The sequence below is a fragment of the Gymnodraco acuticeps genome, unplaced genomic scaffold, assembly GCF_902827175.1.
Source record: "Gymnodraco acuticeps unplaced genomic scaffold, fGymAcu1.1, whole genome shotgun sequence".
Classification (NCBI taxonomy): domain Eukaryota; kingdom Metazoa; phylum Chordata; class Actinopteri; order Perciformes; family Bathydraconidae; genus Gymnodraco; species Gymnodraco acuticeps.
In genome coordinates, this window is record NW_022990196.1 from 402838 (window position 1) to 474926 (window position 72089).

A 72089-nucleotide genomic window follows, 5' to 3' on the forward strand; every position below is an offset into this window, starting at 1 on the left:
CCAGACTTTCCAAAACTGGAATTGGACGGGTCCAGCCCCCGGGTCCAGCCCATACATCCATGGTCCAGCCCCCCCCCCCCCCCCCAGAACCCAGAACTACACATGCTGGCTATTGTGTGTTTCGCAACATGTTCTATGGCGCGTCTCTTTATAAGATGTTTTCTTATTTCCCACAATTAGAAGTTGCCAGTATTAAACTGTGTACACCATGGAGGTTTAGGGGATACGAAACACAGTGGTGTTATCAAATGTAAAACATATAATTAATAAATGGGTGAATTAATATACCCACATGACACCTAAGGTCAGAAGAGCTTTGTTTAACAGCTGGTCTTATGTCTGTGATCCCTCCTGTTGTTCATTGATAAGCCTGAAACATGCACTTGTCAAGGTTCAGAGGCACATTTTGCAAATATGGCAGTAGCCATCGATCATCTTAAGATAAGATAAGATATACTTTATTGATCCCAAGTTGGGAAATGTTTTTGTTACAGCAGCATGTACTACTTTGTTCTACTCCACTACAATTCAGAGGTTAACCTGGTATTTTTACTCCACTACATTTATTTTCGTTACTTTGCAGATTCTGATTAATGATGTGAAATATAAACAACCCTTAAATCAGACTTTAGTTACACCTGACTCAAATTCAGGGAAGGTGATTGTCAAGTGCCAAAATAAACTATGCAATATATTGGACGTTAAGTACTTTGTCAGACTTCATATTTATCTGTGGATAACCCCAACGGTTTTTTTTCTTATTCAAAAGAAGACCTTAACTTAAAGTCATCTTTAATGTTTAAATAAAGCCTTATTAGTTGGTCTGTTTTGCACATCCTCCTGTTAATATCTATCGTCCTGCACTAAACTGTTTTATTGTAGAGATCACTACAGTATCTTCTTGATATTTTCTATTTTGTATGTAGGCTACTCTTAATATTTAAATGTTTTCATCAAATAAAACTTATTCAACAAAAAAATGCAATAACGTGCTTTAACCACTAGGCGGTGCGGGTTAAAAAAACAGTGGTGTAGTTAATAAAACATAATAATATCAAACATAATATGACTATTAACTTTATTGTGAGATTAAAACAGAACGGTAAAGGAAAATACAGTTTCAGTCTCTGGATTTGAAGCTTATGCATTGTACCATGCACCTGTATAGACCTGTAACAGTCAACTGCATGAGGAGTTGGAAAGGTAGTAAATAATATCTTTAAAAACTACAACAAAAATCCCTTTCTATCAGCTGTGCACCGTTATGGTGTAAATATAACCTATCTACCTTTGGATCAAATATAAAAGTCAGCCGAATTAGTGTTGATACTGCAAGGAGACGTATTGTGTGAAAATAAATGGAAGATGTTGTTTAATTGCTAATATATTTATGATCCACGTCACGTATTCAGTTTTGGCGGCATCTCTTACAGTTTGTCAAAAGGTCTTCTGATCAGGGCTCTATGAATAAATATCTACGGCAGATATGTAATATGTAATGCAGCCGAACCGTGTATTACAATGCCGTTATGTGATGACTTCCAAAGAGAAAAGCAAGAACACTCGGAATAAAGTATTATTTTATTTTTAGAAAATGTTTTTCCGATTTCATATCCCATAAACACCATTTCCCAACATGCATTGCGGCTAAAACAATCGATCAAAACCTCTGAAAAAAGAAAGGTGTCTCTCAGAATCGAAAGAGAAAAAGCTATGGGAAAAACACAAAAGCATTGTACACAATTTAAACCAATAGATGTCGTATAATTAACTAGGATAAACTGATGTTTTTTAGTTGATGAGTACTGCAGATATCACTGTTAAATCATTTGATCATTGGTTTTATTATGAAAACGTAGAGACCGGAAATACTGTATTCAACCCGTAACTTTACATGGAGGCTGCCGCATACCTCAAATCATCTTCGTATTATCTATCAAACTATAGATCCTACATATCGACTGAACGTGGATTCTAAAAGTACAATATATACTTCTCGCTAGAAATCTAATCAAAAAGCGTTTTAATGGCCAAACTATCCTACAATTTAGGATTTTACAGAGAGGGTTATTTGTGAATAAACGACCCTCTGTAACGTTTGCATTCAACGGGAGCACTAGAGGGTGAACACTTTAAAACGTAATTATAGGTCGTATTAAGCGCTTGAACAAACTACATATTTGGTCGTAATAATTGGGTCTGAACAATCGGCCCATTTGGTCGTATGAGTTGGAGGACTTGTTGGGACAGACATGTACTGAGCTCAGCAGTGTGCTTGTCAGTGTGTTTGAGAAAGAGAGAGCATCAGAGAAATGTGGAAGTTAAAGTTGCACTTTTATTTCGCCAACAATATTTTATGTTATCGACACAGTAAGTGCTTACTTCTTTTGTGTTGCATCCTCATCGTCTTGTCTTGATGGTGTTACCTGATGAAGTTCCATTAGTCTACCACCATGAGAAGAAGTCATCAGGTGTAACTAAACCTTCACTATGGATCAGCCCTTATCAATGACCCTCACATGGTGGACCTCTGTTCCTGGCATCCTCCTTTCACCAACTCCAAAACCAGCAAGAGGTCTGTCCTGCTTCCTGTCCCATTTTACAAGCTGCTTCTTTCTGCTCCTTTGGTCTAGGCTATAAGCTGACAGCAAACACCATCTTGATTCAGTTGAAGAATCAAGAGAGCAACCATGCCTGCCATCCTTTGTATTTGCATTTTTGAACTAAGGAATGCTTGTGCAGGGCCTTCCTCTGATTGGCGTCTTCACATCCTTCCTCCCAATGCAGCACCACCAGAATGACTTTTTTTTCTTTGGTTGATCACAGTACGATGTCAGAGGGTTGTTCCTTTTCTGAGAATGACAGCCTTCTTCCCAGATCAACCCTCATCTCACAGGACCTGTCAGTTTGCAGCAGATTATAGTTTGGTATCATGTTTTAGAATGGTGTTGTACATGGATTCACAAGAGGAGGGATCTTGCGCTTTGGTATGACCTATTCTGTTCAAGTGCCCATTGGTTTTGACATCGGGTAGTGTGCAAAGACGAGGTATTGCAACCTGACTGAGGGGTTTGCCAATCGATTTTTAGCAGCGTCTCACCGCCTGCTTTATGGCTGTGTTGGCTATATTTGCCTCTAGATCTGATTATTGCACCTGCTTGCTCCACCAGGACACCACTAAAGTTTATTAAACTTAATAATAATCTATTATCTTATCCACTGGAGGAGAGGTCACCAAAATGACTAGAATAAAAAGACTGACAAAGATTACATGGCTGTCCAGCAGATCTCAAACACTATCACCTTTCTAATATTTATATTCAAATTTCAGGAAAGACTGACAAAGATTACAATTCTGAAGTTATTTAAAGGAAATGTTTATTTAACAAAGCCCCTTCTTCCAAAGCCATGATTAAGGTTAAGGAAAATCTCTTCCGACAAGTGTTTTAATCACCTTAAGATCAACCTAGCCAACAGCAGGATGTAGGAGTTCTACTCTAAATATCAGAATAATCCTCACGACTTCTCACACATTCTGGATTGACAATTGACAGTGTGGTCCAAACCGGCAGCAATTATGCTTTCAAAGATTTGTAGTATAAATGTGCTTTGTTGGATATGGACATTAATTACAGAGCATAGAAGCGTCAGTGATATAACAGCTGTACTCTATGCTAATTGTCATACATTAGTTACAGTATCTTTGTTGCAGAGCGCCCACTTAGAGGCCCATGATGGACATTAAAGCACTGGAGAAAAGTTGCTGTCTACTTTCTAACTCCCAGTTGGATCTCCTCCGTCACACAATTCCCATTATATTTCATCCTAATTCATGTCAAACTGGAGTAAAAACAATTAAGGATCCGTCTCCAAAAGTTGTAGATTTCTCTTTCCACTCTCCTCATGTTCCCTCTCATTGAGGCGAACAGAAACTCTTAATGGCTGGTAAACATCTTTTGATTAGCCTGATTGTCTCACAGGACTGCGAGTGTACTGTAGCTGAGCGGAGAGGAGAAGAACTAAGGAGGAATCGCGCAGCGCTTATCAAAACCAAAGACAATAACATCTGTGCTGAAAGGAACCCGACAGCAGCTCCTTACCCCACATTCAGATGGAACAGCATTCTCCTGATCACCATGAGATGCTGTTACTCCTTCACATGTCCCTAACAATCTCCAGCCAAAAGATACACTAAAGTCAAAAGACTCAGCTCACTTTTATTCACTTGTGTGATTGTAAGAGAGTAACTGCTGCCTGAGAGCATCTTCATGATTTATTGAAGGAAATCACGCTGCTGTGTTGGTGTCAGGGAACAGAAGAGGCTGCAGTGAAGAACGGATCGATGGAGGTTGTTATGTATGTTGACATACACATTACTGTGGATCTTAATGCATTTGATTTATTTCACTGTAACTTGGTTTTGATAACCAATTACATATTGAATGCTGTCTATCCTTTATTGTAATCCAACATGCTAACGCTTAATGTTGTGTAGTCCCTTATTGGATTTATTAATATCTTTATTTACCAAATATCTGTTTTTTTGTTTTATCATTGTCCTAGAAAGTGTTTGTGTAGCTGCGATGGCACTTAGACATTGATGACTGTCATTGCAAGTCTAGACAAGTCAATAATAACAGAACTCATGAGGTCTTTAATAAAGAGCAAGTCAAGACCATTCTCTTTTATCTCTTTTTCAGGTGAAGAGTCTTTCCATTAAAGCTGCATTCACCTGATACCAGGGTCGGCTCTAGAACAACTGGAATGGGGGGGGCAATCATTTACCAAGGGGGGGCACACACTGCCGTCAACAACCAACACACAAACACCAACGCAACTTCAATTTAAAAAAACATGCTGTAAAGTCTATTGTCTTTCACACACATTGCAGGGTGTAGTGCTATTGTATAGCGCACCTATGACTTGTGCATACATGCACGGTTGTGGCACGACCACCAAAACAGAAACATATAAGGACAGAGGGTGTCGTTTTCTCATACTGATATTCTGCACAAACTGTGCTGTTGTATTTGCTGTAAAGTGTCTTTACTGTAGTTTACTTTTGTATTATACTGTATATACAGCACTTTGGCTCGACCAAAAATCGTTGAAAAATGTGCTATATAAATAAAACTTGATTTGATTTGATTTGGACATAGGCCATCATATAAAAAGTGTGCAAATGTATTTAGTATCCTATCCATGTGAACATGTTTTAGGTGGGGGTGGACCTAACCTCCTCTAGGAGGGTCTGGGGGCATGCTCCCCCGGGAAGATTATTTTTAAAATATTGAAGTTAAATGCATCAATCTGGTGCACTTTGAGAGCAAAATGAAGAGATCTATGGATAGCCTACATCTCTCAGCATCCATATGAAACAGAACTGTACACAGATTTACTTTTTCTTTATGGATATTTTACTAATCACTCCCCTTTAAACTGTATTCTTGTGTTACTGTCCTATAGTATTTCATACCCGTTTTTCATTTATTCTCTCTTTAATAACTATAATGATCATATAAAGGTATTCCTCGAAAATACTTACATAAATGGTGACCAAACCGTTTGAGACCCACTGAGATAACTTACACTAAAGTGAACTATCTAAACACTGAGAGAGTCCTTACCTCACTGAGCTGAGGTTATACGATCCTCTCAGTCTGACAGGAGAGGACTGTCCTCCACCTTGGTGTAGAAACAGCCCTTTATATCCGTTAGCATAGCTAGCTAACCAGATGCTAACCACAACATTCCACGTTACCGCTCGCGCACTCACAAAATGCACTCGTGCCACACACACACAGAGGTTGAATGAAACACAGAGACCCATGTACTTGTACTGTACTGTATATCATATTATTTTTTATGGCTTTACTGTATAATCAGTGTAACAGATTAACAGATCGCCACTGGGCTTTCATCTAAACACTCAGCCACGTAATGATAACAAAAAAAGGTCGGTGGTCATTGGTCAAGCAACACACCAATCAGAGAGCAGCAGTGAGCACACCTCAGGCTGTGTTTTATATTTGTATTATTTATTTCTGATGTATTTCACACAAAAAACCTTTAGTGGAAACGTTTTCACTTATATGATTAAAAAAAAGAAAAAATCGGCAAAGTGACAAGGCTTGCCCACCCTGCGTTGGGGGGGCACAGTGACTCATTTGGGGGGGCATGGCCCGCGAATGACCCCCCATGACGCCGACCCTGCCTGATACACCAGTTAAGTTTTGTTTACATGGTTACCTGCCCTGCTAGATTGCGGCGCTAAACACTGCTGTTATCTGATTGGCTGCCTGTTGAAAGGTCAGCGCTCAACAAGGTCAAAGTTGAAATAATTTGAATTTAGAGCGCAACGACAATCCCGAGCGGTGTGCAACGCTGAGGGTAGCGCTTCCGACTAATCCGCTCTCTCCAAAGAAACACAACAGCAACTTCAGCACAGAGCAGTTTTATCGTGAATCATGTGAATGCAGCTTGAACGTACAGGGAACCTTGTCTCTCTGCCTCCTTCAATGATTCTCTTTGGCCGTAACCTACTAATCAAACAATAAGCATATGGTTTACAAACACAGCTTAAATGAATGGTTGAAATACTGTCCTGCTGAGGCAGTGGGAAACATGGAGACATGCCAGAGCAGTGGAACATCTTCCAAAGAACAACCACCCACCCCCCCCTAAACATGATTAATGAGCTGACAGCCACCAACCTTCACAGTCCTCACTGCTTTCATCCAAGGCCAATATGTGTGCTTTGAGCAACATGATTCATAGTCTTAGAAACGTTGACACATCCTATTGTAAATCAGAAAATAAATTCCAACAGCTGTCTTTTGTGTGTGCATGTGTTTTTATAATATCAAAGGAAAATACCCTCTGGGCCAGAAATGCTGCATTGAGAATACACACATGCTTAGAAGGCTGCTTGGGTTTAAATTACATATAGGGCTGAGATTAGTTTGAAAGAGATTTACGGTTTTAACCCTTGTGTGGTGTTCATATTTTTGTTACTCAGCCAGTGTTCGTGCCTTTTTGGGCTTCAATTCAACACAATCAAACTATTTTATGTTAAAATACTCAACAGATGTTTACTTCATCTCAATTACAAGCAATATAAACAGCAGCATATATGGTTAATATTTGCCCTTTTACATTTGTTAGATCACATTAATGAATTAAAGTGCTTCTTGTTTTTTTGCCCGCTGACGGGCTGGTCCTGTGGCTCGTCTTTTTAGTAACTAGCTGATGCTCAATCTCATCCTCTTCTTCAAAGTCACTGTCAGACTCAGAATTCTCAGAAATGTGATCCTCACATTCTGAAACCTCTTCCTCTACAACATCATCAAATGGTTCTCTCTCTTCCTTCTGGAAGAGAGAGAACCATTTGCAAGGCCCTCTGAGCAGAGAATCGTTTGGCCATCTTGATCAGTTGTGATAAGGACCCAAACTGGCGAAGCTTTATTTATTGTGTCCCGCCCCAAATTTGCAGCTTGGATAGAGTGTGAAAGAAATAAAGTTCGGTTCACGCAAGACATAATGCGGGAATGTGAGAGCAGACAGGTGTCGGTGCTTGAATTGATCAACAATGTTGCAACCTTGTGCGGGAATGGCAGGGGCAGAAACACAAAAGTGTCACACAACACACACACACACACACACACACACACACACACACACACACACACACACACACACACACACACACACACACACACACACACACACACACACACACACACACACACACACACACACACACACACACACACACACACACACACACACACACACACACACACACACATACACACACACACACACACACACATACACACGCACACACAAACACACACACACACACACACACACACACACACACATACACACACAACACACACACACACACACACACACACACACACACACACACACACACACACACACACACACACACACACACACACACACACACACACACACACACACACACACACACACACACACACACACACACAGACAGATAGACAGAAGGCCCAGACAGGTGCACAGGACCTACAACAGTAAATATTCTAGTGCGCAAAACAAGCTACTCACGAGCGGAAAATGTGCTTTTACACGCGCATAAAATGACCCTCGCGCGCAGATTAAACCCCGCGAGCGGCTATGCGCTCGCTCGCGAGAGAGACAGTCCTCTTGCTCGCTCGCGGCCTCAGTCTGTCTGCGCGCGCGTGAACAGTTTCTGACACTTTGGGGCGGAGCCACTGGATTTTGATTGACAGCTGCCAGGAAGCCCGGAGTTGCCAGGTTTGATAAATGCCTGAACTACCAAGAGCCGAGGAGTGACAGCAGCAAGATCAGTTGGACGAGATGTATTGGTAAAGTTGTCCATAAAAAACGATTATATTCGTAAAGTATACAGCTAATTTTATGCGCGTGTAAAAGCACATTTTCCGCTCGTGAGTAGCTTGTTTTGCGTGCTAGAATATTGACCCAAATCTCACTCCATAGTTTCGTTCTAAGACAGGCGCTAAATGATTTAAATTCAGCTCTTAAAATGGGCTGGGCAATTGAGAAATCAACTAAAAAGTCAATTCAGACATTGCGAAGGAGGCAGGACGTCCTCCACATCACAGAGACATGATGAAGACTCAGGCTCATGGTGAAGACTTGATGAAGATTCAGGCTCATGAGCATAGGCGGCGCGTGAGGCTCAGGTCTGGGAAGGCTAAATAACTTGTTTTACCTGACGCTGCCTGCCTCTGGCGTCTATAGAAAAGAGATCAACTCAGTGAAAGCACCGCCTGATCAGAGCTCAGTGTGCGGAGTTTAAATCTATTAAGTATAAAGGAAATACAGTTTAAACTGCCGTATGAAGAGAAGACGCGACGTGTCGCACTCATCATTTATATCACATCATCAATCAGATCATCGATCATATAATATCATAATCTATCATATATCTCCTTATCTGAGTCAGCTGAGCCGTATCTGGCCGTGCAACACTCACCGCTTAGCGAGATCTCGTTTGTTAGGGTTAATTAAGATATCATAACTCAAACGTATCCAGGGTCTGTTGAACTGGCTTCGTAGTACAGGGTACAGGTGGCTGCATAGCAGCGCTAATGTCAAAGACACACACATTATACATTATATTTTTCTTGCATGCAGTGACAAAAATAGTTGGGAAGGCTTAGCCTTCACTGTAAGTTTTTTCACAGAAATGTACTGTATTATTTTACAGACCTTTCTTGTTTTTCTATATTACGTGTAAATACCATAAAAATACAGTAAATTACTTTTATTTAAAATAAATAAAGGTTTTATTCTGTAAATTGGTTTGATGAGAAATTATCGTTTTTTACAGGATAATTCCATTGTTTAATTGTCTTGAATGTTAAATTACATTTAATTCTATGTAAAAACACATAAAATACACATAATTTTACTGCATGTAAAATGAAGGCAACTTTCTTTTTTTTGTTGCAGTAAAACCTTAAATTTAATGTAACAAAATGTAAAAAAATCAAAAATAACTGTATTCTGTACTGTTGTAGAATACAAATAAATCTTATTATAAAACATCTCTAAAATGTTAAATAAATGTATACATCTTCACAAAAAATGTAATATATTGCAGAAATACCCAAAAATGATTTTGTGTAAATAAAGTAGTTTTCATAGTATACTAAAATAGTTAACTGTAAAAAAAAGCGTCAAATAAAAAAAACGTAAAATGTATGTAAAAAGCTACGGCACTTGAAATGGAATCCAGCCATACAACGGCAGACAAGACAAGCAGGATTGGAATGAGTCCACAACACTCCTGATTGGTTGATAAAAACGTCATCGAAAAAACCTGCCAATGAGCACTGTCCGTGCCTTTCAATCCAATTTGAAACTTCCACGTCAGTTTGAGCGGCTCTCCTGCGGAGCTACAGAGCTGTCTGTATGTCTGCTCACGAGTTTATGGACTAATATCGGGATAGTTTTACATCTACACGTTAAATATGAGCATCGGGACGTCAACAGAGAACAGAAGACTTGAGATCTGGTGAGTCCTGCAACTGTAATGGAGTTAAACATGTATTTAGATAATCCTTAGTTTGTGAATGTTTAATTGTGTATTTAAGGTTACGTTTCTTCTTCTAGTTCAGTGAGTTTTGAGTGATGAGACATATATTTTAAGGGAATCTGTGGAATCTCAGCTTTCATATGATACGTTTGTGCAGATAGCATGAAGTAAAAAAGATCGCGTTTGCCAGTTATGTGCTAAAGTAGCGTTAGCCCCGTTAGCTGTTAGACTTGTGTTTCGTTTAGTTAAAAATGGTTAATATCGTCAGTTAGCTGAGTTTCTTCCCGTTAAGTGGGTAAGCATCATTAATAGGTTGTTAGTACATTTTAAGAAGTCCTGAGATGCTGTTTCTTGCAAGATGTCCCACCGGCGGGACAATCGGGCTATACAGGTTAACAAGGTGGCTGCTAACGTTAGCTTACAGCTTATTGCAGTGCTGCCGCCATCCTCTCGCCTCCAACGCGGGACGATTACACATAAACGTGCAGCAGGGTGTCACAGTGTTGTCGCCAATCTTATTGTAAAGTTTCACAGCTTTTTTACTGCGGAATTCAGTTTGTTAATGTTCAGTAGCCAACAGCTATCATAGCATAAACTGCTAACCACTAACGTTTGGCTAACTTGCTAGTTAGCTCTATATATTACAAGCTAACATGACTAGCCAATGTCACACTGTGTGAACTAAAATAGTTGTTGTATTACTACATCATACATGCTTGGTCCAAATCTCTGCTAAAATTATTATTTTTAACAAAATTATCATTAAAGTATCTTTTATTTGTTTGCATTTGTATCACACTTGGCATAAACTATTTTAGTTAATCAATTAGAACTGGAGAATTAAAATAATGATTTGTGGTAATCAAAAACAATGTATTTAAATAAACACTAGGAATAACAGGAAATAATACGGATAATGTTTTACCCATGTTGTGCCTTAGAAGTGTAGTGATACAAACATGATTTTTATTTAAAAAAGTAAGAAAGTTCAAATGAAAATTAGAATTGGTGTTGATCAAAAACAGGTTAATTGAGGAATTCCTGGAGGTAATTTATTGCAAAGATATTTACAATTTAAACTAATTTGGGTCACTTTTGACGCATGTTGGTTGTATGTTGTGTAACAAAGGGTTACCATGACAGCTGTGATGTTCACTCTTTTGACAGAGCACCAGTGGACAGTGAAGACTATGGAACAGAACATGTGATGGCTTTGTGTGGAAAGCTGCTGAAGCCAGCCGGTGACTCCTCATCAGTCTCTCCTGGCAGCACCCAGCTATTCTTCCATCTTGTAGATGAAAAGACTTTGATATGTGAGTAATAACGAACTTGTCTCTAACATAATATTGAATGTCAGTGTTTCTCCTAGGTTTACTGCTGATATATTCTAGGGGTCGACCCGATAATCGGCTTGGCCGATTATCGGGGCCGATATTCCGCATTTGACCGATTATCGGTATCGGCCTTTTTTTTAATCAAATTGCCGATAAAACTTTGGCTCTGATGCGGCCGTTTCTCTGGCTGCAGTCACCACTCTGTGTACACGAGCAATGTCCCGCCCACAGCGCTATCTGATAGGCTATTACTGAAGATTTTCCGGGCGGGAGACAGCCAGAGAGGCGGGACCTTCTCAGATTACAGGCAGGTGCGAAAGAACGCAGACACAGACTGAAGCAAGCAGCAGCGCTGAGCGGCAGAGCCATACATGTGTTAAATCGAAGTTCAATAAACATCCCAATCCCCTATGCTGAGGTTGCAAAAACACCACGATCTTATGATCCAATTCTATCAGTTTCCCAGTTACAGTCAGTCAGAGTTGGGGGTGCGTGCAGCGTCTCGCAGCGGAGTAACTGTGGTGGGGGGGGCTGCGAGTGGAGCCTTGCAGTTTTCAGGTTGATATGTGAAGCTCATTAGCTAGCCAACATGTATCTAGCAAATGTTTAGCAAAATATTAGAAGTGAGGCTACTAGACTAACGTTAGGTCTACTGTGATAGCCTCACTTTTAATAGTTTGCAAAACATTAGCTAGCACTAGTGTTTTGCAGTTGCTAGCAGCTTATTGGGATTTTATGCTAGATAGACAGATATAATAAATTAAGCATTATTGTTAGTTAAGCATGTCAGCCTGCAGCCCTACTTCTTGTCTCTCTCTCTAACTCATTGCAGATGACTGCACTAAAGAAAAGGGCACAGAGAGGAAACCAGTTGTAAGATGTTTAAAATTTAATTAAACATGCATTTCAAATAAGTTGTGTTGGAGTTTGTGTTATTCGACATTTTGACACCAAGATTTTTTTTTTTACTGCAAATGTATATCGGTTCCAAATATCGGTTATCGGTCTCCTTGATTACTAATCATTGGTATCGGTATCGGCCTTGAAAAAGCCATATCGGTCGATCCCTAATATATTCTTTAAATCCTCTGGAGCAGAGAGAGGAGCTGTGGATTATTGTTATTGATTAATGCATCAGTGTTTCTTAGGGTCAAAAACACTAAACTCAACTTAAAATGAAAGCGTTACGTTTATTTAATAAAAGAGCTCATGTTCAATGTGAAAAGTGACCGTAGATATAGATTAGTTGCAATTTGGTGCTATATGATATATATTTAAAAAAATAATAATAATAATACAAAAATATATATGGGTTAGGGTTAATCCTATCCAGTGGTTAGTTTTAGGGTAAGCTCCACTGTTTTTTTATTTTATGTATTCACTTTAAGAGAAAGGGATTTCAGAAACAAGTCGCACAAGTTTGGCTCGAGGTAAAATTAACAAAAGGTAACTGTTGTTACCCCTTCTAAACTTATGAAATAATGAGAAAATATGAACGACTCTTCATAGAGCCACGTCCACACAGCTTTAAAGTTGTAGGAAGCTGAAGCATTACATTCGTGCCAACGGCTAGTTGTCGTTTCTAAGGTATTAGAAAGTTGGTGTACTGGAAGGTTTAGCATAGGATCAATGCCCTTGGGATGCTCTCAATAACTGTTTTACAATTTTTTTTTTGTGTGTGTTTTGTGTAACCCTGCTTCAAAGGTCCATCATACAAGATGTAGGGGATCTATTGGCAGCTGCTGATAATAACATCCATCATTATGGTTTACTAATAGTTATCACTTCACTTCCTCCTCCAGCACCTGGACACAGCAGGAACCTACGCCAGGATCCTGTTTGTGGTCTTCAGCTCCGCCATCAACACCATCATCCCGGCTCTGCTGCAGGACAAGCTCTCCCAGCTGCACGTGCCCGTCTCCACCTGCAGGTGGATCACAGACTTCCTGTCTGACAGGAAGCAGCACGTGAGGCTGGGGAAACACCTCTCTGACTCCCGGACCATCAGCATCGGTTCCCCTCAAGGCTGCGTTCTTTCCCCTCTGCTCTTCTCCCTGTACACCAACAGCTGCACCTCCAGTCACCAGTCTGTCAAGCTCCTGAAGTTCAGACGACACTACCCTCATCGGACTCATCTCTGGTGGGGAGGAGTCTGCCTACAGGTGGGTGATGGACCATCTGGTGACCTGGTGTGGGGAAAACCACCTGGAGCTCAACGCCCTCAAGGCAGTGGAGATGGTTGTGGACTTTAGGAAGAACGCAGCCCCACCCACCCCCATCACTCTGTGTGACTCCCCAGTAACTGCTGTGGAATCTTTCCGCTTCCTGGGCACCATCATCGCCCAGGACCTCAAACGGGAGCAGAATATCTGCTCCCTCACCAAAAAAGCACAGCCGAGGATACTCCATCACCATCTGGTACGCTGCAGCCACAGCCAAGGATAAGGGCAGGCTGCAGCGTGTCATCCGCTCTGCAGAGAAGGTGATCGGCTGTAATCTGCCATCCCTCCACGACCTGCATGCCTCCAGAACCCTGAGGCGGGAAGATAGTAGCCGACCCCTCCCACCCTGGACACAAACTGTAACCCCCCTCCCCTCCGCGCTCCATCAGGACCAACACCTCTCTCCATCAGGACCAGAACCTCTCTCCATCAGGACCAGAACCTCTCTCCATCAGGACCAACACCTCTCTCCATCAGGACCAAAACCTCTCGCCACCAGGACCAACACCTCTCTCCATCAGGACCAGAACCTCTCTCCATCAGGACCAGAACCTCTCTCCATCAGGACCAACACCTCTCTCCATCAGGACCAAAACCTCTCGCCACCAGGACCAACACCTCTCTCCATCAGGACCAGAACCTCTCTCCATCAGGACCAAAACCTCTCTCCACCTCAACAAGGCCCGCTCCCCACCACTGACACTTTACCTCAGCCACAACGCAGACTCTATGCATTACATAATGGAGATCACAGGATGGTAAATAATGCAATGTTTAAATATTGCTTACTGCACATATTTTATATTCTATAATTTATTGCATTCTATTTCGATGTAAATTACTGCTTTATTTTATTGCTATCTTACTATATTTGTATTAGTGTTCTTAATATAGTTTGCTATCTGTGTACTTTTTTTAATTTGTATGTATGCACCACGACACTTAGTGAAATTCCTCATACGTGTGAACCTACCTGGCAATAAACCCGTTTCTGATTCTGATCTGTTTGTCCTCTATAAGGTTGCACTGCCACGTCTATAGTAGCGCAGAATGGACAGAGGAAACATGATTGGGCCTCATGTTTTTTGCAGCCAACATACATTATCCTACAAACTTGGGATAGGAGGGTGAGTGAACAAGTTATCCATTGGTTGGAACCTACATCCCCAATGTTAGACGTACTAAATCCTGCACACTGCTCCTTCAAATGGACAATGTGAACATATGTCGCCATTTTGTAAATCTTGTTATTTTCAGTTGAGAATGTTTCAAAGTAATCTTAAAAAAATTCTACTTACTTTTTGTTTCTACTGTTTATAAGTATGATGTTTAAATATGAAATGCTGTATTCATTAGTTGTACTATAATTCTACAAATATTTTTATATATAAGTTTTCAGAGTAATTGTTTCCTATAGAACATTTTGTGATGTCATTTTGTTGAGCCTGTTTGATTGGAAAATGTTAGAAAAAAGCTGTAAAATAACAGTATTCTAGCTGTAGAACTTTAGGTTCTGTATTTATGTTGGTGTAAGATCATACAAATCTAATAAAAAAAATATGTAAAAAACAGTTTTTCTCATCAGAACTTTATTTAAGGTATTTGAATGTAACATTTTAAGACAATGAATTTTGAAAAGAGAGGAAAGTGTTTTCCTGTAAAATCTTTAAGGACAATTCCTGTATATTAATTGCTTTTGCACTTTATTTCAGTTTTTTTACTTTAATGTTATGGTTTTTGTTTGGCAGCCTGCTGCTCCCAGTCATTTGACCGTTTTTTTACGGGTTTTTTGCCCGTAGAAGTTTTAGTGCTGTACTTTTATTAAAGGTTATTGACTGTAAAAAGAGCAGATACACCTGTAAAATAACAGTGTTTCACTGCTGAACTTTAAGTTCTGTCACTTTATTGAAGGTGTTTGACCGTAATAATTTAGGATAAAACTGTAAAATAACAGTATTTCACTGCTGAACTTTAAGTTCTGTCACTTTATTGAAGGTGTTTGACCGTAATAATTTAGGATAAAACTGTAAAATAACAGTTTTTACATGCTTAACTCTAAATTATGTCCGTAATAAACAAGGGAAGATACCTGTAAAATAACAGTGTTTCTCTGTAAAGGAAATTCATTATATTTACTGTGAATTTACGGTTTTTTCCCATTATTGTAATTATGGTATTTCACTGTAATTTGACGATACGTTTTTGGAAGAACCAGCTGCCAGATTTTTACCGTTTTTTTACAGTTTTTTTTTTTACAGTGTAGCCTGCGGTACCCGCCGCTCCTGCTCATGAGGAAGACTCTTGCTCATGTTGAAGACATGAAGACACGGTGCAATCCCTGTGTTCCTAAAAAGTCCTTAAACCATCAAAGGAAACTGTTGTTTTGGCCAAAAACAATTCTGATACAAGAGGCCTTCAGTAAGAACATGTAATAATATTGTCTTTGGTGCCACTTACCTTCTGAATTCAGCTCACACTGCATGGAAACCCGTCCACACCTTCCTCCTCCTGTAGGATCTATTAGCATCACCCCTGCCTTTTGTGTATGGATTGTGTAGGGACTACACATGATGACATGGCTCTGGCTGCTCTTTCCTGTCTGATGACTGTAGAGAGCACCAAGCCATTTGTGTCCACTGCCAGAACCCCCCCCCCCCCCCAGCAGATCTTTGCCTTTGGCAGTGTCCATTCCCTGTAATCTCTCACACCAAGCCTTGATGTCAGCTCTCGTCCAGCCACACAATCATACAGACATGCGCACGCACACACACACACACACACACACACACACACACACACACACACACACACACACACACACACACACACACACATACTCCCCTCTACGCCACAGAAGGCTCTCCGATGCCTTTTTGGATCTCTCCCTCCTCCTCCTCTGTCTGTTCTTCACAAACTGTTTATTCAAGCGGCTCCTTGGCAACACATTCACAGCTTAACAGATTCTCCCAGCATTCTCAGTTGGACGAGCAGCTCATCCCTGCACGAGTCAAGTCTCTGTTGCACAAACACTCACCATCTTTCCAACTTCCCGCCACTTTCTTATGCTCTCTCCAGCATCACATCTCTGCACACTGAACCTCTGTTTATTTGGATATAAGTATGTTTGCCTGTGTATGGAAACCCAAGTACCAAAGATTCCTATGTAGGTTGCGATACTTGATCAGTATAGACCAGTGGTGGCTGGTGCAACAAAATGTAAGCAAACGTATGCCCCTTTCACACCAACGTGGTTGAGGGCCGGTTCGGAGCTGGAGCTTGAAAAGCACCGCTTTTTCCTGTTCACACCACAGCGGAGCCGCCTCTAAGCTCCTCAATCCGGTTAGTTTCAAGCACCAAAGTTGTCGGTCTAGAAAGCAAGCACCGCATACGTCACGCTTACGTCGGAAGATCTGGGCTGTGTCCAAATAACACGCAACATCAGTCTTTCCGCCAGCTTCAACATGATCTGTGGAAATAACATTGAGAATCAGTTTTAATGTTAGACAATCAATGCTGCAAAGCTGGGTATTTTGAGCTTGCCGCATGCAGAGGCTAACAACAACTAGCTCTAACGCCATTGAATAGGACGTATATTTACCTTCTCTCTCCTACGGAATCGTCGTTGAAGATGATGATTGTAAAGAACTTTTGAATGTAGCATGTAACGACTGTAAAGTTGGTAGTAAAGTCGTCCCATTTCTTACATTTAGTTTCGACAGCAAAACCAAAACGAGTAGAGCTTCAATACAATCGGCCATTGTTGTTGTTGTCGATGTGTGGGGGTTCCACGCAAACGGTTACGTCATGACGCAAACGATGACGCAATGACGCAGCACCAGTCGGGTTCTGAGCGGTGTGAGCAGAGTGGGAGCTGAACCGGTTCCGAACTAGAAAAGCTCTAGCACGGAGCTAGAACGGGAAAAGCCTTGGTGTGAAAGGGGCATCATACACAAACTCAACACATATGTCATATTACAACGCAGGGCTAGCTCAAAGGCACACAGCACTTGATAGCCTAACGTCTACTATTTTAGTGCCTGTTTTTATCAACCTCCTTATTATGCTTACTGATGCCTATCCTGTAGCCCTGATTGGACAGCTGTGTTTACTTTCCTAAACATGGCTAGTCGCATAGCATCATCCATGTGGACTGTAGTTTGTTCATGTCTTTTAGTTTTTTCTGATATGTGCTTTAAGTCACTCACATCTGTCTGGATCCATGCTGGATCTGTGACTCTGGTCCATAGACTGGTCTGATCCTGACGTTTGAAAAAGGAGGCAGGGGAAGCAAAACATAGCACTGGTGTTGCTACAGGTAGCAAGCAAGCCTTCTTGCTAAAGCAGCTCCTTGAAAAAGAGCACATATACTGCCTTCCTCTGTCCTGGACCTATCATGCTATATTTGAATAATATATTGTAGGGCCATAGAGTGGCGAAGTCACGCCCATCTACTTCCAGTCCATGGGACCTTATTTCGGAGAAATTATGCATTGAAGTCAATGGAGAGAGAAAACGTATCTTTCGATCCCGTTTGAATTGTGCCATGAATTACACATATGATGTTTGTCAATCTTAAAAAATAATTTCCATGTCAAAAAAGTCACAGTTTGTCGTAAAACGGTTGAAATATAAGACTGTGAAAAATACGCAACTAGAAAGACTACAAATCCCAGTGTCGCGTATGTCACTCATAACTAGGGATGGGTATCGTTTGAAATTTATCGATTCCGATTCCGATTCCGGTTCTGCTTATCAATTCCGGTTCTTATCGATTCCCCGTTTCGATTCCAAAATTGTAAAAGAAAGAGGTCAAACGTTTAGATAACAAAAATATCTTTATTCTTTTCAGCTTTAACTGAAATTGTTACAAATAAAAAATATACATGCAATACAAATGTATTGCACAATAGCTGTGCTTTATTTTAACTGAGCTATGCCTGTGGCAAGCTATTAACACTGTGCCCAATTGTCTTTTTATTTTTTAGTGTAGTGGAGCCTCACTTCAGAGCGTTTACCGCGACCCATCTTTGGTGTTATGAAGTGACTGAGCTCGTGAACTGTCTACGGGAGGGCGGGGGGAGCCTCGCTGCGGGGCAACTGTGGACCTCTGTCGCCTGTCAGCACAACTTACATGATGCCGTTTAAAAAAATTAAGGGCGGTGCCGGCCATCAGCGTACCGAGCCGGCCGTCAACGGCTCGCTGACGACCGGCCGTTCTGTGATTGTCCAGGTCCGCCCTGTATTCCACCGGGTCGCCGCGGTACAGACGGACCCGCTGGAATACAGGGTCTACCGCGTTTAGGTACCCGGCATTTTCTTATCGGTTCTCATCTGGAACCGAGTTTCGGTTCCCAACCCTACTCATAACTAGGGTTGGGTACCGAGAACCGGTTCCGGTTCGGAACCGGTTCCAACATTTCGATTCCAACGGCATCATTTAGAAATGTGAATTTCGGTTCCGCTTTTCGATGCCTGAGGAAATGTTTCTCGCCGCTCTCCGTAGCCTATTGTATGACTGCGGCGGGAAATGTAGCGTTGTACCCTGTACCCATAGATATATATATAAACCGATATAAACACGTGTTTATATCATAGGTTTATATATATATATATCTACGGTTGTACCTACACTTCCTACAGCGTAACCTGAGACCAGGGCCGGCCCATCGCACTGGCGTTATAGATGTTCGCCTAGTGCGCCAGATCTGTGGAGGCGCTAAGCTGACAGTTCTGGGAGAAAAAAAAAGAAAGTTTGACCGTTGGTGCTCATCCTAATGTTCGGCCTTGATGTAACAACATTCATAATTAAGTCAATGTAACACCCTTTTCATCCCGGTTACACTTTTCATTTGCCCTGTACGATGGGAGAAAGGGAGGGTGCACCGGTACGCGCTGTTGTTATTAGCATCTGATGCTAGCTGCTCTAACGGAAGAAGAAGATGTTTCTACAATGATGTGGAGGGAGAGTCCTCTCCAGTCAGACTGAGTGGCTGATGATAACTACAGCTCAGTGAGGTAAAGGAGTCTTGAGTGTTTAGATAGTTCACTTTAGTCTAAGTTATCTCAGTGGGTCTCAAACGTTTTGATCACAATTTATGTAAACACATATTTCCAAGGCACTCCTTTATAATTATTGGGATAAAACAGGTTTGAAATCATTCCAATGTATACTATAATAGGACAGTAAACCAGACATATCGTTTTAAACTGGAGAGATACAAAAATATATGCATAAATAAACAAGTAAAATAAGATATGAATGAACAACAAAAATAAAATACGATACATGTATTTGTTATTGGTTATGTTCACATACTTATTTAATTATTAAAGTGTAAACCGATCTTTTTCATATGGGTGTTTAGAGTTGTACCCTCTAGATCTAGTCTCTAGTAATTCTGCTTAAAGTGCACCAGATTGAAGCATTTTACTTTAAAATGTTCAAACATTTCTTCCCGGTATGCCTGAGAATGCAGATATGCTTGTTTTTCTCAACAAGAACTGTTCTTTAAAAGTTGGACTGTTGCACTGTTGTAGCTTCAGTGGTTCTCAGGTTACAGTTACATAGCAGTTAATATAAACAGACTGATTAATGTGAATATTACTGTAAATTATTATATATTACCTGTGTAAAAGTCTCTCGAATAAATGTAATTTTGTTGGTGGAAGAAGCATGTATCATTTTTTTACCCTGCCCCTCAAAGAATCGGAATTGAGAACCGTTAAGAACCGGAATCGAAAAGTAGAATCGGAATCAGAATCGTGGAAATTCAAACGATACCCAACCCTACTCATAACTGATGTCACAATTGTTTTCCTCCACTAAAATAGAGATAGCTAAGATAAGATAACTTTAACAAGATGCCTGTGTGCTTAGTACCAGGTTGTTATCATACCAGCAATGGGTCTTGCTCGTTCTTTCGCTTCCCGTCTGATGAAAGGACCAGGAGTGGCTGGATCAAGTTAGTTAGCTACCTAGCTAGTAGCTAGCACGTTAGTTAGCATTCCAGCCTTGCCATTTGTATTAGCCTGAACATGAAGTAACATAAAGTAACCCACAATGTTAAACAGTAAGAGTAGTCATATTTCGTGAACCCTTTGAAGAGTACTGTCACACCGCATGGGGTGTGATCATTCTATCACCGTTTAAGCCCGGGGGAGAAATGCTAATGCTAACGCTACATTAGCATCTGCGATCATTTCTACTTCACGCTATCTGCACAAATGGTTGACATTAAACATTAAAAAGATCAGGCAGTTCAGAGAGAATCAAAGGAAGGCAGGCAGGCAGCTTTGCATGACATTCTCCTGGACGTGTTTCATTGTGGTGATAGTGAGGATAGTCAATCCCTTGTTTGGCAAGACAGTAGTGACGGCCATCTTGGTGACGTGTGTTGTTGTGCAAGACCAGAGATGTAGTTCATTGAGCGTTTCACACAAACAAATGTGTTACTTCACAGTTTTACAACACATTTTTTTTTTTTTGACTTGCAAAATTATCTTTTAGATTGACAAACATCATACAGTTGCAAGAAAAAGTATGTGAACCCTTTGGATTCTCCACACATAGCGTTGTGTGTTCCTTCCAAACAACTCAACTTTGGTTTCATCTGTCCACAGAATATTTTGCCAGTAGTGCTGTGGAACATCCAGGTGCTCTTTTGCAAACTTCAAACATGCAGCAATGTTTCTTCTGGACAGCAGTGGCTTCCTCCGTGGTGTCCTCCCATGAACTCCATTCTTGTTCAGTGTTTTACGTATCGTAGATTCGTCAACAGAGATGTTAGCATGTGCCAGAGATTTCTTTAAGTCTCTAGCTGACACTCTAGGATTCTTCTTCACCTCATTGAGCATTCTGCGCTGTGCTCTTGCAGTCATCTTTACAGGACGGCCACTCCTAGGGAGAGTAGCAACAGTGCTGAACTTTCTCCATGTATAGACAATGTGTCTTACCGTGGACTGATGAACATCAAGGCTTTTAGAGATACTTTTGTAACCCTTTCCAGCTTTATGCAAGTCAACAATTCTTAATCGTAGGTCTTCTGAGAGCTCTTTTGTGCGAGGCATGGTTCACATCTGGCAATGCTTCTTAAGAATAGCAAATTCAAAACTGGTGAGTATTTTTTATAGGGCAGGGCAGCTTTAACCAACAACTCCAAACTCGTCTCATTGATTGGACTCCAGGTTGGCTGACTCCTGACTCCAATTAGCTCTTGAAGAAGTCTTTAGCCTAGGGGTTCACACCACCCTGCACTGTGAATGTTTACATGGTGTGTTCAATAAAAACATGAAAACATATAATTGTTTGTGTGGTATTAGTTTAAGCAGACTGTGTTTGTCTATTGTTGTGACTTAGATGAAGATCAGAACACATTATGACCAACTTATGCAGAAATCCAGGTAATTCCAAAGGGTTCACATACTTTTTCTTGCAACTGTATGTGTAATTCGTGGCACAATTCAAACGGGATCGAAAGATAATCTTTCTCTCTCCATTGACTTCAATACATATTTTTTCTGAAATAAGGTCCCATGGAGGTCCACCGGAAGGGGAGGGACTTTGCCACTATATACCATAGACTGTATATAAATGGACGTAGGGTCCGTGACGTCACCCATAGGATTCTGCAGAGTTGCCGTGAAGCCCTTAGTAGGCGGAGTCGGCTACTAACGGCTCGACCGTGACGTCAGAGTCTAACTCCCGCCTTCTCCCGCCTGCTCCAAATAAGGACAAAGAGGCGGTGCTGAGGCGGGACAGGGCGGGACCTGCTGCCAACGAGCGTGACGTTCCAGACCTAGCTCAGGCTAAGAAGCTAAGCTAACATGCGCTCAGTATTAAGCTAACAACCTATGCTAACAACACAGTCTATGCTAACAACCTTGCTTGCGGTCACTGCTCCTCGTTCCCGGCATATTCTGAATGTAAGATACCCTGTAACTTTACAAAACTTGTCCTTTTGATTTAAATGTTCTTGAACCTACACTATACAATTGTTTTTTAAGTGCTTCACCGTTTTTCAAATATAAATGTCATTTGTAATTAAACTTTGTAAACTAGCAGAGATATGGCCAGTGTTGCGTGAATTAAATGTAATTAATGAAATATGACTGTAGAAAAAGAAAGGTGCTTTTATATTGATTAAACCATTTTTATTTCTTTCAGCATTAAGAAAAAAGAAGATGGCAACCTCCTCCACACCAAACTGCACAACCTGTAAGTTGATGGTCCTGGCTTACTTTACATGACTTCAGATGGTTGACATTACACACAAACATACTATACATATATGTATATATATATATATACATGTGTGCACAATTGTAGATAAACAGCACACAGTATATAAATATATATATATATATAAACTGTGTGCTGTTAATCTGTTTTTTTAGGTTTTGCTCTCTTGTTACTTTTAACCATACAGGTGTGATTTCATAGTTATTTTGTATGTTATTGTCAAAGGAACAAAATGAGCAACCCTTTATACTTAATTTGATATTCCTCATTATCTGAAGCATTTGTTACTCTCATTTATTTTCCTCCCATAGTGACTGTATGGATAATCGGAGACAGCTATGTCCGGCGTGGAGCCCAGAGAGCTACAGAGACCATCGGCAGCAACCTTGGCCTCGACCTGAGGGTGTGCTGGTTCGGTTGGGGTGGACTGCGCTGGAGAGGTGTCCTCCCCTTCTTTTCCTACTCCCTGCGAGGAAGAGCAGCCCCGGATGTCCTCCTCATCCACTGTGGCGGCAATGACTTGGGGGATGTGCCCAGTGTTCAGTTGCTGAACCAGATGAAGGAGGACCTGCACCAGCTTCACCATCGGCACCCTGGCATGAAGATCATGCTCTCCCAGATCAACCAAAAATAAATAAATGACATTCATATTTTCACTTCTTTTGTCTACTGCTTACTGAAAATGTTAGCTATCACATACAAATCCGACTATCAAATGAAAGGATAAGCTAACCATACAATACAGAAAACATTACACATTAAGGCTCAAATCTTTTCCCAAGCCGTAGCAGTCTGAAAAGAGTCCCAAGTTTAAAAACACAAAATCTTGACAATGAATACTACGCTGTCATTTATCAGTGACAATGCAAACAACAAGAAAGTCTCCCCTAATCCCATGTATTTTGGCATCAAATATGTCATAAGCATACCATAGAATGTAATTATGAAGTGCAATACCCACAATCCCTACAGGGTCGTAACTTCACAGAAGATAATACCTTTTAGAGTTTCGAAATTGTTCAGTATGCAGATAAATATTTGTTTTACAATAGAAACATTTTTTCTCAATAAATGTTCCCACATGTAGTGAGCATCAACTTTAAATCTTTTGTCAACAAATAAAACATCTTAATTTCCTTCACGACAACATTTTGTTTATAACACCACTACATTAACAATAAGCATAGGAAAATGATAAATGTCAACATTTAAGATTGTGCTTTTAGTCTTTATTTAATCAGATCTATTTCACATTGAAAATGTGATAAAGGCACAAGCCACATTGAAAGTTACATCTTGCATTTTATGACTTAAGTACACTAGAACATAAATTAAAGATGTGCAACAACTGTATCTAATTAAAATGATATAACTTATGTACAGGGTTGGGAGGGCTACTTGCCAAAAACAAAAACAAAAAGTATCAAGATATAAAAGTAATGTAACCTGATAACTTTATTTTTCTTTTGGATTACCTCAATATCAAATGCAATGCAAATAAACACAGGAGAGAAGAAATATGAATATGATTGTTTTACTTAAATGTATAATATAATACCATAAAGCAGATTCAGGCAGTAGGTGTATAGATTCACAATTTAAGTATTAGCCGACAGAACAGTACGGCTTCCAGAGAAGAGATACAATTTGATCATTTTACAACAAACACTATATGCTCTTTTTAGGTTTTGAATAAGATTGTAATCCTGAGTTTCCCTATTATTAAAAAAAGTAAAACTAATCCGATTACATCTTTTCCTATGTAACTAAGGATTACACTTTCCTTTTGTTCTATACGATCTTGATTTGTGTTAGATGTAATCCATTACTGCCTAAGCCAATACAAGTCATAACTTCTGGAAAATTGTCTCAAGTTATAAGTTATCTCTTTCACGTGGAGAAGACATCACATTGGCCGAGGCGTTGCAACTTCCCTCAAGCGTCCTACATGAAAGAAAGATCACATGTTAAAAATGTGTGCACAAACTATTCAGTATGACCCGTCTTAGTTTAAAGCCCAAGTGTAAGAGTGAACAGAGGCGGAGTCTGCCTGCTTTCCAATTTGTTTTGTTTGTTGGCTGCTGCTACCCAAACCAACATCCTCCTCACAAGCATTGACTGTTGGAATGTCATTATGCTCCACATGTGGAACAACAAAGGCTTCTTCAGGTGTGTCTTGTATCATAATGATATTGCTCTGATCAGCAGCAAGACTGTTTTCACCACTACCATGGTCTACATCTGCAACCTCCTCATTGCTGTTAACAGTCCAACTAGGAGTGTCACTTACCTCGTCATTGCTACTCACCCTGCTTTTCCGTCTAGGCTGTTGTTCTTTGGTGAAATAGAAAATGGTGGGCACTGAAGTGTTTTTCAGGCATCTCCTTCCCTAATAAAAATAATAAACAAAAACACATAAAATAACTTTTTGAGGTCTGTAGATATTCAACTTTCTTTTGAATAATGTTGTCTTAAATGTAAGAGTGCATTATAAAAGACAATAGAGGGCCAACATGTTAACTATGCAGTTAATCCATTCAACAATTACGTGTTTCCAAGATTCAGATTCAAAGGATTTATGTCATATGCACATAGGCTACAGTGTAGGAATGGCAATGAAAATCATCTGTCCCGAGCTCCTCCAACAATGCAACATAGTTATATAAGACAATAAAATAAATTCAAAATTAAATTAAGAATAATAAATTAGTGCAGGCAGAAATCTATATACACGTAAATATAATAAGACATATGTAAGAACAGAATGTAAAGATAAATATAGTAAGATGAAATTAAATCCTTTTTTTTTTTACAGTGATAGCTGTTAAGATAAATAAGTTATAAGATGACAACAGATGAATGAATGTTGCAATTAAAATAATGTAAAAAAAGGTAATATAATTCATCTGTTTTTAACATAGAGTATGTGGGGGAAATGGCAATTCTCTATCTATGATAAAGAGTCTTTGCATAAATTGAAGAGAAATGTGATGGTTTGCAAAAAAAATCGATTTCTATGTTTCTATACTTAACTGGCAAAATCTTAAGTTGGCCTTTAATCAAAAGAACATTACTAATCACTGATGTGCAAGCTGTGCCATAACAATTATTTAGCATTGTATGATGTATAACATGTATTTAATTAGTAACAACAATTTACACTCACAAATGGAACCAAGTTTTTTTAATTTTTTTAAAAGGATCTGTACCCATGAGTCCGTGCTGAAGTGATGACTCTCAAAGTGTTCACTGCACAGGCGAGAAGAAACGTTGGGGGTCCATTTATTCCTCCGGATGTTCAGCACCCACTGGTCCAGCCTGTCTGGATCACCTAAAGGAAACCTTTATTCAAAAATACATGAAAACCGACCCAAAGACAACAGGAGGGTTAATGCCATATTCACTTAATAACGCATGAACAACTTTTACAAATATTTGTATATAGTCTGTGTTGGTAAATGTCATCTAGGTTGCACACTTCCTGCTGAAATACATGCATACCAAGTTACTGCGTGGCACTTTGGTTTTGATAAAACAGTGTAGTTCCACTATATAAACGTTACATTCATAATCAAACGAGACAATATGCAAGATAAATAGCTATTTGTTGTTATTCTTAATGCTTGTCATTCACACGTTAAGAAAATAAAATAAGTACCGATAGGCTACATAGCAGAACAATTGTGGCGATGTTCAGCTTAATAAGCCTTGTTCAACATCATTTCTTTAGCTAATACTACAGCGGGCTGCAGGCGAACCAAGTCCGCGTTTCGCTGCATTCCTTGATCTCCAGTTATAACGCCGGGCTCCGCTGCTGGCCGAAGCTAACGGAGCCGCAAAGGGCTAGCTATGGCTCCGGTTAGCTACGGCTCCGGTTAGCTTCGGCGGCCACCAGAGATAATTGGGTCCCCTTTTAACATTTGCTCCCATTTAGCATTATGGGCGTCATAGCCATAGACTATACAAGTCTTACCCAAGGCTGAATCATAAACTAAACTGTATATATATATATATATATATATATATATATATATATATATATATACACATGTATAAAGGGTTACGTCCTTAGCTGGCTAATAAGCTACATAACAAGCTAAGCTAACAAGCACACAAACACCTGCTAACGGGGTTAACATGTATAATATTATCATTTTACTCACCGAAAAAAGCTGAGAGTAGACTTATTGGAAGTTCTGTTAGTACATTCAAGCGCACAGCACGACATTTTAATTGTCTGGTATTTGTAACAATATTCCCTAAAAGGCACAATCACCACGAACACGGCTAAAGCTAAAGGGTCAAGTACAGTAGGCTACTATGACTAACTAACGTTGTAGCCTCTATGGTTGTAGCCTAGCAGAGTGGACAAGTTGCTGTTAGCTGACAGTGAGGCATGTACGTGTCCATCAAAGTGACCACGCCCTAATTTATGCAAAAACGTTAAGACCTAATATAAATAAAAGGGTCTTGTTAGAAAACAATTCACTCACAGATCCATAATCATGAAGGTGGAATCTAACTATATCGATAATAAAATGTATGGAGCCAGGGGTAGAAACATGTTTTTTTCTGCTGTAAAATTGGGCATTTTAACATGGGGGTCTATGGAAATTGCTCCTTTCTGCAGCCATCGCCTATCGGCCAATATATGAACTGCAGTGTGTGGCACTTCCGTATTGGCGTCCCGGCTCTTCCCCAGAGTTTGCCGCTTGCTCTATACCAGCGCCATATAGATAGAAGAGTTACGACAACGGAAGTCCAAAAACGGTTATCGTCAAGTGGTTCATGTAGACGAGGATCGTTCCCCGGAAGTTCATGGCGGGCAATGTGAATGCATTGATAACAGGAGATAGAACTACGATTTTTGGTAATTATTAGTGAATAATGGTTTTGATTTGCAATATTTATACAACAAATCGATATGTGTATGTATTTACATCAATATGTTTTAAAAAATAAAAATAATTTGCTAATATTAAGTGATAATATTAGGATTAGTGTGAACAACTAGTTTACATGTTAGGCTAACAGTGCCTTGGTTAAAGCGCCTGTTGCTGTTTATTTATAGCTTTGAATTATTTAAAACCAATATTATCTTCTTAAACTTGTATGGTAGTCAGGTGCATCACTTTCTAATGTTTATTGATATATTTAGAGGGAGGGGATCTAAAGTAATGCTTTAAAATTCAGATTAGATTAATTTCTACCATTTTCTTAAATTCATGGTAGTTTCAGTAATCCCCTGGTAATTGAGGACACAAGTTATCTAAATGACTAATGTCATCTTTATGGCTTTCAGAAAGGACAGGAGACCGACAGGTGACTATCAAAGGACTAGCAGCAGCAGCATGTTGATGATGATGATGATGATGTTAAATGTGTTGTTTTAGGAACATCCATTGCAAATACATGGAATTCAATAAACATTGAATAGCATATCATGCAGTTTGTCTGTGCCTTTTCCTCCGTGTTGTCCTGGTTTGCTGTGCTGCCTCCTAGTCGCCACCATGGTTTGCTGTGCTGCCTGGGGATGCTCAAATCGCTCAGAGAAAGGAGTACGAATGTACGGCTTCCCCACTGACACAGAGCGGAGGAAAAAATGGCTGGCTCAAGTCAGCAGGAGCAATTTCACAACCAACAGCAAAAACATATGTGATGTAATTATATACAAACACTGCATTTGCACTTTTTCACAAAACGAAAACCACACCAAAGCTTAATGTTTTGTTTAATACAAAAAAACAGGGAAAGGCTTGAAAAACACAGAGTTGAGACTCAGGGTGCAGGGTGAGGGTCTCAGTGCAGGTATTCAGGCTCCATTGAATCCCCCTCTGGTTCTTGTGCTGAAAGAGGGAGTAATAGACAGGAGAAAGGGTTATACACAGGGCTGCACATAACTGGTGCGCATGCGCACCTCCGCCAAAAAAAGAGCACCGGGTCATTTGAAAAAAGGCGCATTTGCGTACCAAAATTGAGAGAGGGAGAGAGAGAAGAGAGGAGAGAAAGATATTTGTGACTTGCATATGAACTCAGGGTCGGCCCGTAGCACTGGCGTTATAGATGTTCGCCTAGGGCGCCAGATCTCCAGGCGCCAGAGTCGCTGCGCTGGCAGCATTTTTGACCGTTGGGGCTCATCCTAATTTTCGGCCTTGATGTAACAATATTCATAATTAAGTAAATGTAACACCCTTTTCACCCCGGTTACACTTTTCATTTGCCCTGTACAATGGGCGCTGTAAGTGATGAAAATGGGGGATGTTGGCTTATCTGGCGCCCGCAGCTCACAGCCAAAGTGCGAGTGAGCGAGGGAGAGAGAGAAGGGCGCACCGCCCGGTGTTGTTATTAGAATCTGGTGCTAGCTGCTCTAACGGATATAAGAAGAAGATGTTTCTACAATAATGTGGAGGGAAAGTCCTCTCCAGTCAGACTGAGAGGCTGATACTACAGCTCAATGAGGTAAAGGACTCTGAGTGTTTAGATAGTTCACTTTAGTCTAAGTTCAAACAGTTTGGTCACAACTTATGTAAACACATATTTCCAAGGCACTCCTTTATAATTATTGGGATAAACAGGTTTGAAATCATTCCAATGTATACTATAGGACAGTAACCAAAAATATCCTTTAAAACTGGAGAGATAAAAAAAAAAAAACGCATAAATAAATGTTAAGGTAAAATAAGATATGAATGAACAACACAAATAAAATAAGTTATATTCATTTGTTATTGGCTATGGTAGGTTATTGGTTATGTGCACATACTTATTTGATTACATCCACTTGTCTAAGATGACAACAGAGACTTTCGACCCAAAACCAGCTGTTGACTTGTGGATGCAGGCAGCTAATCACAGACTCAACCAGAGAGAAAGAAGTAGGCCTACATCATCAGCTACCATGTCTGACAGAGAGGAAGACAGTGAGGAGAACAGTCAGGAGGGTAGTGATGACAGCTTGTAGGATTACTGGTCGTGCTATTGTTGTCTTGTGTTCACCTCTGCATGTGCGTTCTGTGTTCACCTCTGCACGTGTGTTCAGTGCCGTGTGTCTGGCAAATAAAGTCAAGACCCCCTCAAAAGTTACAGTTTATTTCATTTTAAGGATGAGCACCAAGCAACATCTCCAGGTGCTCCTTTGAGAACCAGGGCAAACAAGTTATGTGCACCCCTGGTTATACACACCTATATAGCACACCTATTGGATGGGAAATTGCCTTGGGGAGATAAGGTGTTTACTTATATAAAACAGTAGTATTAAACTTACCTTGTGTTTTCACTCTCACTTAAGTCCCTCTCCCTTTGCCATCAATCCAAAATCAGCTGAGCTGCAACATTAAACAGACAGGTAATAATCAACATAATCACAAGGACACAATATGGCTCTGCTAAAAACACTCACTCTTACACGCACCAAAGTTATATTTATCTAATATTTAACTCCCTCCACCCCCGCATACAATCCCGTTTAGAAGCCCCTCTTCTCTAATTCAACAACGTTGGACCAAATAGACATTAAAGATCAAATGCAAAGGTTTTTTTATAATTGCCAGTAAAATCGAAATCATATAGCTACAACACTATCTAAGATATTGCAGTATTAAAATCGGAGATAATATGCGTCTGGCAATGCGCAATATTTATTTTGTTCAACCCCCAACATCAAGTCCGACGATTTATTTTCTCAGCCGCTCCTCCGCAAGATGGCGTCGCGTGACGTCACAGTGGCCAAACAAACAAACCTTGGCTTATCGCTCACAGCTGCTTCCACCGATAGTACAACTTAGTTTCGTTATCATGTCTGATTCTGAGTAGACTATAGACTAAAAGCTTTAGGAATCCAAACTATAACATATAATAAGTACCCTGTATCAAGATTGATGCAAAACAAGTGAAATTTGACCTTTTTAGAGAGGTTTAGAAAAATAAAGTCCAGGCGCTCTGAGTGAGCCTCTGAATTAGCCCCGAGCGAAAAATGCTCGCAGCGGCTCACAGCGGCTTCCGCCGATAGTACAACTTAGTTTCGTCTATCATGTCTGATTCTGAGTCGGAGGCCACCCAATATCTGGAGTATGTTGTTGTTACGGCTGCTGTTTCTGCCTGCTCGGTAACCTGTTTGGGATTGCCTGCAGCTGTGTGTGATTATGTAAATGAGCTGTGTGGTTGCCCCAACATCATTGGCTGTCATCTCCTGGTCCACTTCCGAGGACACTGATTGGAGCACGCCGGGCCCGACGTTCTCCAATCCCTGTGCAAGCCCAGCGCACACCTGCTGGAGAAGACTACAAAGCTGGGGACAATCATCACTCTGGAGGCTCTGTTGAGTGAACAGATGCCTCTCGCTATTTGCTCTTCATTCTGGGGGTTAACTTGTGTGGACCGTGTTATTGTGATTAGATGTGCTTAGATTAGGTTGATTAGATGTGCTTAGATTAGTTTAGTATTGTTTGACTGTTGTCCTAGCTGTGTTTTCTTACAGCCTTCCTTTGCTAGTTGTACCACTTTTACAGTGAGGTTTTGTTCCCTTCTTTATTTAGTGTGTGAGTATTTAGTTTCCCTGTATGCGTTTCGACTAACTTTTTAGAGTCCTCCCTTAGTTTGGTTTCCCCTTTAAACTTGCGCCCTTGGGGCCTCTATTGTTTGTTATTTAAACCAGTGTTTGTGGCAATTGGTGTGTTTCAGGCTGCTTGCCCGCCATTTTTGTTCACCGGTTGTGCATTAAAACAGCTTATAACTTTTACCAATCCCATTCTGGTTGTGTTGCTTCCCTTTGATTCCCCTAGCTCAGAAGGGAACGTAATACATAAGTGGTTTTGTACAGCTAAAAACAAAGTGGTAAAGTGTGCAGATTTAGCTGAGTATGGCGTCTTTCAACCTCGAGTCGTTCCTAGTCTGGCCGTCCTATGAGGAGCTGGACCGGTGTTGTAAAGACGACTTATATGAGCTAGCGCAACACTTCAGTCTCACAGTAAGTAAACAATGGTTGAAGAAAGAGTTGAAGGCATTGGTGGTGGATGAGATGGTAAAAAGGGGGTTACTTATACTGGCTGCACCAGTTGAGCTCCCTGTGTCCGATGCTCTATCTGAAGAGATCTTAAATCAGAGACAGGAGGCGGAGTTTCCGTTTGCTAAAGGGGAAGGTGGTGACAGTGAGGGCGGTGGGCAGTTTAAAGCACCGTTCACGCCGATTCCTTACAACCTACCGCCTCTTGGCAGTTCGGACTCTGAGGAAGAGAGTGATCCTGAGTTCCGTCTCGTCCGGCTCCAGTTGGAAGCCAAGGACAGGCAGCGTCAGTGGGAAGCTAAAGACCGGGAGCAAGACAGGCAGCTTCAGTTGGACCTAAGGAAAATCGAGGCAGATAAAGAAGTCCGGATACGGCAGATGGAGCTAGACTCCGAACTGCGCGCATCCGGTGTTGTTGGCAATCCTAGAGAAAGCTTTTCACTTCCTCCTCATCCCCCTGCATTCAACGTAGTCAAAAATATTTCGTTAGTGCCACTTTTCCGTGAGACTGAGGTGGATGCGTACTTTGGTGCTTTTGAGCGCATTGCAGTGGCCCTCTGGTGGCCGGTTGAAGCCTGGGCTCTGTTAGCCCAGTGAAAACTTTATGGAAGAGCTCAGGAAGCGGTTGCTGCTCTTTCGCTAGAGGACGGTCTAAATTACGACTTAGTGAAGGGTGCCATTCTCAGGGTGTATGAATTAGTTCCCGAAGCGTACCGACAGAAATTTAGGAACCACAGGAAGGGTCTTAATCAATCAATCAATCAATCAATGTTTATTTATATAGCCCAATATCACAAATGTTACATTTGTCTCAGTGGACTTTACAGTTTGTACAAAATATCAGTATGACAATACGACACCCTCTGTCCTTAGACCCTCACATCGTACAAGGAAAAACTTCCGGAGAAAACCCACAGTTTAAAGGGAAAAATGGGAGAAACCTCAGGGAGAGCAACAGAGGAGGGATCCCTCTCCCAGGACGGACAGACGTGCAATAGATGCCGTGTGTAAATTGAAAAGATAATACATTTGCAACATAGGTAGTCCAAATGTTTGGAAATGCATGTGTGTATAATAGGAAGATGAATCCACGAGGATATCCATCCAGGACCTATGATCCAGGACCACAGCCACGACTCAAGATCCAGGGCTCGCGATCCAGGACAGAGGAGCGCAGGATCATCCATGACTCCGGATCCCGGCGTATATAGACACCAAAAAGAAAGACATTTGGGGAAGCTGGGTTAATCGGAACATGAATAGTACACAGGTATAGACAGAGAGAAGGAAGAAGTAAGATGTCCCCCGACAAACTAAGCCTATATCAGCAAAACTAGGGGCTGGATCTAATCAGCCCTAACTATAAGCTTTATCAAAAAGGAAGGTCTTAAGCGCACTCTTAAAAACGGATAGGGTGTCTGCCGCCCGAACACAAACTGGAAGCTGATTCCACAAATGTGGAGCTTGATAAGAAAAGGCTCTGGCTCCCATTGTACTTTTAGAGACTCTAGGAACAACCAACAACCCTGCATTCTTGGAACGCAATGCCCTAGTAGGACAGTAGGGTATAATGAGTTCTTTAAGGTAAGATGGCGCCTGCCCATTAAGGGCTTTGTAGGCGAGAAGAAGAATTTTAAATTCTATCCTGTGTTCTATAGGGAGCCAGTGTAAGGCAGCCAGAACAGGAGTAATGTGGTCCCTTTTCCTAACTCTGGTTAGTACACGAGCCGCAGCATTTTGAATCAGCTGAAGCAACTTGACTGACTTCTTGGTACACCCTGATAATAAAGAGTTACAATAATCCAGCCTTGAAGTAACAAATGCATGGACTAGTTTCTCTGCATCGTTTTGAGGCAAGATATGCCTGATTTTTGCAATGTTACGTAGATGGAAGTAGGCGGTCCTTGAAATTGATTTTATGTGGGCGTTAAAGGATAAATCCTGATCAAATATAACACCAAGATTCCTTACAGTCTCACTGGAGGCCAAATTAATGCCATCCATAGTTAGTATATCCTTAGATAATTTGTTTCGTAGATTCTTCGGGCCAAGTACAATAACTTCAGTTTTGGTCGTGTTTAACATCAAAAAGTTTAAGGTCATCCACGTTTTTAAGTCCTTAAGGCAGTCTTGAATTTTATTTAGATGATTAATTTCATCAGGCTTGATTGATAAATATAGTTGAGTATCATCCGCATAACAATGAAAGTTTACAGAATGATTCCTTATAATATTGCCTAACGGAAGCATATATAATGTGAACAAAATAGGTCCGAGCACTGAGCCCTGTGGCACTCCATGGGTAACTTTGGTTTGCGTGGAAGATTCATCATTGACACGTACAAACTGAGAGCGTTCAGATAGATAGGACTTAAACCAGTCTAAAGCAGTTCCCTGTATGCCAACTAAGTGCTCTAGTCTTTGCAATAGGATATCATGGTCGATAGTATCAAATGCAGCACTGAGATCGAGCAAAACAAGAATAGAGACACGTCCCTTGTCAGAGGCTATTAGAATGTCATTTGTGACTTTAACCAGAGCTGTCTCTGTGCTATGATGTGTTCTAAAGCCAGACTGAAAAGCTTCAAATAAATCATTGTTTTTTAAGTAATCACACAACTGTTTTACGACCGCTTTCTCAAGAATTTTTGAGAGGAACGGAAGATTAGAAATAGGTCTATAGTTGGCTAAAACCTCTGGATCGAGGTTGTGCTTTTTAAGAAGCGGTTTTATCACTGCTACTTTGAATGATTGTGGAACATAGCCTGATAATAAAGACATATTCATAATATTTAATAAATAAGTGCTAATGAATGGAAAAACTTCCTTCAACAGCTTAGTTGGAATTGGGTCTAACATGCACGTTGATGGTTTAGAAGAGAGAATCATTGAATTTAATTGTTCAAGGTTTATGGCTGAAAAGCATTCTAGTTTACTATCTAGTGTAATATTATAACTTACGTTTCCGGGAGCTGTTGATAACACTATACTGGTCAAAGGCAAGAGGTCATTAATTTTGTTTCTAAGAGTAACAATTTTATCGTTAAAAAAGCACATAAAATCATTACTACTGAGTGCTATGGGAATAGAAGGCTCAATCGAGCTGTGGCTTTCTGTCAGCCTGGCTACAGTGCTGAAAAGAAATCTTGCATTATTCTTATTCTCATCTATTAATGAAGAGTAGTAAGCTGCTCTCGCTTTACGCAATGCTTTCTTATATTCATTGAGAGTAATATGCCAAATTAAACGAGATTCTTCAAGTTTAGTAGAACGCCATATCCTTTCAAGTTGTCTCGACTTTTGCTTTATTTTGCGGGTTTCGGCATTATGCCATGGAGCTAGTCTATGTTGTTTTATTTTCTTCTTTTTCAAAGGAGCAACAGAGTCTAATTTTATTCGCAGCGCATCTGTAGCACTATCAACAACATGATCAATTTGGGGTGGTGTACATTTTGTATAAGTTTCCTCCCTTACATGCAGACATGCTATCGAGTTAAGTATTGGTGGAATCTCTTCCTTAAATTTGGCTATAGCACTAACAGATAGGTTTCTGCTGCAGGAGCTTTTGACTAATGCTTTGTAGTCTAGTAACAGTACTTCAAAAGTTACTAAGAAATGGTCGGATAAAGCAGGATTATGCGGTTCGACTAATAGTTGCTCAATTTCAATACCATAAGTCAGAACAAGGTCGAGAGTGTGATTATAGCAGTGGGTTGGTTTATTTACACTCTGACAAAAACCAACAGAATCTAATATAGAGTTAAATGCAACAGTAAGGCTATTTTTATCATCGTCAACATGAATATTAAAGTCACCTACGATAATTACTTTATCTGTTTTAAGAACCAAAGTTGATAAAAACTCAGAGAATTCAGATAAGAATTCTGAATAAGGACCTGGTGCACGGTACACTGTAACAAATAAGATTGGCTGCAAAGTTTTCCAGGTCGGATGCGTAAGACTAAAAACGAGACTTTCAAAGGAGGTATAATTTAATTTTGGTTTAGTATTGATAAGTAAACTTGAGTCAAAGATGGCTGCAACTCCACCTCCTCGGCCCGTGCCTCGGGCAATATGAGTATTGATATGGCTGGGTGGAGTGGCCTCATTTATGCTGACATATTCTTCATGTCTCAACCAAGTTTCAGTGAGACAGCATATATCAATATTATAATCTGATATTAAATCATTTACCAATATTGCTTTAGATGCTAGAGATCTTATGTTTAAGAGACCACATTTAATATTCCTGTTTTGTTGCACTGTAGTAGTTGTTACATTTACTTTGATTAGGTTATTATGTATGACACCTCTATTAGGTTTGACCTTAACTTGTCCTTGGGCAGACACACACACCGCTAATATTGGGTATTTTATTGGGTTCGGGATTCCTATGGATGACTGCCTAGGAGAGAGCGCAGAGAAGCGTGTAAGACTGCGACTCCGCCTCCTGGTCTCAACTCCAGTTTGTCATGGATTAAGTCCACAAAGCCCTGAAATGTTTGCCGAAATGAGATCGGCACCTTCCAAAGTAGGATGAATGCCGTCTCTCTTAATCAGACTAGGTTTTCCCCAGAAGGCTGTCCAATTATTTACGAAGCCCACATTGTTTGCTGGGCACCACCAAGACAACCAGCGCTGAAATGATGACATGCGGCTATACATGTCATCATTGATCAGATTGGGGAGGGGACCAGAGAAGATTACGGTGTCCGACATTGTTTTAGCATAACTACACACCGACTCCACATTAAGTTTGGTGCATTCTGATCGGCGTATACGAACATCATTACCACCGACGTGAATAACAATCCTACTGTATTTACGTTTATTTTTAGCCAGCAGTTTAAGATGCGCCTCAACGTCGCCCGCTCTGGCCCCCGGAATGCATGTGACTGTGGAGGCTTCGGTCTCTAATTTCACGTGTCTCATAATAGAGCTACCAATAACCAGAGTTGGCTTCTCAGCGGGTGTCTCGCTGAGTGGGGAATATCTGTTAGATACGTGAACGGGTTGGTGGGGACCTGCGGGTTTCGCGTTATGCCCCTTCTGAACAGTCACCCAGTCTCCCTGCTGCTCGGGAGTTGCCGGGGGACGGCTAATAGGAGCTACCTTTTGCCGGTCCGCACCGGCTAACATGGGCTTTACTGTAGCTGAGTTTCTTTCTAAGATGCGGAGCCGGGCTTCTATGGCTATGATTCCCGCCTCCAACCTAACAACTATACTACATTTAACACATGTACCGGTACCAGTAAAGGAGGTAGGGAAGTAACCAAACATGAGACAGTTAGAGCAGGAAATAGCACCCGAGGGGGGGGAAAGAGCCATGGCTAGCTATCAAGCTAAAGTAGCTACCGTTAGCAAACCCGAAAAGATTGTAGGCAACTGTGGAGTTACAGTCGCTAAGAGAAGGAGAGTTGTGAGAGCTTAAGTTATAGTAACGTGTGATTACAACGTCAGGCAGTTGCCGTGATCAAGAGTTTTAAAACGATCGATTAAGTTAAGATAATAAGCTATCAGCAACAGAACGGACACACGGGATACCCGGAGATGACAACAACCGGAAGTTACAACATGCTTACCGCAATAGTGTAGAAACAGTGTCCTTAATCAGACACATGTCGAGTTCGCCAGGGAGAAGGGAATGATGTTCAGTAAGTGGGTTGTTTCATGTGAAGCGACGGATTATGCTGCTCTGAGGGAACTGATCATGTTGGAGGAGTTCAAGAGATGGTTGCCTGATCGTATTGTGGTATACTTGAATGAACAGAAGGTAAACTCTCTCTCTGCGGCCGCTGTGTTGGCTGATGAATATGTACTCATTCATAAATCTGTGTTCTCTCCTGTGTATACCGAGAGGGCCCGCCGGGTGTCCGACGCCCCATTTACCGGGCCGTGGAAGGAGTATGATGTAGGTACAGAGGAGAGAGAGAGCCTTTATTGTCACCAACCTGGACATGTCATCGCCAACTGTGCAGTTCCGACGCATAAGGAGCAGCCACAAAACATGCCCCCCCCGAAAGGCATTGGCCTGATTAAAGGTGAGTCATCCCTTATCCCTGCATCTGACCGTGACGAGGGGGAGACAGATCCCTGTTTTGAGCCTTTTGTGTTCGAGGGGTTAATATCCTTAACTGGGGAGTCTGCCGATCAGAGACCTATGCGCATATTACGAGACACTGGAGGCTCTCAGTCTGTGATTGTTGCCTCCGCACTGCCATTTTCTGAACAGTCAGCCTGTGGTTAAGGTTCCACATTATGCGGCATTGAGATGGGTTATATCCCACGGCCCGTACACAAGGTACATGTACAGTCAGACCTAGCAACCGGTTTCTACCCAGTCGCTGTGTGTCCAGCGTTACCGTTAAAAGGGATAGTGTTTTTAATGGGAAATGACATTGCGGGTAGTAAGGTGACCCCTGCACTCAGGGATGACTCAGATGCTTTATTGCCTGATCCTGCGATTGTGCCGGTGCTCTCAGACAAGGTTGTGCCCGAGGGAAAGCCAGTAATTGTGGCTTCCCCTCCTCATGAGGATGTCGCGAGCACGGCGCAACCCGTCGGCTCAGACAAGCCTTTCGACTTTCCGACTCTCTCAGTAATCCGAGAGTGTCTGCTGATTTATCAGATACTCATCTTAGTTTTTGTGCTAGTTCTACAGCACGTTGAGATCTGGGTAGGACTCAGCCTGTGGCCAATCATAGTCGTGTTCCTCTGTTATGATCCATACGTAGCCTGTCTTAGCATACAGAAGCATGATCAGCGTCTCATGAGCTGGGCTCTGATTGTGCGGGACTACAAAACAAGACATCCGTCTTAAACAGAGCTCAGAGAACGCGTTGGCTGATGTATTGTCCAGGTTAGTATGCGAGGGTCGGGTGTGATATCAGGTTGGTTTAGTGATGTTAGTGTGTGTGTTATTAGGTAGATTTGTTAGTGTGTTTGGTTCACAAGCTGTGGGTTTGTGTCTTAAGGGGGGGGGGGTGTTACGGCTGCTGTTTCTGCCTGCTCGGTAACCTGTTTGGGATTGCCTGCAGCTGTGTGTGATTATGTAAATGAGCTGTGTGGTTGCCCCAACATCATTGGCTGTCATCTCCTGGTCCACTTCCGAGGACACTGATTGGAGCACGCCGGGCCCGACGTTCTCCAATCCCTGTGCAAGCCCAGCGCACACCTGCTGGAGAAGACTACAAAGCTGGGGACAATCATCACTCTGGAGGCTCTGTTGAGTGAACAGATGCCTCTCGCTATTTGCTCTTCATTCTGGGGGTTAACTTGTGTGGACCGTGTTATTGTGATTAGATGTGCTTAGATTAGGTTGATTAGATGTGCTTAGATTAGTTTAGTATTGTTTGACTGTTGTCCTAGCTGTGTTTTCTTACAGCCTTCCTTTGCTAGTTGTACCACTTTTACAGTGAGGTTTTGTTCCCTTCTTTATTTAGTGTGTGAGTATTTAGTTTCCCTGTATGCGTTTAGACTCACTTTTTAGAGTCCTCCCTTAGTTTGGTTTCCCCTTTAAACTTGCGCCCTTGGGGCCTCTATTGCTTGTTATTTAAACCAGTGTTTGTGGCAATTGGTGTGTTTCAGGCTGCTTGCCCGCCATTTTTGTTCACCGGTTGTGCATTAAAACAGCTTATAACTTTTACCAATCCCATTCTGGTTGTGTTGCTTCCCTTTGATTCCCCTAGCTCAGAAGGGAACGTAATAGTTGTCGACATCCAACCATATCTATACGAGCCTCTGATGTCGAAGAGGAAATACAAGGAAACGTCACCTGATATCACCGATGAAAGTGCTGATGGCGATGATTCAAGTTCGGCATCTGAGGAAGAGGCCGAGGGTGCTGAGAATTGGTGTAGATGTGGAAACTGCCAGACCATGCCTACAAGCCGTGAAAACAAGTGCTGCCACAACTATGGGAAAGTGAAGGAAGAGATGGGAGAAGAAGTCTGCATCACCGACTGTAGGACGTTCGACATTTTCCGTTATGAGTGGAGGAGCGATGAATGAGCTGCAGATAAACTACAATGCTAACAGTGAATTAGCCCCGAGCGAAAAATGCTAACCTATCACTCCTAGCGCCCTTATTACTTATCCTAGTTCCACATCCAACACATTGTTTATGATCGTAAAGACACAGAATCTAACGGTGCCCACCTCTATAAGCAATAAAACTGCAATTCCGTTATCTGTGTTATCTGCTGTGCTCCGTGCGCTTTGAAATCTAATCAAAAGTTGTTTACCTCAATTCTTTGGCGTTTCTGCATCGCCCGGCTCTTTCGTTCTTTCAGTGGTTTCTTGTGCTGAAATGTGGAGGGGACGGCTCCGGGTTTCAGCCTCCGACGTGCTATTAATGCTTCTCCACCAACAGACTTCATGATAGCAGGATCAACGTCGTATGCATCACACGCGAAGTGGTCAGAACACAACTTGCTCCATTTTGTCGGTTGCCATCCAACACGATTCACTAAAAAAAAAATCCATTTTTTGCGGATGATTTGGTCTTTGGGAAATGCATGTAAAACTCTCCCAGATCCCGCACCGTTCGTACAACAAAAAGCTCAACAATAACCCATGTTAATTCAGTTTTCTTTTCGAAAAACATGTGACCGAGACTGCAGAGTCGGGATATTTGGTCCAGAGACTGTTTGGCCACTATTACGTCACGCGCGCGGAGGCTGCTGGGAATTACATGTCAGAAATTCAGACGGCTTTGGGTCGAGTTTTGGATCAATAAAAAGCTTTTTTTTGGGTGTATTATCTTGATTTAAATAAAATAAAAAATACAGGCAGTCTTAAAAACAACATTTCTATAAAAATATAGCATATTTGGAAGCTTTGCATTTGATCTTTAAGAGAACGGAATTTACAATTAAAAACGTGTGTTGCTAACTTGCTTCGGTATCCTAGCTTAATCTGTTATCTGTAAACGTTCCCTAAATCTACTAATTTAGGGATAATCCACTGACATCCTTTAATACACATGTTAATTTGAATCAGATTTACTGATAATATCCGCAATATAAATCTTTAAACTTCTTCTTACCTTTAAAAGTCTGTCACGAACGGTCTATTATGTTGCAACTCTATAGCTCTGCTAGCCTTGGCGCTAACTTCCGGGGAACGATTGAGAGGCTCCACGATCCGCCATTGCTGTAAAAAAGTGGTCCATTGGAGTGAACGGAGATGACATAACTCTCAGTCTATATGGCGCTGCTCTATACCTATGGAAGTCTTCTTCGCTGCTTTTGTGGCAGACTACAGCGCCACTTACAGGCCTGGCATATGTACTACAGCGTCTCCAGCGCTTTCGAGCGGTAATGGCCGGCCGTGGCCCAACCTCACATTCCCCAGATAGGTGGAGAGTTGGCCATATAGGCGGAGCTCCTCGTTCCTGACGTCAGAGAATTTTCAAATCTGTATCAGTCTGTATCAGATCCGTTGCAGCCCCGTTTTTAGAGATTTGGTTATGGAGGAAAAGAGAGAGGGTTGTGTTTTCTGACACTTGGTGAGTTCCCTGACACACTGGGGACACATATTCATGTATAGCCTACAAGACGTACAAAAGTGCATTTTGCATTATAGGTCCACTTTAAAATATGAATAGGTACCAACATAATATAACTCAAAACACACACTCACGCCACTGTAATACCAACAGTTACTCCTATTTAACACATACAGTCCTGCTAACACTCATTCAACACACACACATATGTACACACACACACACACACACACACACACACACACACACACACACACACACACACACACACACACACACACACACACACACACACACACACACACACACACACACACACACACACAACACACACACACACCCAACAAACACTTGCACTTAAGCCATTCAAATCCGCACATGTCACTGAATATAAATGATAATACATATATATATATATATATATATATATAAATATATACATTGATATTGATTGATATTTAATTAATTATATCCATTTCAAAACATTAATAGGGTAAATAATAGATCACTAATAGAATAAACTGCATGAATTGGGAGCAACAAACTGAAATTGATACAGTTAGTTTGAATTTCCTTTCAGTGAATTATTTGTTATATATATATATCATGTTTTGTATCATGCACATACAATGGTCCAGCCCAAATGACATTGCTGTCTATAATATGACATGTACTGTATAAGTATATAAGTAAAATTCCCATCTCACTCGTTAATTTCACCTGTTTAAGTGAGAATGATAAACAAACAACTCAAAATGTACAAATATAATTTTTGGATATTAAAATAAGAAAAAAGGAAAAAAAACACCAGCCAATATATCAATATTGCCACCGTTCTTTTCAATCATAGTCACAAGCCTTCCATTCATGGAGTCTGTTAGTTTCTTGATCTGTTGACGATCAACTTTTTTTGCAGCAGCCTCCCAGACACTGTTCAGAGAGGTGTACTGTCTTCCTTTAACGTAAATCTACCATTTAAGAAGGGCCCACAAGTTCTCAATAAGGTTTAGGTCAGGTGAGGAAGGGGGCCATGTCATTATTCTTTCAATCTTTAAGGCCTTTACTGGTTAACCATGCAGAGGAGTACTTCGATGCATGTGATGAAACATTGTCCTGCAGAAAAATCTTGGTCTTCTTGAAAGATGCAGACTTTTTCCTGTACCACTGCTTGAAGAAGTGTCTTTTAAAAACCGGCAGTAGGTCTGGCAGTTTATTTTGAGTCCATCTTCGACTCGAAAAGGTCCAACTATCTCATCTTTAATAATACCAGCCCATACCAGAACCCCACCTCAACCTTTTTGGAGTCTGAGCCAAAGTAAAGCTGTTACCGTTACTGATCCAGCCACGGGCCCATCCATCTGTCTTTTGTATTACAGACATTGCATTTCCTAACATTCGGTCTATATGCTGTAAAATGTATTATCTCTTCGATTTACACACGGCATCTATTGCACATCTGTCCGTCCTGGGAGAGGGATCCCTCCTCTGTTGCTCTCCCTGAGGTATCTCCCATTTTTTCCCCTTAAACTGTGGGTTTTTCTCTGGAAGTTTTTCCTTGTACGATGTGAGGGTCTAAGGACAGAGGGTCTAAGGACAGAGGGTCTAAGGATAGAGGGTGTCGTTTTTTCTCATACTGATATTCTGAAAAATCTGTGCTGTTGTATTTGCTGTAAAGAGTCTCTACTTTAGGCTAATTTTATTATATGTACAGCACTTTGGCTCGACCATAAATCGTTTATAAATGTGCTATATAAATAAAACGTGATTTGATTTTGTCCGTTAAGAGTCACCCTCATCTCATTAGTACATAAAACCTTTGAAAAATCTCTCTTCAGATATTTCTAGGCCTAGTCTTGACGTATCACCTCATGTGTCTTGTTCAGTGGTGGTCAGGTTTCAGTCTTCCTTGCCTTGCCTTTGCCTTGAACAACTGGTACTTCTGGGCCCTCTAGGTAGGTCACAGTTCTGGAATATGACAGCACTGCAGAATAATGGCTTCCTGGTGGCTTCACGTTAGATTATTCTCAGATCTTTGGCAGTTAATTTGAGGGTTTTTTCTCAACATGTTTCTTGCCACCCTGTTTTCGATTTGCAGACAAACGTTTGATGGTTCTGTGGTCACGCCACATTATCTTGGCAAATTCAAGAGTGCTGCATTCCTCTGAAAGACTTTTAAAATGTTGAACTTTTCAAAAATTAGTAAAATCTATTTTTTGGCCCATTTTGCCTGAGGAAAATAAGCTGCCTAATACACACCTATACTATACTATATACTATAATACACACCTTGATATAGGGTGTTGATCTCCTTAGGCTGCACCCTCCCGTTACACAAATACAAATCACCTGATATTGTCATTTATGTTGTTTTCATTTTCCACCTTTTATTTTGAAATGTTTTCCTCTTTGTGTCTTGTCTGATCCTACTTCCTGTGTTTGCCCTCCTGTCTTTAGTTTCCCTGGTGTGTCTGATTATGTTCCCCTGTCCAGCTGTGTCTTGTCCTGGGATTACCCTTCTGTGTATTTAGTGCACATGCTGTTTACAGCATTTCACTATAGTTGTTCTGTTTCTTTATTCTTCCGCTTCTTTATTATTATTAGTGTGAATGCTATTTAGTTGTGCTTTTTTTGTATTAAAGCTCGCTTTTTGTTATACATTCTCCTAATTCTGCATTTGGGTCCTAATTTCTCCCCAACCCTGACAGATATGCTTAAATCCAATACGCATTCAAGTTCATACAGCTTGGAGTTGAAAAATATGCATACAAACAATGATATTGTCAAAAATACTCACATGTTGTTGGAGCACCACCCAATGGCGGTGGTGGAAGGTTCACCTCTGCTCCGCGCCGTCCCATGATGACTGATGAGCTGGTCAGATTTAAAAAAGAAGGAACTCAAAGCACCAGAATAAAGGTTAAACAATAATCTGTTTTAATGGTAAAAGCAACAATACACAATACAGAGCACTCTGCAATAGTACAAGATACAGAGTACTCGGGGCTCAAGTTCTACCACCGTGTGAGATACGTCTCACGAACGGCCAGTCAGAAGAAGAGTGCCGAATGTAAGAATGTTACAGCTTAAATACAAATTCTGTGCGAGGAGTTGTGTTGGTTGCTCCTCCCTAGCTATTTGTTATTGGCGATTTCACTTCTGGGCGAGCCCTAGACCGTGAGCTGGTAGTTCTCCATTGGCCAGTTTCACTTCTGGGCGAGACCCTAGGCAATGAGTCCGCAGTTGTTGACTCCATCTGTTTCGCCCCATCTCCTTACAGTGTGTGTGTGTGTGTGTGTGTGTGTGTGTGTGTGTGTGTGTGTGTGTGTGTGTGTGTGTGTGTGTGTGTGTGTGTGTGTGTGTGTGTGTGTGTGTGTGTGTGTGTGTGTGTGTGTGTGTGTGTGTGTGTGTGTGTCCATGTCCCTCTGCCCTCAGGCAGTCCCACAACAATGCTTTGGAGTCATGACAGCACGCACACCCATTCCCCTTTAATGCACACACATCTGTTTAAACCAACTACTCCAAAATGTTGTGGCAATTTAGTACTCATAACATGAAAGAATAAAACAGAGAGAAATCAATAAAACACAAACACAGATATAGTTGAGCAGTAATTACACAGCATATAGCCACTGAAATGAACACATACATATTTGATCATACAGCCTATCCCACAAATGTTGCATGCTCTCCTCTCTGAAAGCTATGCTTGTTATAGGTTTAAACGTCATCGTCTCATGGCATCTATAGGATTAGTTAACTAACAAATGTTAACTGTTCCCATACCCTCAGGCCTTCCTCTGAACTTCCTTCCACCCCAAAGTCAGCTCACTTAGAATGAATGCATCTATTGATAACTCAGAAGGACCATTGTCTCTCTAACTGTGTGACTCACATCATCTCATGGCCTCTTCAAATATCTGGAAACTGTAATTAAAGCATAGTTACATTCTGAGAAGGTCCAATAATTGGCATAATATTTCCTCCTTCTATTAATTTAAGCTTTCCAGATCATACAGAAAACTCTTACAGACAACCTACTGAGTTCTGCCCCTGAAAGCCCAACATGACTTTCTAAAAAATACTTATCAACGGGTAATTATTTTACTCAAGGCAGAAATCACAGGTTGTACTGTACCTTACCTACTCACAAATAGCCAAAAAACCACCTTTTGATAACACAAAAGTGGAAGAAAAAGACCATTTGCGCTAATCTACTTCTACTAAAAATGGGTCATCATTATAGGAATAATTAATATATAAAAAACCTCTCTATAATTAAGAGGAAAAAATGGACTTGTCCATTCAAGTTTTAACACACATATATTAGTGACAACATAATTCAACACACTTCTTATATATCAGGTGACATTAAAAATGAATATACCAGAAATACGCTGTATTACATTTTCTGCTACAACACGTTATTTTAATACTTCAATGTCTAATAATCGTGGACAGAGTGTATACTAAAACAATTGTACTAATTTTGTTTTTCATTATTATCCATCCAGAACTCATTAGGAAAGTATGGCATTTCAAACAAAATTGTGAAATCATCATATAACAAAAAGAAAAATATGACTTAGTCTCAACGTCCTATGTAACCTAGATCTCATATATAGATAGAGCACCAGTGGTGGCACGGGGTGGCAGCTGCCACCTCAGAAAAATGCCTTGCCACCCCAGCTGCCAACCCAGTTGGCAGCTTTGTTTTGAAAACAAAGTTGTGGCTCATCGGACATTTATGAGAGAAAATCTCTAATGTCCGAGTTCAAGTGAATGCCGCACAAGACGCGAGCCTTGTAACCCCTCCCCGGCCCTGGAACGAGCATGGAAATATGATTGGCGGCGATTTCATTTGAATTGGGGACAGCGCAAAACGAGAAGCATTTCGGATCCAAGTAGACGGAAGGAATGAGGTATTTGCGGTCAGTGGCGGCGCCAGGGTATGGCTGGGGTAGGCTACAGCCATACCAAGAAATGGCTTAGCCCCACCATGACAAATGATGTTAAGGTAAGCAAAATAAAGTCCGCCAACTCGCGCGGAGTAAATTGCACAGACAGCAGTTAGTAAGATTGATTTCAGCGGCCTCTCTGAAGAACCAGCACCTTACCGTGGTAGAGAGGTTTGTGTGCCCTGATGAACCTGGGGGCTGTGTTGTCTGGAACCTTGTGTTCCTGGTAGGGTCTCCCATGGCAAATTGGTCTCAGGCAAGGGGCCAGACTAAGATTGGTTCAAAAAACCTCATGAAAGACGACACAAGAAGTGAGGATACCCGGCCCGGAGGAAGCCCGGGGTCCCCTTCTGGAGCCAGGCCCAGAAGGAGGACTCGTCGGCGAGCGTCTGGTGGCCGGGCTTGCCACGGAGCCCGGCCGGGCCCAGCCCGAAAAGGCAACGTGGGCAACACCTCCGCTTCTCCGTCCCGCGGGCCCACCACCTACGGGAAACATCGATGGGGTCGGGTGCGCTGCCAGAAGGGTGGCAGTGAAAGCGGAGGGTCTCGATGGACCAGACCCGGGCGACAGAAGCTGGCTTTGGGGACGTGGAATGTCACCTCTCTGGGGGGGAAGGAGCCGGAGCTTGTGCGGGAGGTGGAGCGTTACCAGTTGGATCTGGTTGGGCTCACCTCTACGCACAGCGTCGGCTCTGGAACCTTACTTCTGGATAGGGGTTGGACTCTATTCTTCTCCGGAGTTGCTCAAGGTGTGAGGCGCCGGGCGGGTGTGGGGATACTCACAAGTCCCCGGTTAGGTGCTTCGTTGTTGGAGTTTACCCCAGTGGACGAGAGGGTCGCCTCCCTACGCCTGCGGGTTATGGGGGGGAAAACTCTGACTGTTGTGTGTGCTTATGCACCCAACAGCAGTTCAGAGTATACAGCCTTCTTGGAGACCCTGGAAAGAGTCCTGTATGGGGCTCCTGAAGGGGACTCTTTAATCTTGCTGGGAGACTTCAACGCACATGTGGGCAATGATGGAGACACTTGGAGGGGCGTGATTGGGAGGAACGGCCCCCCTGATCTGAACCGGAGTGGTGGTTTGTTACTGGACTTCTGTGCTAGTCATGGATTGGCTATAACAAACACCATGTTCGAACATAAGGATGCTCATAAGTGTACGTGGTACCAGAGCACCCTAGGCAGAAGGTCCATGATCGATTTCGTTATCGTATCATCGGACCTGAGGCCGTATGTTTTGGACACTCGGGTAAAGAGAGGGGCGGAGTTGTCAACTGATCACCATCTGGTGGTGAGTTGGGTCGAGTGGCGGGGGAAGCCTCTGGATAGACCTGGTAAGCCCAAACGTGTAGTTCGGGTGAACTGGGAACGTCTGGAGGAGGCCCAAGTTCAGGAGGCCTTCAACTCACACCTCCGGCGGAGCTTTTCGGGCATTCCTGTGGAGGTTGGGGACATTGAACCAGAGTGGTCGGTGTTCAAAGCCTCTATTGTCGAAGCCGCGGCGGGGAGCTGTGGTCTCAAGGTCCTAGGTGCCTCAAGGGGCGGTAACCCTCGAACCTCCTGGTGGACACCGGTGGTCAGGGAAGCCGTCCGACTGAAGAAGGAGGCCTTCAGGGATTTGTTATCCCGGGGGACTCCCGAGGCAGTTGCAAGGTACCGACAGGCCCGAAGGGCAGCAGCCTCATCCGTGGCCGAGGCAAAGCAGCGGGTGTGGGAGAAGTTCGGAGAAGACATGGAGAAGGACTTTCGGGCGGCACCAAAGTTGTTCTGGAAAACTGTCCGACACCTCAGGAGGGGGAAGCAGGGAACCATCCAAGCTGTGTACAGTAAGGATGGGACGTTGTTGACCTCAACTGATGGGGTGTGAGGGCGGTGGACGGAACACTTTGAGGAACTCCTGAACCTGACAACGCCGCCCTCTATGTTAGAGGCAGAGCTGGAGTATGACGGGGGATCAACACCAATCTCCGGGGGGAGGTCACTGAGGTCGTCAAACAACTCCACAGTGGCAAAGCCCCGGGGGTGGATGAGATCCGCCCGGAAATGCTGAAGGCTCTGGGTTGTTGAGGGACTGTCATGGTTGACACGTCTCATCAACGTTGCGTGGAAGTCGGAAACGGTACCGAAGGAGTGGCAGACCGGGGTGGTGGTTCCCCTTTTTAAAAAGGGGGATCAGAGGGGTGTGTGCCAATTACAGAGGCATCACACTACTCAGCCTCCCCGGGAAAGTTTACTCTAAGGTACTCGAAAGGAGGGTCAGGCCGATTGTCGAACCTCAGATTGAGGAGGAACAATGCGGATTCCGTCCTGGTCGTGGAACGACGGATCAGCTTTTTACTCTCGCAAGGATCCTGGAGGGGGCCTGGGAGTACGCTTATCCGGTCTACATGTGTTTTGTAGACTTGGAGAAGGCGTATGACCGAGTTCCCAGGGAGTTACTGTGGGAGGTGCTGCGGGAGTATGGGGTGAGGGGGTCTCTACTCAGGGCCATCCAATCTCTGTACTCCCAAAGCGAGAGCTGTGTCCGGGTCCTCGGCAGTAAGTCGGACCCATTTCCGGTGAGGGTTGGCCTCCGCCAGGGCTGCGCTTTGTCACCAATCCTGTTTGTAATATACATGGATCGGATTTCGAGGCGTAGTCATAGGGGAGGGGGTCTGCAGTTCGGTGGACTAAGGATTGCACCACTGCTTTTTGCAGATGATGTGGTTCTAATGGCTTCATCGGTCTGCGACCTTCAGCACTCACTGGATCGGTTCGCAACCGAGTGTGAAGCGGCTGGGATGAGGATCAGCACCTCCAAATCTGAGGCCATGGTTCTCAGCAGGAAACCGATGGACTGTCCACTTCAAGTAGGGAATGAGTCCTTACCCCAAGTGAAGGAGTTCAAGTATCTCGGGGTCTTGTTCTCGAGTGAGGGAACAATGGAGCGTGAGATGGGCCGGAGAATCGGAGCAGCGGGAGCGGTACTGCAGTCGCTTTACCGCACCGTTGTGACGAAAAGGGAGCTGAGCCAGAAGGCAAAGCTCTCTGTCTACCGGGCCATTTTCGTTCCTACCCTCACCTATGGTCATGAAGGATGGGTCATGACCGAAAGAACGAGATCGCGGATACAAGCGGCCGAGATGGGTTTTCTCCGCAGGGTGGCTGGTGTCTCCCTTAGGGATAAGGTGAGAAGTTTGGTCATCAGGGAGGGACTCGGAGTTGAGCCGCTCCTCCTTCGCGTCGAAAGGAGCCAGTTGAGGTGGTTCGGGCACCTAGTTAGGATGCCACCTGGGCGCCTCCCTAGGGAGGTGTTCCAGGCACGTCCAGCTGGGAAGAGACCAAGGGGTAGACCTAGGACCAGGTGGAGGGATTATATCTCTTCGCTGGCCTGGGAGCGCCTTGGGATCCCCCAGTCAGAGCTGGTTGATGTCGCCAGGGAAAAGAAAGTTTGGGGCTCTCTGCTGGAACTGCTACCCCCGCGACCCGACCACGGATAAGCGGGAGAAGATGGATGGATGGATGGATTTCAGTAGCCACTTGTCTGGAAATACCGAAGACTAGAAACGGTTTTGAAAACTTTTGTCACGTAGTGATCGTCTTCTCAATAAAACATCTTTGATAATGTCTTCAAGTTCTGACCAATCAGAATCACGATAACGGCGTGGTGTTGTTGCAGGAAGTCCCGATACATCCATACAACATTACGTGTTGATAGAAATCAACACGTAATGAAATAAGACCCCACGGTTTGATGATTGATAGGTGTGTGGGCTGTCTTTCATTTTGACACACAGAACAAGGGGGGCTATCCATCCTTATCCACAATGTAAAGTAATTCACAGCCTCTTCCCTCTTCTCTCTGTGAGGAGCAGCAGGTTCAGCTTTCAGAACAAAGTATCAAAAAATTAAATACCATTCGTTTTTTTAAATATGTCGTGTAGTAGGCTAATAGATTTATTTATTTTTCTTCTCAAGAGAGTACCAGAATGTGTATTTTATGTTAGTATTTAAAAAAATCTCCTGGGGGAGAATCCCCCCAGACCCCCCTGCAGGGGTTGGGCTTTCAGCATGTCAACTCTTTCACCTGTGGGGAAATTGCAGGATTGGCTCCAGGTCGCCCTTTTTATTTACTACAAGACAAATGTGCCTTTTTATTTCATACAGTTCAATTTTGATTGAGACAGGGAAATAATCTAAACCTCACGCGTGGCGTTTCACTGTCAAGGGGAGCGTGTATGTAATTACATTGCAAATACTGACTTCAGCCCCACCACTGTATGGGTTAGCCCTACCATAGATTACCCAACACAAATACTCTGGAGCCGCCACTGTTTGCGGTCTACAATGACAGAGAAGAGCCTGTCAAGTTTGGCTGTACTCAGCATTGAATCAAAACGCACCATAGCTTTAAATCTTAATAAGTTTGTGAGGCGTTTTGCTGAACAAGATGGTAATCGCCACATTCAGCTGTTATAGACATGCCAATTTGATACTCTGCTCACGGATGAGTCGATGAGAATAATAAACTGTTAAGATGATGACCTTACGTGTGTATAATATTTTTCTTCTTTGTGGGGTTCTGCCCCCAAAAATAAGACGATGTGTAAAACTTCACTGCCCAGCCAAAAGAAAGTAACCACTTTGATTCACGCCTAGACTACTGCAACTCCCTCCTGGCTGGTCTACCTGCATGTGCCATCCGACCTCTGCAGCTCATCCAGAATGCAGCGGCTCGTCTGGTCTTCAACCTTCCTAAATTCTCCCACACCACTCCGCTCCTCCGCTCCCTTCACTGGCTTCCGGTAACTGCTAGAATCCACTTCAAGACACTGGTACTTGCTTACCGTGCTGCGAATGGATCTGGCCCTTCCTTCATCCAGGACATGGTTAAACCGTACACCCCAGCGCGTGCACTACGCTCTGCGTCAGCCAAACGACTCGTTGCGCCCTCGCTGCGAGGGGGACCCAAGTTCCCATCGGCGAAAACACGTGGGTTTGCTGTCCTGGCTCCAAGATGGTGGAATGAGCTCCCCATTGACATCAGGACGGCAGATAGCTTGCACATCTTCCGGCGCAAACTGAAAACTCATCTCTTTCGACTCCACTTCGAGCGTTAGAACTATTAACGAAGGACTTATATACTAATAAAGGACTGGCTTATCTAAAGCCAGTTGAGTAGCACTTGAAATGTTTGGCTCTATGAAACCTGATGTACTTATATGATTCTGTTTTCTTCAAGGTTGTGTCTTCCTGGTCGAATGTACTTATTACTTTCGCTTTGGATAAAAGCGTAAGCTAAATGCAATGTAATAATGTAATGTAATTTAAATAGGCCAGTAGGTAAGGACTTCCCACTGGATAATAACTGCAGCGATGTTTATGTTTTAGCTGAATACACATTTTTTAACCCTAACTGATGCAGTTAGTCACTTCTTTAATGTTTGTTCTTTCTGATGTAAAGTCAAGGTTGTAACTGTTTGCAATGAAGCTGTGGGGCGCTGAACTGTTCTTTTGATTATTTTGATTTATGATAGTAATTACTTGTCTTTCAAATTTGAAGGAGGGTGAGCAAGCATCTTGAGGAACATTCATCATTATCTCCTCCAAAAAATATAGTTTATTTAATAATAACACTAAATATGTGAATCATAACAGTGATTGACAGCAGATAGGAATAATATGATTGTTAATATTATCATATTCATACAGACAAACATCGATGAGACAGTTAATTAATGTACTTATTGCAGCAGTCTGCATAGATTTGGTACCCCTGGTATTGTTCAGTTAAAATTTATTAAATGATGTCTGCCACCTTATATTTATATGTAAGGCTTTACTGATAACACAATAATGTCACCTAATGTTATTGAGTTAAAATATCAATATTGTGGCTTTCCAAGTTAACATTGATTGATATGACTGAGATTAAATCAGCATATACTTCTGCCAGAGGATGCCACCCCTGAAATTCTCCTGCCACCCTCTTGCCACCCCATGAATATGTGTCTAGATCCGCCCCTGTAAAGCACATACATTATGTTTTACATCGTAATAATGTCATGGTGACATCTGAACATAGTTGCTGATATCTGTATGTTGGAGAGACTGATCATTATTTGAGGTGGCAGAGCACACACAGTATACACTCAAAGATCACAATCCACTGTTCAGCTTCATATGAAGAGTACTTGTTACCAGTGGCGAACTGTGTCTATCACAACTGGACCTTCTGTAGACACACACACCCCCAGCCCCCCCCCCTACCCAGAGACCCAGAACAAGATCTGATTGGTTGCTTTCTTTTCTAACACAAAACCACTGAAATGCGTAGTGCATGGTCCGAGAAGGACAAACAAATCAACGTAACACTGTAATATTACAGATCAACAACACAAATACCATTCTCATTTATTCATTTTATTACATTTTATTTATATAATTAAATCAATTTTTTTTTTTTTTTATCTGAGTGTTCCAGGGTATTCTCTGAATACCTTGAAGGCCCTGACGGTTCGCCACTGCTTGTTACGTCCCGGCTCGTGGAAAGTGGAAAGTAACATACGACCAGTTGTTTTTGGTAAAATAGGAAGTTGTTTTAATGAAAGCTGCACTAATTAGGCAACAAACAGCCACAATCAAAACAAAAGGCCACAAAGGCACCGGTTTAAATAACAAACAAAAGGAACTAAAGTAGACTCTTTAAAATAAGAGCTTTCACAAGTTAATACCTAAACTAAACAAACACGACAAACAAAAGAGAACCTCACTTATAAAGTGGAAAAAGGAATAGGGCTAACGAAAAATAGACCATAACAAAACACAGCCTGTGTACAAGTCAACCACAGTTACGTTGTACCTAAAGTTAAACAGAGTTATAAACATAAACACACACCCTAATTAACCACTGTTAGCAGAACTAGCACAGAGCTAACACAGAACTGACACAGAACGTATTGAGAGAACCAAGAGACGTCTGACACAGATTCAGACCTCTGTTGTCCAACTGAGATGCACACACTCTTGTAAGAGTCCCCGGAAGGTGTGTGCAGGTTTGGTGAGTTGGGCCCGACCTGCTCCAATCCAGATCTTCGGTCATGCCTACCGGGGGAGGGACAGAAAACTGGCATCCAATGTCATCTGGGCAACGGCACATCTCATATACATATAACACACGCAGCTGAAAACACTCACAGACATATTAATGAGCAGATAGAAGGCGGAGACCATAACAGTACTATTAGCATATTATACGGCAACATGAGCATGCTACGAATAAACCAATAAATCCAGCTGGATTTTTATTTGATTTCCGGGTGAAAGTCTCTTTTCTGCATTTGGTGGTGTTAAAGCCTGCATTTCAAACAGACTATATTCTTTCTCTATATCTTTTTTGGTCACAGATCTACAGTTCACATCTTTCTCCCAGAAATTAATTAGAAATGAGAATCTCACAGTGTCAGTCAGTGAATATTCAGCCTCTCTGCAGTGTCCCTCCTAATTACATTATAATTCTTTAAATGTCCTTGAGATGGCTGTCTCACATTCTAATGAATATACATGAATTAGAAGGAAACATATACAGCTAGAGATAAATTCTGGAGACACACAATCCCACACATGTGAAACAGAACACTCCCCCCGAGTAAATTAAAACTGGAAAGGTTTCAGAAGGTCGTTTGGAATGTGTTGGGAGGCCCTGGTCGACTTCCAAACTACCTATTGAGAATGTGTATAACTTTAAGATGCTGCTCTCACAAACACCCCAAATCCAACTCCATCGCGCCTAAAAGAGTTTGTGAGGGGAGAATGGGAAAAATCCCAATTCAGGATGTGCCACATTGTTGCAAACAAGAAGCATTGACTATCTTCCACATCTGGATATAAAGTAATGAGTCAGGAGAATGTTTTTTTTTAAAAATCTTTTAAAGCAGATATGTATTGAGTATATTTTCATAAAAAAACAAATACTCACAAAAAAAACCAAGGTTGCCACTTTTACATTGCCAGGATTTTATACACAACAAAAAATTAATAAAAACTGAATTTTTTTTTTTAAATGAAGCTGTGAGACCAGGAGAGAGTTAGAGGGTTGAGAATTTTCAGAAGTTATTGTGAATAAAAACAGCACATACTGTATCTCCCCAGGACAGAACAGGGATCAGTGCAGATGGGTTGATTGATTGATAGGAAGTAATAAAGTTGTTGTTCATGAATTAAAAACATGAGTCCGAACATGAGATGATCCGAGTTGGCCACGTTCTGACATCACAACTATTTTTTGGGTTGGACAACTATTAGCAGGGATGCAAACTCATCAGGTATGAAAAAGGTGACAAGGATCCGACCCCACGGAATATCGGCTTTAAAATTAGGAATAACAGATGATTTTAGCAGTCAGAGCAACTAAAGCAGCAGTGTTAATAAGAACAGAAACGCCAAAGAGTCACATCTAATATAAAAGCATTTATTTTAATTGTGTAGCAGTCAGTTTATCATTTTGGCAGCACTGTTGAAAATGTATTTTCATGCCTCTGTGCAAGGCTTAGTCTTTCTATCTGTATAGCCTGTCACGGTGTGTGAAGTAGGTAGGACCCAAATGCAGATTAAAGTGAGAATTCCTTTATTTCAAGGCTAGGTGAACAACAAAGACAAAACAGAACACTCACCGACGAACTAGTCATGACAAAAGACGAACCGACAAAGACAGACAGAAAAAACAGAACTTAAATACACACAAGACTAATCACAGAAACAAGACACAGGTGAGGAGGGAGGAGAAAACACAGGGACACCAGGTGAACACAATCGGATAAATTAGACACACCGGGGAAACTAACGACAGGGAACCACAAACAGATTTAAACAAGACACAACGCAGACAGAAACAGGCAAGACAGGAAGTGAAGACCTTTCAACATAAAACATGAAACAAGACAAGACAAAACACCATAAAGACAGATCGTGACAGTACCCCCCCCTCAAGGGACGGATCCCAGACGTCCCAAAAAACCCCCCACAAAAGTCCAAAACCTCAAACAGGGTGGGTGGAGGGGGTCCGGAGGAGGGACGTATCACTAGGCCATTAGGGTGGGTGGAGGGGGTCAGGAGGACGGGACTGAGCTGACCGCCCAGAGGCACAGCAGAGGACCAGGAAGGGATCTCGGGCGGACGGCCCGGGGGCAAGGCAGAGTTCAAAAAGGGGGATTCGGGCGGACGGCCCGGGGGCAAGGCAGAATCTAAGGGGGGGGACTCGGGCGGCCGAGCATGAGGGCGAAGGCAGCGGCAGGAAGAGTCAGGGGGCCGGGATCGCGGGCGAAGACCACAGCTCACAGAGGGCCGGGATCGAGGGCGAAGACCGCGGCTCTCAGGGGGCCGGGCTCGAGGGCGAAGACCAGAGAGCTCCAGAGGCCGGGCAGGAAGGCGCTGACGGGCCAGCGCCGGAGGCCGGGAAGGACCCGGAGCTGGTGGGACAGGCCTCGGCAGGATCCCCCACGGAAGAGGAGCAGGACACGGGATTGGCAGGACCCCCGGCGAGACAGAGGATGGCGGGGCCTCCAACGGAACAGGACAAGGGGTTGGTAGGATCCCGGGCAGGAGAGTAGTCGGCGGGGCCTCCAATGGCACAGGACAAAGGGTTGGCAGGACCCCCGGCAGGAGAGTAGTGGGCGGGGCCTCCAACGGCACAGGACAAAGGGTTGGCAGGACCCCTGGCAGGAGAGTAGACGGCGGGACCTCCAACGAGACAGGACAAAGGGTTGGCAGGACCCCCGGCAGGAGAGTAGACGGCGGGACCTCCAACGGCACAGGACAAGGGTTGGCAGGACCCCCGGCAGGAGAGTAGTCGGCGGGACCTCCAACGAGACAGGACAAGGAGCTGGCAGGACCCCCGGCAGGAGAGTAGATGGCGGGACCTCCAACGGGACAGACATACGATTGGTAGGACCCCCTGCAGAGGAGTAGTCGACGGGGCCTCCAACGGGACAGGACATGGAGTTCGCAGGACCCCCAGCAGAACCTCCAACGGACCAGGACATTGGGTAGGGACTTGAGACGTGACTCGAGAGGGGAACCAAGGGGGAACTCGAGAGGAAACTCGAGAGGGGACTAGAGGAGGGACTAGAGGAGGGAACTCGAGAGGAGACTCGCGAGGGGAACTAGAGGAGGGAACTAAAGGAGGGACTAGAGAGGGGACTAAAGGAGGGACTCGAGAGGGGACTCGGGTAGGAACTTGAGAAGGGACTCGAGAGGGGACCTGAGAGGGAACTGGAGAGGAGACTCGAGAGGAGACTGGAGAGGAGACTCGAGAGGAGACTGGAGAGGGGACTCGAGAGGAGACCGGAGAGGGGACTCGAGAGGGGACCCGAGAGGGAACTCGAGAGGGGACTCGAGAGGGGACCCGAGAGGGGACCCGAGAGGGGACTCGAGAGGGGACCCGAGAGGGGACCCGAGAGGGAACTCGAGAGGGGACTCGAGAGGGGACTTGAGAGGGGACTTGAGTCGGTCGGTACGCCGACAGGACACGGGGAGCTGGCGTCGTCTGGGGAGCCAGCAGGAGACGAGGTGCTGGAGTCGGCCGGTACACCGACAAGACTCGGGGAGCTGGCGTTGGCTGGGGAGCCAGCAGGAGACGAGGTGCTGGAGTCGGCCGGTACGCCGACAAGACTCGGGAGCTGGTGTTGGCTGGAGATCCAACAGGAGACGAGGTGCTGGAGTCGGCCGGTACGCCGACAAGACTCGGGGAGCTGGCGTCGGCTGGGGAGCCAGCAGGAGACGAGGTGCTGGAGTCGGGACCATGACTGCTGGAGCCGGTACTTGAGCCGGAACCATGGCTGGAACTGGGGCCGGAACCATGACTGTATGGGCCAGCTCTGGTGCAGGGACCATGGTTGTAAGATCCAGTTCTGGAGCCGGAAACATGGCTGTAAGGTCCGGAGCTGAAGCCTGGATCATGGCTGTATGGGCCGGTTTTGGAGCCGGAAACATGGCTGCTGGGGCCGGCACTGGGCTCGGGCTGCTAGCCTGGCCTTGCGACGACTCCTCTTAGCAGCCTCCTGAATACTCCGTGGACCTCCATAAGCCTGACGAGTTCCGGAATACGACTCCTGGACAGGAGCAGGAACTGGGGCAGAAGCACGGGTTGACTTCAGGCGGAACCCCCCAAGACGTATGGTGCCAGGTTGGGAATTGGGAGACATGGAGCTAGCATGCCTGGGGCTAGCAGGCCGGGAATCACATGCTTGAAGGAAGTCCAAAATCCAGTCAGGTAAAAACTCAACAAAACATGGTTTCTCTGCTGCCAACCGGAGCGCCTCTACCAGAGCGGCCCTCTTCTGCCGAACACTGGACGCTCCCTTCCACCAATCGAAGCAGTAAGCCAGATAAAAGGTTAAATGCTGTAATTCAACCTCCCATGGATCATCTGCTGGGTCCATTTTGTGGTCGGTTCGTTCTGTCACGGTGTGTGAAGTAGGAAGGACCCAAATGCAGATTAAAGTGAGAATTCCTTTATTTCAAGGCTAGGTGAACAACAAAGACAAAACAGAACACTCACCGACGAACTAGTCATGACAAAAGACGAACCGACAAAGACAGACAGAAAAACCAGAACTTAAATACACACAAGTCTAATCACAGAAACAAGACACAGGTGAGGAGGGAGGAGAAAACACAGGGACACCAGGTGAACACAATCTGGTAAATACACCAGGGAAACTAACTAACGACCGGGAACCACAGACAGATTTAAACAAGACACAACGCAGACAGAAACAGGCAAGACAGGAAGTGAAGACCTTTCAACATAAAACATGAAACAAGACAAGACAAAACACCATAAAGACAGATCGTGACATAGCCACTGGTGTAAAGTAACTAAGTTCATAAACTCAAGTACTACTTGGGTACAATTTTGAGATAGGCCTACTTGTACTTTATTTAAGTATTTCAATGTTTCTTTTGCTACTTTGTACTTCTACTCCACTACAGTTCAGAGGTACATGGTGTACTTTTACTCCACTACATGTATTTGATACCTTTAGTTATTTCATAGATGTGGATGAATGATGTGAAATATAATCAAGTGTTGAAACAGACTTTAGTTCCACCTGGAGTAAATCCACAAGCTACCCTGCAGTATACAAAGTCATTCAAACTAGCTGCACCTTTACCAGCTTTGAGAACACTTTCATGATCAATCATTATAAAACATATCATATATATTATTCTGAAATGGACCAATCTGCACGACGACTACTTTTACTGTCGCTACTTTAATACTTTTACTTGAGGAACATTTTGAATGCAGTACTTTTACTGTAACAGAGTATTCCTACACTCTGGTGCTTCTAGTACAAGACATGAGTACTTCTACTTTTACTGTCGCTACTTTAACTATATTTTGATGATAATACTTTTGTACTTTTATTTGAGGAACATTTTGATTGCAGGATTGTTCCTACATTCTGGTACTTCTACTTTAACTCAAGTACAAGACCTGGGTACTTCTACTTTTACTCAAGTACAAGATATATACTTATACCACCTCCGTTTATAGCCTATGAAAAAAACTATTAGAAAACGAAGGCTAAAGCTAACGTTAGCAGATAGTGATGCTAGTTTGCTAGTTAAGTTTGCTCAATGATAATATTGCGACAGAAAAACGTTTCAGTTCACATCACGCTCTGCCGCTCCGACAGGGAGCTCTGCTCTGAACACCTGAACGGCCCGTTCTAACAGCTGTTCACCAGCGGTCCAACACAGTGACTCCGGACAACACAGTTAATATTAACGAACGCACCCGTAGGTAATATAGCTGCTGAAGCTAGACCATCATCGTGGAGCAGCAGAGCCTTATTATACATCCATGAGCAGAGCCGACAGGCAGGAAGACTCGAGCACACAGCTCGCGCTGCATTATAATATATAAAAAAAGAACACCATGCGTGTCATGATGGCACATAGCAGCTTGCGGCCGCAGATTACTCCGGGTCCCAGACCCCCCCCATACCCCAAAAATATTTTTATTGCAGATCTACATGAATCACACAAACGACCTATTTTGGATTCAAAACGGCGAATTTCGCCGAAAGGTGACAAGTTTGCGTCCCTGTATTAGTCACTCAACAACCAAGGTAACCCCCGCCCACCTTATCACCTGAATCTTATCCTGTCAATCTTAGCTCATTAGCATTCATGGCTAGACCCAGAATCAGCACTTTGGGAACAGGGCTGAAACAATTCATAGACAGGTTATGCATATATCTGAGACCTATAATATATTTTTGAAAAAACTAGGGGTATACTACAGCTCTGGAAGTGAAATGAAGAGACCGCTGCAGCACTATCAGTTTATCTGGGTTTACTATATATGTAGGTATGTGTTTGAGTAAAATAATTTGTTTTAAATTTGATTCTATAAGCTCCTGACAACATTTCTCTGTGTTGGAATTCAACGGACGCTGGAGTGGAATGGCTGCCATACATGTAGAGGTTGAGATTTAAGAACAATTTGGAGTGGTGTCTTCATTTTTTCCAGAGCTGTATATTGCCCCTTTTCCACCAAACCGGTTCAAGGACCGTTCTTTTGCTTTTCTGGTACTGAACCGGTTCCTCTCTGTAGCACCAGTTGTGTTTCCTGGAAAATAGCTTTAGACCGCGTTGTGCCGTCCAACTTCCTCTGTACCTCTTGCGTTCACCAAAGCCCAAGGAGGTAATTTGTCTCTTCAGCGGTCCACTGCTGATTACATTTACTGGCATCCATCCTGGTTCGTAGTTGTGTGTGTTGCTGAACAGAATTTGCGGCATTTTGTTGTTTTTGATCAGGTTAATCCCTCCCCCCGCCTCCGACGTAAGCGTGAAGTATTGGTTCTTGGTTCTTGCCGGGCAGCAGAGTGGGGTCAGCTAAGAACCGGTTTTCGGTGCTTAGAGCCGGCTCCGCTGCGGTGGAAACAGGAATAACCAGAGCTAAATCAGGCTCTAGCCCGGAACCGGTTTGATGAAAAAGGGGCATTATGCTGACCATGTCCAATAAGACTTTGCTGCATGCTGTCTACACTCACGTCCTCCTCTGTCCTTCTCCATTCCCTTGTTCAACTATATTAATAATGGAAGTAAAAGAACATCAAATATAACAGAGAAAACAGCAAAACAGGTCAATATAAAACTACAAGCAAATTAGTTATGAGCAAGACTTCAGAATAAAGAAAATATTCTGAGATAGAAAAACTTAAAGGGGACCTATTATGCAAAATGCACTTTTTCATGTCTTTTATACATAAATATGTGTCAAAACCCTCTCTCTTTTCCTCCGTACCCACATCTCTAAAAAAAAGGGGGGTGCTAACAAGCAGATCCTGAATTTTCGTTCCTATAACATCATTGGCGACATCCGGCCGACGTGATACGTCCCAACCTATCGTCTCCTGCACACATGATCCGTCCCAACCTATATTCTCCGGCACACGTGACACGTCCCAACCTATCGTCTCCGTATACAGTCGCAGCTGTGTGTCTGTGTGTTCAGCAGGATGTCTGCTGGAGGCTTAGAGAGTAAAGTTGTTATATATATAATACATATAATGGCACTGTTCTAGCAGTAAACACTTAAGAAATAACATGTCAAGCTATGTGCTGTACCAGAAACAATGCGCAGCGTGTTTTGGGAGTAATATGCTGTATGTTTACATTACCAAGCATGCTAACATTCAGAGCTAACCATGGAGCTAATGCTGTAGGCTACTGGAGAGAATATGTGTAACGTAATGTCCTTGTGGTAAACCCTGCGAGAGAGAAAGGTTTGAGCCATACTGTTTCAGAAATAAAGCTTGAAGTGGTTGGGAGCATAACATGGCATTTAATCACCGCAGCATTTAGCTGAGATCTCCCGGTAGAAATCTCTAGCAGGGGAAAGTGGCGTGACGTTACAAAGGGGCGTGGCTAGCAGCAGACGTTCAATTTAAAGCAGAATCAGCCTGTTTGCAACAGGGCTGGAATGGAGGGGTATGAGCAGTATGAGGCATGCTACAATGGGTGATCTGTATGGTATTTTAAGCAAAAAACTTCACAGACATGTTTTGTATAGGTATGGCCCTACAATATATGTTTCCAATATAGCATAATAGGTCCACTTTAATTTAATAATATTTTGCATTGTAGTTTTGTTGCATAGGATTAGAACATATTCATTAAGTGTCATTAAGGGAGAATGACTATTCTAACTACCACCCTAAAAGGATATATACAACAATGTCATTTCTGACCTGGTAATCACAAGGTTGTTGTAGGACAACTTTTAGCATTGTTGTAGTAATTGTAGGATATTGTCATGCAGAATTATGCATGAATAAATGCTTTATTAAAACTAATAACAGTCAATTCACTTCTGATATTGTTAGAAATTCAAATCAATGTTTTATGGCATGACTTGGTTTGGACCAAGGGGCACACTCTGGGGAATAGCCGGGACGCCAATACGGAAGTGCCACACACTGCAGTTCATATATTGGCCGATAGGCGATGGCTGCAGAAAGGAGCAATTTCCATAGACCCCCATGTTAAAATGCCCAATGTTACAGCAGAAAAAAACATGTTTCTACCCCTGGCTCCATACATTTTATTATCGATATAGTTAGATTCCACCTTCATGATTATGGATCTGTGAGTGAATTGTTTTCTAACACGACCCTTTCAAAGCACTTTGAATTGCCTTGTGTTGAAAAGTGCTATATAAATAAACTTGCCTTGCCTTTTATTTATATTAGGTCTTAACGTTTTTGCATACATTAGGGCGTGGTCACATTGAGTGACGGCTCTGTCAAGTGACTGCTGCTGCTAGCTTCTTGTCTCTCTGCTACCTGCTCCGTGAAGCTAGCTACAGGGACTCTGCCTGCTCAGCTCATCCAGGAAACACAACTTGAAGCCGGCCGTGGTTGTTTGTTCTTCATGCTTATATATCGGACTATTGTGACTCGCTCTGCGGTTAAAACAGACGGTGCATGAATGCGGTTTTGCGGTAAGTGAAATTCGAGTGCTTTATTTATGTGTTAATGATTTTAATCAGCTACGTAATGAATGTTAAGGCTTGGGTTAGCGTGTAGCGAGTGGTAGCTACATCGGTGCTAACGATGCTAATCGTAGCCTCCAAGTTAAAATAATAGACTGTATATATAAAGGTTAAAACGAAATAGACGTTAATTGGGATAATACTGTTGAGCAAACGGCTTCTGTTTGAGGTTGATAAAATAAGGTCATCCTTGTAACGTAGAGATATTTTATTAGCCTATGTAGGTAGGAACTGTATGCATCGCTAAGGTTAATTTAAATTGGCTATGCTCAAGTATGTAGACAAGCTAACGTCGAAGTAGTGTATGTGAAATCAACCTCACAATAAGATGTGTATATTACAATTATTCATGTCATATTTAAGCAATCATACACGAGAGGCCGTTCTTTAACGTCATTATTGGTACGACAGTACTGCGGCAGGACCGAGGCGCTTGCGCCGAGGTCCGTACATATTTCTCGCATCAAATGACATCAAAACGCATTTTAATGGCCAAACTAACTTTAAAATAGGCATTTTCCACCGAGAATAAAACGAAGTTCGGCCATGTTTTCTTTTTCTGCAGGGAGAAATTTGAAGATCACGTGACATAGACGCCAGCCATTGGAATTAATGGTGAAAAAAAACGGGGTTTGTCAAACAGAGCACATGGTGTATTCCAAACGATAGCTGGGGATTCTGGGTAGTGTAGTGTCTTCTGCCATCCTTTACTCCGAAAAAATATTTGTTTCTCCGAATCGAAGGGGAAAAATACAAAAGCATTGCACACAATTTAAACCAATCAATGTTGTGTAATTAACAAGGATAATCTGGTGTTTTTTAGTCGATGAGTAGTGCAGATATCACTGTAAAATCAATCGACAGTAAGCGGAATACTTACTTCCGGGTGTACAATTCTCCGTTATCCAATGAGAATGGACGCTCACATTGCCTTTAAGGGCAGCCGACACAAACGAATGCCGTGCTTCCATGAGCGCCAAATCCCGCCGCAGATGGGAATACATTGCAATCAGTTGAAAGCTATTTGCGTCCCTTTATGAAGCTGAAGGAGCCTAGGAGCGTCACAACTGGACGCCACGGACACTGACCAAACGTCGCTCCTGGACGATTATGGAGTGAGAGTGTGTTGGGATTAGAGCTCAGTGTGCAGAGTTTAAGGCCCATTCCCAAACCGCCCCCTACACCCTATCCCTACACACTCCCCCTCCGTTTGCGCGTTCACGTGGAGGGTCTGCCATATTGAGGGCTGTTCCAAAGCAACGAGTGTGGAGCGGTGTGGAGCGGTGTGGAGCTGTGCGAGTCTGCAGCTGTGCTGACTGGAGACCGGTCTCTACCTGACCGGTCTCAACGCTGTGTGTGTCCGTCAGGAAACAAGCTGTTAACAAGTAGTTCCAGCAAACATCCACTGATAAACTGCGATGTTAACAACCTCTTGATCGCCTCATATTTTTTTTACTTAGGATCGTACCTGTGTTTAGTCTAGAAAAAGGTAAATGTGTGCATTTTATTATAAAGTTGTGTATATTTACAGACTGCAAAAACTAAGAAGATTATAAACATCAGGTTTAAAACTAAAAGAGCTTTGAAACACAATGAAAGATGTTTGGAGTTTTATTTGAGTTATTAATTTACATTTTTTGTCTAAGAGATGCTGATTTGAAACCGTTGTTACATACAGTTACGGCATTTCCTGTTTCTGCCGGAGAGAGGGGAGGCCGTCCCAAAGCTTGCTGCTGTATTTACTCCCTCCATCGGACAGGAGGGAGCCTCGTTGAGCTGCGAGTGTGGCTACAGATGGAGTTCACTCCATCACGGAGGGGTAGGGTCGAGGGAGTGGTTTGGGATAGGGCCTGTATCTATCAAGTCATATTACAGGATAAAGGAAATACAGTTTAAACTGCCGTAGCCTGTGCAGAGAAGACGCCGACGTGTCACACTTATCATTCATATCACATCATCAATCAGATCATCGATCATATCATATCATAACATTTCCTTATCTGAGTCAGCTTCTCGAGCCGTATCTGGCCGTGCAACACTTACATTGTCACATATAGCCTACTGTAGGCTATGCAGAAGTATTATTTGAAGCAACACATTAAGTTGACTCAAATGTAATTAAAGTCAGATCCACTCGTGTCTTAGATGGGGCAGTGATATCATAAAACTGTTGTACGCTTTCAAACACTCTAGTTTATTTATTTTTTAACGAGTTGTTCTGTATTCTCCTTGCAGGTGCAACTATGTGGCTTGTATCCTGGATTATATGTTTAAGTCATGGATGTTTAAAGCTCATATTTGTCTAATATTAGTTTACTTTTCATTAATGAAGTATGACGCTGCGCTGTCAGTACACTTGTCCCTGTTTGTGATTGGTCAAATGTAGCTAACCCCGCCCCTTTCACTTGAACGCGTTCTCAGCTGGAGAGAGAAACCCTGGCTTGATTTACCGAGTTGATAACCAGCGCCGTAGGACCGTTTAGCGAGATCTCGTTTGTTAGGGTTAGTTAAGATAACTCAAGCATATCCAGGGTCTGTTGAACTGGCTTCGTGGTACAGGGCACAGGTGGCTGCATAGCAACGCTAATGTCAAAGACATTATATTTTTTATTTTACCAGGATGCAGTTACACAAATATTTGGGAAGGCTTAGCCTTCCCTAGCCTACAGCAGGCTACCCTCCGCCCCTGCCGGTACCACATGGGTAACAATCAGAAGTACCGGCCCACAATTCAAGCACTGAAGCCATCTGTGTGTGCAGTTGCTATGTGATGCTGCGTTGCTATGTGATGTGTACATTGGTTGTGTACGGCTGTGAAACATTCCCTCTGGGACAGTAAATGTTAATGTAATGGTTGGTACCTTAATATAAACTGTTTCCAACACTTGTTATCAGAACTGACACAAACGTGTTGCAAGCTGACTGAGTAAGTGTTTTTTGTAACCTCAGGGAACTGCTAACACAGAAATGTAAAATCTAAATGTTGTGTTTCCTCATTTGAATGCATTTAGACTCCTGCATTTTTCCTGTTTATGAGACTTGAGAGTCTGCTCAGGCTCTCAGGATGCGTTCCTGCGCAAGCAAATCATTAATCAGTGATCTGCCGAAGTTGGTTTTGCTCTTCAGACTGAAGAGGAGAGGCCAGTGAAGGGATCTGTGAGGATGTATAAGAGATGTGGGAGAGGATTCACTGACCGAGAATAACACCTGTTTTTCAACTCACTCATTCCTGCTGGGCAACCACTTCATTTAACAAATCAATCACCATCCACCGATGTGGCACAGTCTACAGTCATTCATGACAGCTAATGGAATAGTCATGTACAGTATGTACTGACTGTCAACCACATAATAACAGATTGCACTGGGAAATCATTTCTTAACATTGCCCTGATTGTGTATAGAATCGTGTTTAAAGTGTTTGAAGGAACTCCCAGTCGTCTCATGTCGGATCATATTTGTTAGCTCTACATTGTACCTCTTCAAGCTCTTTTTAATTGCTTTAAAAGACAATGGAAGGATATGACTCCAGAGAGAACAGGAAGATGAGTATTTTATGGCAAATACATCAGGGGGCTGCTGTCTGCATTAAAAACAGGGCAACATGAACTGTTATCTTTCAAAGCAACATGGGGCTTGTTTCATAGGCTGACACACTGAAGGTGCTCAAATCCTTTTTCTAAGCAGCAGCTGGATCTGATTTGATTCAAACGCCAAACTAGTGATGGTGTAAGTGGATGAAGTGGCAAAGAGAAGATCACAACCATGTGTAGGTGATGGGACATGATTGAGAGTACGGTACATGCTAACTTCCCATCATTGTAGATGATTAACTCTCATTGAAGCAGATTATGTCCTATTGGAGTCCTCAGGCGTCTGCTCTACGGGGATGACCTCCACCTGTCAAACAAGATGACGCATTTAGCCGGCTGCGCCTGCAAACATACTCTAAATAATGGCAATACATATTTATTTAGACAGCAGGTGAACGGATCATCATGTTCCTGCTTTCTTCACAAATAAAATCCTACATTCATTGCCTCATCTTCTGTACATAAATACAGATTTATCATTTGACCGCAGCCACGTGAAATCAAATCTTTATCGGTGCGTTTAGGTGGCCACTGGAAGTATTCAGGGTACATGTGCCCAGACTTTGGAATGTTTTGGGTTATTGAAATGTAAGATAAACGTTTTAAGAAGGATGGCGAGGCAGATAAACCAGCAAATGTAAAAAGCAGGAGGACTCAGGCAGGCAGAGGGACGGCCAACTGCTTCCTGTATTAGCAGGCAGAGATGTGGGGCTGAACTCAGAGACTCAGATGAGTAAAGTATACTGAGTTGTTTTTTTTAACACTGGCATAGAGTCAGTCATCACAGAGCTGGATTCTAATCATGTGCTTGGAGAGTAACACAAAGACAGAGGAGGAGGAGAAGCTCCTGACGACACGCTGCAGATCTCCTTATTCTGACACGCTGTCTTTGCTTGGCAAACTGTTTTGTTGACACAATTGACATAACAGGGTGGACCAGATGAAATTCAAAATGAAATATGCTTGGCTGATTTTTGAAGGGACTCATTTTGCATCTATTGTTCCTTCAGGGCTGTACATGAGGTCTATGGCTATCCTCTGATATTATATGTATGGAAATCAAGATATAACTGTTACATTTATTGAACATACATTTTCCAATTTGAGAGCACAGTGGACCTACTGTGACTGTATATGATGGAGTAGTGGAATCATGTTGGTACATATTGTCATGTCATGAAATAAGGATGTTGCTTGTGAGCAGCATGAACATTGTGTGCATGATTACTTCAGGGGGGCATGACTGCTGATATTTCCAAAGCTGTTATTCAGAAATCATCTTTACAAAGTTGTATTAATCCTGACCTATCTGAATTAAAGGCAATTTAGGACAAAGCAGAGAACAGATGTTGCAGAACATTAATAGTGTCTGCAGAGAATGTGATATATCTGAAAACATTGTATGTGTTATGTGTGACATATATGACAAAGGAGAAGAGAGATTTTGAGCAATGAAACAGAAGAGTAATCCAGTTATTCTTTAAACTATGTTATAAACAACCAGACGCTGGCTGTACGGGGGATTATCTGTTACATTGGAGTTGTCCTATCTAAAAACAGCTACATCATTTGTGTTGCTTGTTCCCTGCTGACTCTGCTCTGAACTAAACACATTCCCTCTTCAAAGAAACATAGAGTTCGGTTAGATCCTATAATTAGAACATTGTTGGTGTTCATCATGCTGTGAGACCACTAGCAGGTTAGCAAGCCATCACGCAGTTTTAACTTTGTTTAGCTTCACCTGGATTTAAGAATTTGAGTGAATTCTGCTGTCAATCATCATCAGAGTGAAGCAACATGTACATCACCTTGGAAATAACCAGCAGTTAGGGAATCACAATAGTAGGAAGTTATAAGAAAAGCATTTACACACGGAGCACCTCAAGGCAAGAGTTTGCATCCATGACTCACATATGTGTCACTAGAGTGCATCTCCTGTCAGTCAAAGATACACCAAGGTCACAGGCAGCTTGACTGACAGCACACTTACCAAGCCCCCCGCGCGCTCTCTCTTCAGCTCCCTCTGATAACAGGGTTCCAGTAGAGGGGATCTAATACCTGCTGATGGTGGAGTCATTCTGCTGACACTGGATCAGTGTGTTTTGGGTTTGGTCGTTTTTACAGTAATTGAGAGGACAAAGTACTTTCCTATTCATGGTAGTATTTAACGCACACACATGATTATCATGGATGGTAAGGCAGACTGAAGCAGTTTGCAGGCTCATGTTTTTTCTCTTCTTCTACAATTGCTGTTAATTCTAAATGATTTTTCAATGATCTTTTCTTTAAAGCTGCAATCAAATACTCATTTTCATTGTTTCATGAAAATAGCCAAACAAGGAACATATCATCTTCTTCAAGGACCTGACGGTGACGTTGACAAAGTGTGACATAAAGTTATGAAGGCAATTTGTATAGCAAATGTTGAACTGCTGTAGTTTGTTACATATCTGAGATCTAGATCAGTCCCGGTCATTATTTATAATTGTTCATCTTCATGTTCTGCTTCTGTCTCTTGTACTGTATCCCCCCATTATTGTATGCCAGTACACAGTAACTGTATTAGCTTAGTTGAAAGCAATAATATGATGCTGTCCACTCTCCGTGCAGCTCCGTTTGTTATTCCCAACTACTGAAAAGAATAACTAGGCCTCACATATTCCACCATGTTCATCAGCTGGCCGCTAACTTCATCTCTTCTTTATCTTCTCTTTTATACGTGCACGGTGTTTGGTGCTCAGCATGTCATTCAGAGTTTACAGAGTTATAAAAAGTGACGAGTGCAACTTGGAATTAAAAAAAGGAAACTTACGAGAGAGATAGTAATGTATCAAGTCATGGTCAAGACAAATGATTTACCACTTAAATTCACATACAACCAGTTTATGAACATCTTTGCAATCTCTGTCAAATGATATGATGGCTATACCACAAGAGTGACTACTAATCTTCATTTCCATCAGAAAACATTTCAAACAGCAAATGCAGCCGTCAATGAAGAATAAAAGAATGAATCAAATAGATATAAGTGAAACATGTCCAGAGAATGATTATAAGGAGGATTATAATGTGAAATGGCGTATGCTGATATCCTTAAACAATTAGGAGAACATATGTAGAATAAAACACGAATGACACTCATGGTGACATATACGAAAACAGACGTTAATACATTCCAGTATTAGTTATCTTTTAATGGGGATTTGGGGAATTGATTCAAGGTTATTGACATCAGTACTTATCATGTTAACCTATCTGGCATGGAAAGGGTTACAATAACCCTTAACTTTAGCATCTGTCTGATCTGCCGTTTCCAAACCCATAAAAAGTGAAATCACATCCTGTGAGAAAATCTGCAGCTGACTGTTCACCATCATCACGAGCACATAACTGAACATGTGAGTACAACGAAAGCATTCCCACATACATCGATTTCCTCCCTGCTGTTCTGTCTTCAACACATTTCTTAGGTATGCACAGGAGTGAACTGGACAATAGCAGAACATCACATTATCAATCACTTGTGCTCTAAGTATATTCTCATCACTGTACATTTCTGTCCGAGGCAGACTAAAACACCTCCCTTAAAAATGCATCTGCTGCCCACAGAACACATCGATCACTCTGCAGTCTCTGGAACAGCTTCTGCAAACCAGGTTAAAAGCACACATTCATAACACCTGGAAAAAGCTTCATAGCAGCTGCACGGTACATTCATCATTATTCAAGTTCACTCTGCTGTCTTGTTATTCATAAAGTAGTGTCATCGGAGGCCTGGGAGTGGACTGGAGCCAAATGAGGAAAAATGTCCAAAACAGCCAGGTTTTATGAATGGAAGGAGTTTTATACCAAGGGCGTTTACCCTGCTTCTCCACCACTCTCCATTTGAATACTTACTGTAGGTGATAAATATGATACAACTGCTGTTTTCTGGTGGACTGACGTTTGACTTTCAGTATGATAACATGCTCATTAAAGAAAGCCACTTCTGATGTTGTTCCTTCTTTTGCATTACTAAACACAAATCAATGTATGCTTGAGTTATACACCCCAATGCACACAAATGTGTGTTTTTTATGTAAGCTATACTTTAGATGTATAACTTTTTTTTAAAACAAGCTGATTATCTTATCAGTAAAACAAATGTCATTAAAATGTACATACCTTTAACTGTTTAATATGTGATAACATAGCAAACAATAACTTGAAAAACAAACAGAAAAACGAACTCATGCATGCATTTAGATTTTTGTCTTGACAAAACTTTCCAAAACACTGTTGTGGTCCTTTAAGAAGCTTTTTCTGCTCTGACTTGTAGAGGATTTAAAGCCTTTTCATTGATATCTCGAATTGCATCTTTTGTTAAGTAATGCTAAATTGTAGTCAGTGGACAAATAAACCAACACATGACAAGCTGCAAGCTGTTGTGGCCCTCTGGATCCTATAAAGAATAGCATAAAAGCCCCACCGTTCAACCAAGATAATTCAAACGTCTAATCTCAAATGTTTTTTATGAAATATGCATGTGTTCATGTAGAATCTTTAACTTAAAACTTACCATCAGTGAAAATAATACTGGTTAAGACTTAGACAAGACTTAAATGCCAAAAATATCTTGTAAAAAAGTTGACTAGTTACATTTAGTTTAAAGCAGTACAGGCTTCACCTCAGTGTAACATATCCGTATTAGGTTAGTTGAAAGCACTCGTTTTAAGTTTAATTAAAAAAGATTAGGTTCAGCTTAATATTATATAGACCAGAGTTCCCGTTAGCCGGTAATTACCGGACTATACGACCGGTAAAATATGCTGAAGGCCGGCAAATCTAAATCTCTCTGGTCAAAATAATTTACCCTTAGCGCAATACCGCTTCAGTTGCGCCACTTATGTGACAGACAAAAGAGTATGTGACACACAAGAATAGTCCATTCTAATGTCTAACACTTAATGTGGAGAAAGAGATGTCCTGTGTGGGTTGATTGTGCGTTGATCTGTTGGTAATGCCTCGGGGTTCCGGTGGGCATGTAAACAAATGCATAATGCTGCGCTATACTTTGTGGCCTCACCCGGTTGCATAGCAACGCTTATTGTTGAGGTGTCTTTTAATAAGCAGGTAGTCCTATCATTAACTAGAACTAGCTAGATCTGATCGATATGGACATAAACGCGAGTGAAGTCTAATCTGACGAGTCGACACGCAGCTCTGCATGATCACATGCAGCGGTGAGCGGACAAAACACACACTTCAGGTTATAATATCACACGTAGCTATTTTAATGACCTCTCAAACTACCGTAACTAGTTATAGATATGTTTAGTTTTACTGTCGGGTCACTCATTACTGATCCGCAAGCTGCATGATACTGACGGGCTGTCAGAAGAGGGAGAGAGTGCTCTGTTTATTATTCCCGTGTTCTTGTAAATTACTGTACACTTTGGAATAGTTAATCTACTATAATTAGTTTGTTTAATATCGAATCATATCAATTTGTTTTAAAGCTCAATAAATAACAAGGAAGTCCTTTGATCGGCACTTTTCAAATTTTGTCCGGAAGATTTAAACTTTAACGGACATGTTGACCGGCGAAACAATATTCTAACGGGAACTCTGATAGAGACTCTGAAAGTTTCAGGAACAAAGATTCTCTCTCTTTTTGATTTCTATAAAAACCTGTCTGAAAATGAGCTGATCAGATTTTGGCCACTTTATGATGTCATAACGATGTTTTGTCTTGTGTAACCATTAGCAACCAAGGTAACCCCCCCCCCCCTTATCACCTGAATCTCCTCCTAGAGCTCCATTGTGTTCTTTGTAACCAAATGTCTCTCAGAGGGGCGTGGGGAGGGGCTCCTTATTTTCATCTAAAGTAACAGACAGAGAATCAGCACTTTGGAAACAGGGCTGAAACAGAGGGGATTATGGGTAATGCTGCAATGATCTGTTTGGTGTTTCAGCCAATCAGAGACAGGCTGGATATATCTGAGACCTGTGATATATTGATGAAAAACAGTATAATAGGGGACCTTTAATGCACTTAATTAAAGTCAACGTTTCAGTTTTTTTAGGTTATCTGTATGTTAAACTTGAAACTTGACTGTAGTACTGACCAGCACCTTAA

General features: G+C 42.3%; 1 protein-coding gene and 2 long non-coding RNA genes across 4 annotated transcripts in view; 2 read left to right on the forward strand and 1 right to left on the reverse strand.

Moving 5' to 3' along the window:
- Nucleotides 1–9908: 9908 nt before the first annotated feature.
- Nucleotides 9909–14050, forward strand: LOC117547327. Its single transcript, XR_004569168.1, has 3 exons — nucleotides 9909–10054; nucleotides 11243–11388; nucleotides 13212–14050. It is a non-coding gene; the product is annotated as an uncharacterized LOC117547327 (long non-coding RNA).
- Nucleotides 14051–14232: 182 nt separating this feature from the next.
- Nucleotides 14233–15202, forward strand: LOC117547321. Its single transcript, XR_004569163.1, has 2 exons — nucleotides 14233–14389; nucleotides 14652–15202. It is a non-coding gene; the product is annotated as an uncharacterized LOC117547321 (long non-coding RNA).
- A 56638-nt stretch (nucleotides 15203–71840) lies between these two features.
- Nucleotides 71841–72089, reverse strand: part of opcml (opioid binding protein/cell adhesion molecule-like) — a 549099-nt gene continuing 548850 nt past the window's right edge. Inside the window, exon 8 of one of the 2 annotated variants that reach the window (XM_034217945.1) lies at nucleotides 71841–72089. This exon is cut by the window's right edge and continues 851 nt beyond it. The gene's annotated coding sequence lies outside the window, so the exon portion shown is untranslated. The other variant, XM_034217943.1, reaches the window with a different exon arrangement.